At 41.2% G+C, this 71,113-nt stretch overlaps 4 protein-coding genes across 7 annotated transcripts in view; 2 read left to right on the top strand and 2 right to left on the bottom strand.

The window, feature by feature from the left end:
• The window catches only part of susd6 (sushi domain containing 6), a 32,200-nt gene extending 13,886 nt beyond the window's left edge, over positions 1 to 18,314 (top strand). Inside the window, exons 3-7 of the mRNA XM_084952227.1 lie at positions 13,111 to 13,308; positions 13,820 to 14,014; positions 14,138 to 14,276; positions 15,016 to 15,491; positions 15,932 to 18,314. Of these exons, the coding sequence (XP_084808353.1) occupies positions 13,111 to 13,308; positions 13,820 to 14,014; positions 14,138 to 14,276; positions 15,016 to 15,491; positions 15,932 to 15,957 (1,034 nt within the window). The 3' untranslated portion in view covers positions 15,958 to 18,314. The remainder of the gene's footprint in view (positions 1 to 13,110; positions 13,309 to 13,819; positions 14,015 to 14,137; positions 14,277 to 15,015; positions 15,492 to 15,931) is intronic.
• A 3,016-nt stretch (positions 18,315 to 21,330) lies between these two features.
• srsf5b (serine and arginine rich splicing factor 5b) lies at positions 21,331 to 27,772 on the top strand. 3 transcript variants are annotated; one of them, XM_084953273.1, is made up of 9 exons: positions 21,338 to 21,440; positions 21,519 to 21,583; positions 21,657 to 21,803; positions 23,448 to 23,518; positions 23,603 to 23,716; positions 24,071 to 24,143; positions 25,469 to 25,542; positions 25,630 to 25,737; positions 26,361 to 27,772. In XM_084953273.1, exons 3-9 carry the CDS (start codon positions 21,678 to 21,680, stop codon positions 26,674 to 26,676), a joined length of 882 nt encoding a protein of 293 aa, XP_084809399.1. In that variant the 5' UTR covers positions 21,338 to 21,440; positions 21,519 to 21,583; positions 21,657 to 21,677; the 3' UTR covers positions 26,677 to 27,772. The 3 variants fall into 3 exon arrangements, with proteins under 3 accessions (XP_084809396.1, XP_084809399.1, XP_084809398.1); XM_084953270.1 differs by lacking the exon at positions 21,519 to 21,583 and having other exon boundaries at positions 21,331 to 21,440; XM_084953272.1 differs by having other exon boundaries at positions 21,338 to 21,583.
• A 9,616-nt stretch (positions 27,773 to 37,388) lies between these two features.
• Positions 37,389 to 47,521, bottom strand: LOC146371970 (hepatic sodium/bile acid cotransporter-like). Its single transcript, XM_084953867.1, has 7 exons — positions 47,308 to 47,521; positions 44,018 to 44,104; positions 42,982 to 43,094; positions 42,305 to 42,509; positions 39,460 to 39,638; positions 39,174 to 39,373; positions 37,389 to 37,626 (listed from the first exon to the last, which is right to left on the bottom strand). Exons 1-7 carry the CDS (start codon positions 47,494 to 47,496, stop codon positions 37,574 to 37,576), a joined length of 1,026 nt encoding a protein of 341 aa, XP_084809993.1. The 5' UTR covers positions 47,497 to 47,521; the 3' UTR covers positions 37,389 to 37,573.
• Positions 47,522 to 54,331: 6,810 nt separating this feature from the next.
• LOC146371969 (hepatic sodium/bile acid cotransporter-like) lies at positions 54,332 to 62,883 on the bottom strand. 2 transcript variants are annotated; one of them, XM_084953476.1, is made up of 7 exons: positions 62,673 to 62,883; positions 60,909 to 60,995; positions 60,309 to 60,421; positions 60,019 to 60,223; positions 57,051 to 57,229; positions 56,675 to 56,874; positions 54,332 to 54,582 (listed from the first exon to the last, which is right to left on the bottom strand). In XM_084953476.1, the coding sequence occupies exons 1-7, from the start codon at positions 62,859 to 62,861 to the stop codon at positions 54,530 to 54,532; spliced, it is 1,026 nt and encodes a 341-aa protein (XP_084809602.1). In that variant the 5' UTR covers positions 62,862 to 62,883; the 3' UTR covers positions 54,332 to 54,529. The 2 variants fall into 2 exon arrangements, with proteins under 2 accessions (XP_084809602.1, XP_084809603.1); XM_084953477.1 differs by having other exon boundaries at positions 56,808 to 56,874.
• Between the last annotated feature and the right edge of the window lie 8,230 nt (positions 62,884 to 71,113).

Below are 71,113 nucleotides of genomic sequence, written 5' to 3'. Positions count from 1 at the left end.
TTAATAGAGGAACGGAAACTCTAGCTTGCCTTCAATATATGCAATGACTTTACAGTGTGCACAATCTGACACTGAGTTAACGTCGAGAAAAGTTCGGGAATTTGGTTTTAGTGATAGGGGCCAATGATCAGCTTTCTGCTGATTTGACCAGTCCCCATAATATAATTGGAAAAACATTGTTATCTTGCTTTGTAGCTCAGTTGATCTCTGAGACTGTTGGCAAATAAAGCGGCACTTCCTGTTGTTGCGTGTCAATGAGGCCTTCCAACGCATCGCCATTTGAAAGCTTTTACCATGAAGCAGAACAGCGACTACAACTCCAGAACATAGAAAGATACTTGGCTATACAGAAATGTTTTTTGTCCTTTTACCTCAGCAGTAGCTCTTTTAATGGTGCCTATCATGTTTCAGCCAAAACTGCAAAAGTGAAGTACATTGTTGATATGTGCAGTGTATGTTCAAGCCTCAACATGTGGAGCTGTGGCGAGGCAGTGAAAATGGGAGAATAATGCACTGCCTCCCACACAAACCCTAACTGTTAATTCAGCTTTACTGCAACTCTTCCTTAATCTCCAGCTTTCATTTTAAAAAATCAACTGGTTTAATAACTAAATAACTTCTCCAAAGTGCATGTTGGCTGCTCAAACACAGTCACTCTCATGCAGAAAAAATGGAAAGCAAGATAAAATTCGTCTGACAGATTTGCTGTTATTGAGCCAAGGGGAAGGGCTGGGCTGTACATGTGCTATCCTGCTGCATGCATGCCGCTTGTTGTCATGGGTGGAGGTGCTGTACAGCTGTTTCTCTTTAACCAACTGAAATGCAGTTGGTTAAAGAGACTCTTATCTGATGTTCCTGCACAGAGAAATCAGAGAAATACCATCGCTTGATTTTGCACATGCTTTCAGTATTGAAAACGCTTCAGTATTATTTGTGGTTACCGTTTTGCAGGCCTGAAATGGGTTCTCACATAAAGCACATCCCCTTAGTCTCACCCTCTTGACACGGCTACTGACTTTGCAGTGAATACATTGTATGAAACTTGGCTGTGGTCTCAGGAGAATGTCCCAATTACCAATCAGCATTTCCTGTCTATTTCTCATTATTTCGTGTTTTTTTTTCTTTTCTTTTGTCTTGTCTCATCGCTCAAACTTTAAACAGCCCATTAGTTGGAGTGTTGAGATATTTCGTGGCCAGTTGGCTTAGGTCCACTCTAATGCCCTCTGTGCTTATTACGTAATTTGTAAACAGCTCTCTGTGACAAACAGCAGCCAAATGGTGAAAGTGTTTGTTTATGCTACCCTGGAATCCATTTGGATAATTGTGTTAGCATTTACGGGAAGCCGGCTTGTGTATATCCTGAATATCATAGTTTTGTATTTGCATATCTATTTGTATAGGTGTCTTCCATCTATCAGAGTCAAGAAATGTCTTTTAAATTGCTTATTTTGTCTGACAAAGTGTGAGCCAACACACCTAGATTTAGAAATCATGTGTTGTTTGGCTCCTCGTTTTCATGCAATGAATTTGCTAAATATGTTTAAATTGAACAGCTGGGGTTTGCATATGTAGGCTGAAGTTATTACTACTAGTTGTTCATGTCGCTGCGCTGGAGTCCCACACTTTAGTTTTGATAATGTATTTGGCACATTTTAAAATAACTAGAAACTTGTGACAATCTTAATGACTGGAGGCTTGGCTAACTCCTAAATGAGAACAATTATTCTATTGTTTGTGTAAGTAAATGACTTATTTGTTGTTCATTGTTTTGTGCTTCCTCTTTGTGCTCTCATTCACAGAGCTAAAACGTAGTGTGGGTAAAGTTGCCCTCCTGGCCGCAGGGCCATTCAGGCTTTGAGTTTTATAACATAGCCATTCATGTCCATAAATGGCTATGTTTTAGGTCTACCCAGCAGTATAAACTGTACTTTGTAATTGCCTCATGATGATACAATAGTTATCTCTCCTTCTCTTTCTGGACCACTTACTAATAATAAATTAAAACCTGTGTTTCTTGCTTGAAACTCTGTTGTTTTGTTTTTACCATTTTTTCAAGCTATTATGTTTCTATATTCTTAGAAATACATCATTTTATATTCAGTGTTTTCCATCAGGGATGTTTGGCCAAAGAAATCAATTTAAAACTAAAGACTAGACTGGAATCATTTTGTATTTATTGCTGTTTCATACGAGCCTGGTATTTTTTGGTCGTGAATCATTTTTGTCTGTGTTGAATACAGGCAGGAACATCTTTGCTTTATTACTCTATTCAGTAGGACTGACAGTAAGTGGAGATGTCATTATCAAGTTTATATTGCCCCTGATGAGTATACAGTTTCTGAAACATTTAGCCTCTGACATACTGAACACAATTCATTGCTTGCTAATATGTGAATTTAAAGTGCTGGCTGCTGTTTCTTTGTAACAGTTGTATCTCTGATTAGGAGATAAGGTTGCCTCTACTATACACAGAACAAACAAAGGGTATAAATGGATAAGGCTTTACAGTAAATAGTCTATCGGAAAGTGTCTGGATTGTTCCCTGGGAAACCTTATGGGAAAATTAACTGATCGTTACAGCAGAGTAAACAGACTTGCAGTGTTTCTTCTTAGATTTGCCACAGGCATCCTTTGACGTTCTTAGCTTGTTATTAAGAGTGTTTGGTAACAGTTTAAGGTTTTATGCTGAGGAAATATGAAACACTGTGTTGTCAGCTAAGTATGTTAAGTATATGGGCCAACTGTTACAAAAAATGTGAGGCACACATGGACAACAAACAGCATACCACTTCTATCAGCAGAGCAGGCTGCAAGTGTAAAGAGGTGACACACACTCATGCTTGATGCCATTTGTCCACCCTCTCGGTGACTTGCTCAAGCAGTTGCTCTGTCTTCGTCCAGTTGGACTTCATGACGTTGGTGGTAAAAGCGAGGCTGCAACAGTGACTGCATTGTCTGAGTGTGGGTAACATTGTTTCCCTGCCTTTCTCTTTTTGACAGGTATAGGATACCATAATCCTGTATTACCCGATGTTGACATAACAGAAGTAAACATTTATTGTTCTTGCTAAGTCTTCCAGTGCTCTGCAATACAACTACTCCATTTATTCATGCTTTCCCTCTAGCCCAGAGGTGTCAAACTCATTTTAGTTCATGGGTCAACACGGTGCAATTTGATCTCAGAGGAGCCAGACAAGTAAAATGAGTGCATTAAAAAATCCCTTCCTTTCATTGAAAAGATGTATAAGTTACTTGTGAAACCACTGAGATTTAATGAGCCATTCATTCACAAAACACCCTGAAATCTCTTAATAAAAATAAGTGCAGTTTTGTCAGTATGTCTCAGATTACAAAGCTGTTCAGTGGAATACACTGAACCCTTTGGCCATATGTTGGACATCTCTAGCTCTAGCCAGTATGTTGTCTGTAATAAACTTGTGTCCTGTGCTTTTGCAGTGAACCTGTTAATGAAACAGCTCACGCAGGACTGAAAGGATGAGTTGGCCAGAAAAGAGCAGCCAGCTGCAGATTGAGCTTATGTCACGAGCACGAGTTTTATATAACATTTCTTTGCTATTATATAGGGCTGGGCGATATGACCCAAAATTCATATCTCGATATTTTTTAGCTGGATGGCGATATACGATATATATCTCGATATTTTTTTTAAAAGCCATAAGTTAAGAACAAAAAGAGAGTTCTTAGTCACACTGTGTCCCAGATGTCACACGGGCACTTTTATTTACATACAGCGTAGATGTACATGACGAAATTACTCAAAAATAAATTATCAGCATTTATTAAATAATCATGGTCCATAAATAAAAGAAAACAATGTTGTTTTTGTGCATAACAAAAAGCTCACAATTGTGCAGTCAAAATGTAAACTATAGAATGAGCATAATAACAAAGAGACAGATTTCACAGCTGCACCACGTCTCTGAACAGGTGCCATTTGTGGTCCTTATACACACATAGTACGGTAATATTACGTTGAAGCACAGTACGTATCACTCCGCGAGGCTCCTCCTCGGTAGCCGTAATCCTCCGACAATCCATCAAGCGGTGCAGCTCCGTAGCTTAGCAAAGTCATATTAAAACATTTTTTGACAGATTGCTGAGCGCTGTGTACCACATAAAATCGGTTCGCGGTCAGTAAGCACAACCAGAATTCATACATAAGGCGCACTGTCGATTTTTGAGAAAATGAAAATCGACAGTGCGCAGCCTCCGGGCTGCATGTCGTTAGCGCGGTTAGCTCGCTAACACGTTGACGCCGTCCAGCCCCATGCACGGGGCGATCCGCGGTAACTCGCTAACGGAGATTTTCCGCTTTCATCTTGTCATTCCTGCAGGTGAAGCTATGGGGGAGGGGGAGTTGTGTTCAGTGAAGGAGAGGCGAGGCCGAGTAACGTTGCGTAGAGACAAAAGTGGACGAAAGAGAGGCAAACCTGCAGCTCCACAAGTATAATTATAACGTAACATAGACTATATCGATATAAACGATATTGTCACATCTTATATCTCGTATGAAAATATATCGATATTTTTAAAAAACTCGATATATCGCCCAGCCCTACTATTATATCTCGTACACTGCTCTCAGCAGTGGCTCTGCTACTATTAAAACACCAGCATGCCAGCTCTGGTGAGCAGGGTTGGTGATTTCACCCTGACTTTCACCTTCAACAAATGTTCCAGGCTCAGCATTCATACCTCTTCAGGCTGTTAAGCTCACACTGTTGAAATATGATCAACCCACAGTTGCACTGACACTGCTTTGGTTAGGGGGGGTGTTTGTGTGTGTGTGTGTGTGTGTGTGTGTGTGTGTGTGTGTGTGTGTATGTGTGTGTGTGTGTGTGCCTGAACACATGCACGTGTATGTAGGAGGGGTCCCACACACTCTTTTGTTTTCCTCTGAAAGCTGAGAAGAAGGAATGTCTGCCTCCCAGCTGTCCTCAGCAATGAGGGTAACAGCAGAGCGAAGGGGGAGCTCACTGTTCGCCTCCTCTAACATCCTCCCATCTGTTACATGGAGGCTGAGAGTGAGTGTGTGTCTGTATGTTGAGGTCACACAATAGGGGTACTCCCCCTTGCCCTTACCCTTAGTCGCCTTGGCCTCTCATGCATATTTAACCCTTTAGATGCAAAGTTGTCTGTTGCCCTATTCAGAGGCACGCTGCTTAAATCTGTCACTGTGCCCCATCCCTCAATGAGCAGGAACAATGGGATGTATTGGCAGCACACGTGGCTTGCTAAATGCATTGCAACAGCAGGGGGTAATGGGTGTGGAGGGGGAGGATGCCTCTACCTGCTTAGAGGCGATGCAGCGTGGGTTAGTTGCTCTGGGGTGCAGCTGCAGGAAGATAAGTGGCGACTGGATGGCTAAGTTTTCTGCAAAATGCTCCTTTGGAGGCTGGCAGCTGTTTGACTCATGTTTTCTGGCAAGTTTCCTGTTTACCCTACAAATGACAACGTTGGCTTTGGCAGCAGTGTAGATAACCAATAGTGGTTGGCCTTGGAGAAAAACAAGTATAGCCTGACTGATGCTGGATCAGGGGATGGGGGTCGGGGGAAGCTGTGTTTATACATAGGGAGTAAAAATTCAGATTCTGATTGATATTTATACATCCAATCCCTTATCCAACTTAGGATTGGCCACCAGCTAAAAATAGACGTGCGCGTGTGTTATGAGATTCAGCCAAAGTAGCTTTAGTTTTTATCGACAATAAGGTTGATAACAGAAGTAGTGAAGATGATGCTGTCGTCGATTATAGTAGAGCTGGAGTCTCTTCAGAGGGAAACAATAGACAGCGCTGCAACCCACAGTTTTCTCGAGCTAACAATAGCAACACTCGTTACTATAAACACAATCAAAGCCTTTGAGGCGAGGAAAACTCTGATCTAGTTCTGGACAAATGTTAGCTTGGACAGCTCTCACCACAGGGATAAAATGTATGTGCAAGACACCTTGTGATATACCTGCAACCTCTGCTTACATAGTGAGTAGACTACTTGTATTTGTGAGTACTCAGGCTATTGTATAAAGGCAACATCACCTCCCTTTTCTTCATCCTCCACCTCCCTCCTTTCTTAAGTTCTTCCATCTTCCAGTTAAAGCTCAAGACATTGATCAGCAGCACCTTAAAAAATGTGTTTCATGCTTTTAGATTTCAGCTGTGTTTGAAATTTATTCCAATGCTACAGTAATAGAAGTTCACTGTTTTTTTTTTAAATATTTTTTTCTTTTGTTTCAAGATTCATTTCCAATATTTTTTTCTTTTTCATTTTTTGTGCTCTTTCTTTCTCTTTAAGCCCAGCCTTTACATATTCTAAGTGGAGTATGATTTGAGTAGGACTGTGTGTTTCAGTGTATCAGGGTTTTTAGTACAACAGGACACTGCTATTATCTGTCGCTCACATAACAAGCATCGGATGTTACATATCACCCACCTAGGTCGGCGTACTCGTTGTGTCACTGTATACTGTGTGAGATGTCTCTCTGCTTTGCTTGAGTGTGTGTGAAAGAATAAGTATTACACATAGGATGTTGTGTCACATTATGCAGAAGCAATGACTCATCTAATAACTTCTAGTTTTGTGCCTACATGACCAAATTATGAAATGCTTTCACTGTCAGGACTTCACAATACTAGGGTTTTTCCCAACACGTGGAAACCACTAAAGACATATTATCCTCCCACCAGATGAAAATAACCAAAAATTTTTGACCTTTTTAAGTGGAGTTTAATTTACCAAAGCATGGAATACATTTGATTAGCAAATGGCCAAAAATGCCAGAAAAATACACAGACTTCTGTTGCGTAAGGCACCCTAGACCAATTGATGTAATTATGTGCAGACCAGTCATGTTTATGAGGTCCATTATAAACCAGGAAAAATCTTTTACAAATACCAAATTTGGTAAAGTCAAAACTTTTACTGACCAGTTTTCTGTCAGTAATCATTTTAGTAATATTTTTACTTTTGTTAGACCTTTCACAATGACCACACTGTCAAATTTTTATTCTTTTTTGGATATTTAAAATGAATCATACCAGATTTTACCAATGGTAGAAATGAGTTGGCGAGACCACTAATTCTTTCCAATGCTACCCTCAACACAGGCTCTGGTGTACTGTACTGTACTCTAATAACAACAGCTTGGCTAAAAATCCCACGGATTAGCAGGAGAGACAGGGGAACGTGGCAAAAAACAAAAAAACACCCATCCCAAAAATGACAGCAACGTCGTCAAAAACAACAACAACAGAGGACTTGGAGGGAGGCCGAAAAATGAACAAAAACATATTTACACAGCCAAAGAGAGCATCATCATCCCCTCGGTTTTGAGCTTAATCCAATGCACCCCCCCCCCATAGCATATATCCATGCACACAAATTCCCTCGCTCCCTGACACACTTAAACATGCACACTGGAAAACACACCCTCTTTTATGGCCCATTGTTGCATAGAACAACCAGACAGTTGGCTACAGAAGTCATCAGTATCTGATTTGCTTTAGAGCACACCCAGCTTGTAATGGAGGATAATTAGAAATTTAATTTGCTGGGGCAAAGAGGGCTCAAACCCTTTTTCCCACTTCTGTTTTCCTCAATCCATTCCCCACCCCCTCCAGCTCTTAGCAGACTGACTACCATCAGTAACAGATGGGAAAAGGGAGATATTCACAGCCAGTCCGACACTTTAGAGCAAGGCAGGCGATATTAACGCCCCCCGTGGTCTTAGTCTCCTAGAGCATAGCCTTAAGGCGCTGAATGTTGGGATTAGCAATCAGCCTCATGGGTGCCCTGTGTGGGCCTAGTCCTCCCAAATGTTTCCTCAACCTTTTAGCAACTAAGCTCTTTCGTCAGCTTACAACTGCGTTCTTAGATTTATTCTAATATTTTAACCTTTTCACATGTCTGTTTTATTTAACTCAATATGGTAAATGTTGGAGCATAATACTGCTGGGGTCTTCAGTGGATAATGAAGGCAAGTAGGGGATAATCTGTTGGGCACATCCTTAAACACAAATGTATTTGTACAAATGTATTTTTTCTTTTTTTGAAATTCTGTAAGTGTGCTTTTTACACTTGTTCCTTCCACTGGCTTTCACAAGGCACTTGTGACTCTCCTTTAGTCATTGTTGTTTTTCGACATTTCTCAAAAACCTGCTCTCTTGAACAAACTCTTAACATCAGACCAGCGAGAGAACAGCTTGTGTTTAACTGTGACTCATTCCCTTCTTCATAAGCACAAAACGTGGTGTGCTGAAATCCACTCTGGCATTGCTTAGTGCTTTAATCATTTTTCCTAGTGTGTGCTTTCAAAGCTAGTATTCAATTTAGGCTGAGAGGCTGATGGAAAAGGGGGAATCAGCAAGGTTATACATTATCTTTACCACTGCACCATCTCTGGGCACCAAACGAGTGTTTATTCTTTCCTTTAACAGCCTCTATCCATTTTTGCTTGTCCGATCCACGGTGTGGTATGAACTGAAGACTCATCTCCCCATTGCTGTAGTGCAGAGCCTCTCCCTCACACTTATGACTGTTAGTTGACGCTTACCTGCCGCAACATGTCTCATTGTGGATTGTGATTGCTCAGAGCCATCATGTTCCACGGTAATGACGTATTTCTGCGCTCTTCCTTCTCTCGCTCTTCCTCCCTTCTCCTCCCGTTCTGTTTATCTAATGATGAGTGCATATTCCTGTCAGTATTTTTTTATTTTACTGCTTCTCGTTATTTTCTTTACCGCTTCTAAACGTCACCTCTGTCTTCTTTGGTAATTTTCAGAAGTACTTCTTTTCCCCATCTGTGCTCTTTTTGCAGTTGAATATAATTATATATTTGACCCTCAGGTAGGCTCAAACTAGTTTTGACAAGTACAGTCCCATGAGGGTATGGGTTTAAGTCAAATTTCTTCACTGCTCCACTTCCTTTTGACGTTTCTTTATTTTCCAGATCTTTTTCATCATTTTCACTTTTTAAGCTGTCATCCATTTGAGTTTCTCTATTCCCAAAGGATCCAGTAAGGGAAAAATTGTGTGTGTGCGTGTGTATTTTACCCATACCTGAGTCCATGTTAGCACTATAATGCAACACAGAATTACTTTTATTATAACTTGAACTGCTAAGTAATTTCATAGCACCGTTTTAATAGTTTTGTCTTTAAGCTTTATACAAGAACCTTCCTGAGACCAAAGCTGACATATTGAAAAAAAGATACATTTACAGTCTTTTCCACAAATTCTTACTTGTGTTGTTCAATCTGGGTAGATAATAGAAGTATCTGATGCTGTTTAAATCATCCTTATAATAGTACAGGGAACCACACTGTGCTCCTCTGCAGTTTGTAAAAATATTCTGGGCTGTTTCTGTCGTGACGACAAGCCTTGTCTTTGTGAATGCTAGTCTTGGTGTAGCAGATGCAAATGAAAACTCCAATAATGGAACTCTCACAGAGCTCATATGCAGTTCAGGTTTTTCCTGCCTTGACTGAAAGCACTTAGTTTGCTGGGCTTCTTAATGGAGCAGAAGTTCCCACATTGCCATGCATTTCATTGCCTACGGGGTTCATTCAGACTGGCCTGACTTCAGTAAACTGTGTGACCTGAACAATCTAAGCCTGTCTTTGGAACAGTTTCTTACTGCCCTGTCAGCTAACACCATGATCATGCAGGAGCCTTGTTGACTTACCAACAACATAAACAAAAGTGTATGTGCTTAAAGTTACAAGAAGAGCGAGCCTCTCATTCTGCACTCACAAGTATTATACATGATTTGAGATAACGCCAGATTCTCTGGTCTCTTCTGTGTTTTTCGGCTCATTATTTTTTATCAAGCAGCACATTTAAATACAGTATGCAGTCTGAACTCATTACTATAGAATAAAGAGAGGGAACAGAGGAAGCCTTTGTTGTAATAGGTTTAAGGTATTGGCATTATGCATCTTTTTTTTAATCTGTCTTTGTCTAAGAATAGCATTAACTTAACTTACATTAATATGCTCATGCATTTGTATCTGAAGCAGTCCTGCAGATAAGAAAACATTCAAAAGAACAAAAGGATGAATGCAATTACCACTGATCTGTCTTCTGCACTGCTATTGACTACCTTGCAGTGCACCACAAAAGATCAAAACAGTGGCTAAAGGCTGTTGCCCCCAAAATGCCCCCTCAGGCCCTTTTTTTTGTTCCCTGCTGCCTTTCAGCCCAGGGTCATTAATTCATCACCTTACCACCTCCGTTACTACCATACTCAGAGGTCCTTTAATCACCCACAAGCAGTTCAGGGACCGAGTCATGGTGTCAAATGGCATCCTGAAATAAGTGCAGACAGTGTTTGTATGTGTAGAAGAAAGCGTGACTGTGTGTGAGTGTGAACACTTGATACTACTTTAACACACAAAGCTTGGCATTTCTTGTAAGGAAACTCCAGCTCATTGTTAAGGTCTGATTATTACTGGTAATCTCTTTCAGTACATTAAGGCAGCTCTTTAAATATCTCTTTACAGATCCTGCCTATCAAAGCCAACATGTTTGTGTCTGTTTGGATTGTAGATTTTAATTTAGGTAGCTGCTGTAATCATGTTTTTGAACTTGAGATTCAGGATGGATCATCTAATTACATTTTGAGATGTGTGTTCTGTATTAAATCTGTGTACTATAGAAGCTAGCTAGAGCATAATTAGTATTTGATTAAAAAAACAAGCAATCAAGAAAATGAATGTAGGCGCAATTATATTAAAACCAAATGAGATGTTTCAGTAAAACCAAATGTGAAACATTTGTGTGTTTCTTTGTCTTACATCATCTTTGACTTTGGTTTTGGACACTTGACAGGGTGCAGCTGCTAATCTGGTGATATCATCTGTCCTTTTGGGAAACTTTAATCAGCATTTTTCAGGGTGCTATGTTCTAAATAGTTAGTTATTCAAGATAATAACAATGTTATCTTGAGATTAAGCCATAATGAAAAATAATTGCTAGCTTCTGCTGATAAAATTAGATGATTTGAAAGCAAAGAGGGTTTAATGTCGACCTCATTATCTTCAATTTTATATCTAAAACTGTATTTATAATTTTAGAATATACCTACAATAATGTTATGGTAACTGCATGTTTTGTTCTGCTCAAAACACCCAAACACACACACCCACGAGCTCAGGGTGTGCCTTGTTTCTGGGTGTTGACTTTGTGTGTGTGTGTGTGTGTGTGTGTGCGCGCGCGCGCGCGCGCGTGTGTGTGTGCGCGCGCATGTTTGTTGTGTATGAGTAGGCACTCGCACATTTAGAGTGTTTGCATTTAATCTTGTGCTGCCAGCTTAGAGCGGCATTTCTCTACGGAGATTAGAGGATATTCGAGGCACTGCTGTGGAAATAGTCTCTCTTTCAATCTCTATACACACACACACACACACACACACACACACACACACACACACACACACACACACACACACACACACACACACACACACACACACACACACAAGAGGCAAGACAAAGTGCCTGTTTGTGGTGTTGGTGTATTTGTTTATGTCAAGCAAGTGATAAAGCACTGCATTAGACCTTGCCTAATATGATTTTAGAAGTACTCAGACCAGGGATTAAATAATGAGCCATATGGTCATTAGTGCTGATGGCATTATTAATGTTTTTGTGTTGAGTGTTTAATTTTACTTGTTAGTAAGAAAAGCCACAACACAGTGTATAATTCAAATCAATAAATCAGACAAATATGATGTACGGATTAAAAGACAAAACAAATCCTTCACTTATTATGACAAAATTAATTTATACATTATTGCCCAAAGGGGTTTAAGTGTTTATTGGAAAAATACCCGACCTCCTCCCAAATGGGTCACATGGGTGGTAATAAAAATGTATGTGTATGATCCACATATCTTTTTTCAGTCATACCGAAAGCAAAGTCAGTCTCCTGCTGTCTCAATTTACACAGGTGTTGCAATGTTGATGTCAGATCGGCTGGATTTACAGGCTCTGCTCTCGCCAGTAACAGCTCTTGTTGCCTGCATGTATTAACATGGCAGTGGGAGTGCAGCACAAATTCACTCTAACACTGTGATTAAACAGTCGCACAAGACGCAAAGAGCAGTTGCCGTGTCACTGCAGTATATATGTGTGATATATGGAGCACAGGAAGGTGGATCAAAGCTCGATTAACTTTAGGTCTTCTGACTCATCTTGTGTTTATTGGCTGGCTTAGAGCTTCAAGTCTGTCATTAGCACGGAGTAAATGAGCCTCGCTAAAGACTCTGTCTCTCCTCCAGACAGATAGAACTAATGTTAGCGTGGGCTGAAAACGGTTTAATGAACAGCAAATAATCAAGAGAAATTAGATCTGTATGAAGCTCCTTGTGACATTTTAATCCACTGTAGGCTCTTGAGGTATTCTCTAAGATGCACAGCACGGCTGTCTCCACCTAACTTGTCATGTTGATACAGTGCTTCTCTCTTGCTGTTGTAAAAGCAGCCTAGTTTCAAGTAACAATACCACAGAGCTTTAATTATAAGCTCAACCTGTCAATTTGACAGAGGCTCCCTCTGAAAAGTTGTTTGACCCTGTGGCAGTCGCCTGCAGGGGAGACCAAGATGCAGTTTATGTCAGAGTAATGAAAGGACAGCACTATATTCCAGCAGCATTAATCTACCACTAAAATTTTAGTCAACGGAAAATGGTTCCCTGTTAAACTTTGATGGAGTCGGACAGAACACAAACTGTTTAATTCATAAATTTGGCACAATAATGGTAAATTATTCTTCAGATAACCCAGCAACTTCTCAGTCAAACACTTCCTGTTTCCTTGTAAGCCCTATAAATTGGAAAATTCTACATGAATTGATCCTTAAGACGTACATCATTTCCAGAAGGAGTTTCAGCTTCATTTAGTTACATAATTTATAATCGCTTTATATGGATCAAGATCCCAAATTGGATGCTGGCCTGCAGCTGGCAGTTCCTTAAGTAAGTGAGGGGAAGAGTTCTCAGATCCTGTTTACGTCTTGCTCAGAAGAGGTTCTCCACCGACAACTTAAGCAGCCCACTAATAATTATTTCTTTGACATGTTTCTGTATCTTCAGGTTGTCAGCACCCACCTGGTGTGCAGCACGGATACCTGCTGAACCAGACTGAATCCAACCGGGGCTCTTTCCCACCTGGCACTGTGTTAGTGTATGGCTGTGAGTCTGGATACATTGCAGAGTCTGGATCCAGATCCATTGTGTGTACCACTTCTGGAACCTGGTCCCAACAACTGCTACGCTGTATCAAAAACAATGGTAAATAAGCTTCAAAAATGCAAATATACCTGTGATAAAGCAGACAAGCAATGCAATTTAGTGTTTTTAATGCGACTTCAAGTAGCGTACTGTCAATTTTGTGGTCAAAATCCACATTTTTAGCTGATTTTGCACATAAGAAAGCCACTTTTCTTTATGCTGATAAAACACGCAAATTATTTTTTAATATTGCGTATGCACTTATGTAGGCAGGGGTAGTCTGGGAGGATGTGTATGGATATTTGTATTGCTGTCATACATATTTGTATTTTATAGTTTATTTACTCTTAATGTCTTCCCTATAAGGCAACTTTTATTACTTCTAACATTGATCACGTGCTCATAAGAGACATGGCTGTACCAAATCTGAAGTGTCAGATCTCTTTAGAAAATTTAGCTTAATTCTGAGAACTCAAGCCAAAGGAATTAAATAAGTACACATGTAGTAAATAACAGTGAACACATTTTCAACAACAAACATAAAATCTCTATTGCCTGTCTCTCTCTCCAGTATGTTCACTCCCTACCCAACCAGAAAATGGGGGCTACCGTTGTCATCCGACTCACTGCAGCCCTCTGATTGAAGGCACCGTCATCGAGTACTTCTGCGCCGAGGGTTACGCTCTGAAGGGAGAGTACAAGTTCCTCACCTGTCGGAATGGCGAGTGGGACCGTCCCATGCAGATTAGCTGCCGACTCACAGAAGGTCTGCCATCTCGGCTAATCTCTGTTAGCTGTTATATCTCTGAGCATGCATAACCAGTTGCAGATATGTTAAAATCAGCAGATCACATTCTCACTTCCTCTACGTCTTGTTTTGTCCTCTCAGAGAAGGAACCGAGTTCTCCACTGGGTACACCTGCTCTGTCTATTGTGATAATCACAGCCGGCTCTGTGGCATTCGTCCTGCTTTTAGTGGTGCTGTTTGTTCTTGTACAACCAAAGCTCAAGTCTATTCATCACAACAGGTAAGACACATAAACTTTACTGCAGTCTCACACCAGCAAATACTTCACGATAAAAAATTAGTTGGATATGTTGCTGATAACAAAAATTCCGCTTCTACGCAGTCGTGTAGTTTCTCAATCGACTGAAGGCATTTTTAGTTGTGGTTTCATAAATTTCAGGACCTTATGTAACATTTTAGAGGGTATTTTCTAAGACAATTTAATAAATTGTGTTCATATCCTTGTTGCAAAACATAGTCGCTCATCTCTTCTTAATGGACTCCATTGTAAAGCTGGTTTCAGGGAAGTTGCTCCGCCGAAAACATCAATAAAATTGGCCAGTAAAGTGTGATTACTTGAAATGACATCAGGCTTTAGATTTAGTCACATTTTACAGCCTGGTAAAGACTTTTCAGCCTCTGTGTGGCTCTGTTTGTGTTTTGTTTGTTGAAAATATATAAATATATCATATCAGTCTTACATGGAAACTTTCGGAAGCTTAACCTTTGTGCCATAAATTAACACAATCTTTCTGTGACACACCCAGCATTCAGACGTAGGCTCGAATCATAAAAAGTTTATGTTTGACTAGTTGCGCAGGTTAGCATTTCTTGAATTCCTTAGTAATGAAACATAGCCTATGTTATGAGTTACTGCCATCTGCGTAACTAACCAGCTGTGGTTTCAGCTTGAACATGGACTTGGTTTGGTGATTCACCTGGTTCACACTTTTCATTCTTTCTTCATGTCTGTTTATCAGGAGGGAGCAGGGCGTGTCGGGCCAAGCCAGCTCCATCATGGTGGAGGGTGTACAGGTGACCCTGCCCTCCTATGAAGAGGCAGTATATGGAAGCAGTGGACCATGTGGCCCTTCCGGTTCTCTTCCTCCTCCTTCTTCACCGCCGCCTCCAGTCCCTCCAGAGTCTAGAGTTCCTATTGTGCTCTCTGAGGGGCTTCCTCAGGGAGCCACAGGAGGTCAAAGCTCCAGGAGAACCCGCCACCACAGAGACTTAGACTTCTGTCTCCCATCCACCTCCTCCTCTTCATCCTTCTCCTCCCGCCGTCATGCAGAGACGGTGTTGGTTCACCAGGCTCCCTCTTCCTCCTCTTCATCATCATGGATTACAGAGCACCCTGGGGGTGCATGCGCAGGTCCCCTACCTCTCCGTAGAGACTCTGACAGCAGCGACCAGCACAGCCTGCTTTCTGTCACCTCAACAGATGATTTTTGTGATGGTAAGACGATGCAGTCTGCTCATTTTTCTCTGATTTTTAAGTTGTAGTTGCATTGGTCTAACTGTGTTCCTATATATTCCATAGACTGAGTTACAGCTAAGATTCTGAATAAAGACTCAACCACTCTGCATTGGATTAAGTTTGTAAATTTAAATAACTGATTTTTTTTCCTTTTTTGTTTGTTTTTTTTTTTTATAGAGGATAGCATTAAAAAGTAGCCAGTGTGACACCTGTGTAATATGTACATGGATTTTATTTTCCATAGAACATGTAAAGTGCATATCAAGGACAAGAGTAGACAAGACCAAAAATGACAAATGAATAAAACTCAATATAAACTTTGATGTAATGTATTTTAAGTGTGATGGGTTGAGGACTGCACTAAGAATGACCCTAAATGTATTGGTCATTTGTCATATGACTCTTCTCCTCTCCTGCAGATATTCCCCTGTTGAAGGAAGCATGAAGCCTGCTGGCCTGCTATCAGCATCAGCACCAGAGCCCCTCTTTCCCTTTCTCACGCTGCTGGCCAGAACTGACTGTGGCTGTCAACCTTCTTCCCTGATCCCGCCCCACTGCAGCCAGCAGAGAAAAGACTAGAACTGTGCCCTTTCCCTATCACAGCCTCTTCTGCCATTGCTAGACATGCAGAGCAAAGCTGACAACCAATACCCATATTGCACTGTAAGGCAATTACGGAGCACCACAGGACCCACCTGCTGGATCAGACTAAAGACGAGCCAGACAAGCAGAGTGGTGCCAGTTTAAGTTAAATCCTGTAGATCCTGTGTATATGAGTAAAAAACATACCTGAGTCAAGGTTGTGTACTATAGGCTATGTATTACCATACACTTGCCTCTACCCAGATGTATTTCTCTATATTAACATTGCTAAAAGAGGCTTCTTCAGAGAAGGCTACAACAATCGAGACACGCCAGCTGCATCTGACACAACTGTGGATACAAAAAAAAAAAAGAACAAGAAGAAAAGGAAAAAAAAGTGTGATTTTCGCTCCTGATGCTGTCGGCACTCAGTCTTCCCGCCATACTTGAAAAGTTGTGAGTGATGCCTGAGTTCCTTGTGAATGCTGCATGTGGTTTTCAGTTGTTTGCTGTCACGGCACGGCGGCCTATTCTGAATGAAGCATGAAGCCTCCTCTCTGACTGTCTGCTTATCTGTGCATCCAGTTGGCGTCTAACGTGTGGATAAGTAGGAGTGACAACCACTTCACCAAATCACAACTATAAAAAGATCTGCTTCTTCTTTTTTTTTTTTGGTTCTCTTGCTCGCTGGAAGCTGCTCCTTCTCTCGCATGAGTGGGATTAATTGGTGTTTTGGATCCACAACTTCGCTACACATCTTAGCTGTACAGGGAAAGAAAAACAACATGCAACATTTTATCTGAGCTTAAGAGTGAGCTGTTATTGTTGTTGTTGTTGTTAAACAAGGTGATTGGGCACATGAGTCAAATTTAATTTCTTCCCATCGTATTTATTGCGTGGCGTGTGGCTCGATTTGCTTTAAGTTGCTTGATTTTGAGTGCGTGTCTGTGCGTGTATGTTTATGTGCCAGCGAGGCCACAGAGAACATGTCCTCTTATGGTTAGGCCTTGATACAGCCATTTCCTGATTTGCCTCCCTTCTGATCCGAGGCTGGCTTCACAATGTCCCCGTCAGTCACCATAGGAAAACATCCCTCCCAGCATTGAATAAGTCACATGAACAAACCAGCTTCACTTCAGGCGTCGAGTCCACAACACAATGTGTGTATTATTCATTCGCTCTCAAGCTAGAATAGTTATTATGTTCTGCTGAATGGCTGTAAAACACGGGCCTCCTCAGAGGAACTGGCTCATGCTCATCTTCACACTGAACTAAGGACTCTCCACTTTTGTGCATTATTGACACAAACTGCAACTGGTTGCAGTGAAGTAAATAAGAGTTTTGTTATAAATATAAATATATACAGCACCCTGTCACATGTACTCACTCACCCCTCGAATGCCAAGTGCAAGCTTAAGAGAGAATCTTGTTATTCTGTTAGAAGTCATCCTCTGTTTTCGTTGCCACTTGAAAAGCTTAGGGGGTTGAGCTGGTCACCCTGACAACAGCATGACTGGGATGGATCCTCAGAGCTACTTTATAACCTTAACTGCCTGGGAAAAAAATACAATAACACAGCAACCTGTCTGAATTTCTATTCTCAGTTTTATTTTGACATTCGTTTGTCACGTCAATGGCTACATTATTAATGCAAACAGATGTTGCCTTAGACTTGTAAATGTTCTTTCTTTTTTTTTGATGTATAATCTTAAGCCTCTGCATTGGTTGCACCACAATACTGCAACATGTTCTGTTTTCCCAATGGCCTTACTCTATTCTTTTCTATTCTATGCATAAAACTGTCTGTATATGTATCAATGAGTTTACTTTTGTTGTGGACACGACTAAATGAATGTCCATCCTTCTCTGTCCTCCCCTAGCTTTTCCAGCTACTGTGATGATGATGATGATGATGGTGATCCTTTAAGCACCTATGTTTTATTTGCCCTTGGCTTTCTCTTTTGTTACAAGGCATTAAAAAAATTATGGTAAAGGGGCAAAAATTGAATTCATTTGCATTCAGAAGCACTGTTGTACAGTGTTGCTTCCCAGTTAGAAAAACATCTGGATTTTTGTTTGTTTCAATGCTTTCAGCTTTGGTTTTTCCTCTGTACATGGCAGTGGGTGTGAAGATAGTAATTTAATATTTGTATAAAGTTTAATTTAATTTTACAGTGTGTATATAACTTTCTAATTAAAGCTTTTTTTTGAATGTGTAAAGTGACCTGTCTCTTATTCATTGCCACATCGTGCTGGACCCTCTGTGTTGCCGAATTTATGCACTTCCAGGAAAATATTGATCACATTCTCATGTCAAGACATTTCCAGTGCAATGTGTATCCGCTTGTGTTACTCGGAACATGATTCATTTTCCTTTGGACTGGAAAATGGAAGACCTGATTCTCGTTTTGCACATGGATGGCCAGCTCCAGTCTGAATGAATGCACAAGTAGACTTCCTAGAGCCATCTGATATTTTTAAGCCTAACAGGGCTGTGCAGTGAATCAGATTTTTATTTAAATACAAGAATAGCTTCCTGCAATTATTAAAACAAGATAATCAAGATGGAAATTAAGGGTGGGCGATATAAACGATATAAATTTGGCCAACGATAGAGATTTTGACCATACCGCTCTATCGCGATAGCGCATGTTGTTGACGTCATCAAGCGGCGCCTGTTCTGGTCGACAGCATTGCAGCGGCTACAACCATTATCATCTGCAAATTATGCGTTTCAAAAAGACAGAACTTGTGTCCCAACGGCTGTCGCCTACTGGAATAACTTATACCAGGACCTGGAATGGGAGAAGATTTGGACCTTACCGTCGAAATTTCTATTAAATAACAAAGTAAAGGAAATATCTTTTAAAGTTATTCATCGTTTTTACCCAACCAGATCTTTTCTTGTACGTTATAAAAAGGACATTGATATTAACTGTACATTTTGTAATTGTGTGAAGGAAGATATTTCTCATTTATTTTGGTCATGCTTATACACGAATCTTTTCCGGCAAGAATTTTGTGTTTTTGTTGTTTCCTTTATCTTTTCTGAGTTCTCTCTTTGTTACGAGAAAATATTGTTTGGTTTCTTTAAGTACCCCATGCACAGGGCAAACGAATTTTATTTGATTAATTTATTGATATTATTGGCTAAATTTCATATACATAAGTCGAAATTTTCTAACGCAAAACCATCCTTTCGGTGCTTTTTAAATGAAACCAAACAATATGTTAAAACCATACAACATTCTCAAAATCAAAAAGCTGTCAAAACCATAAACTTATGTTCCCTGTTCAATATCATCTGATTCTTTAATAGACTGTGTCTATTTTTTTTTTTATAGGAACCCCCTGACATTGTGTTTGCTACTTTGTATTTGTATGTCTGTATTTTGTGCTTTGTCAATAAAGCGTATTAAAAAATAAAAATAAAAAAAAAATCTGCAAATTATGCCGGGCGACAGTCATAGCAAAGAGGTGAAGCACTTTTGAAATATGGGGAAAGCTAAAAACTGCGCTTCCTCCACTTCCGTAACATTGATTCGTTAATGTTGAATTCTCTTGCAGCTGTTCTATTCCCATGTTGTTGCAGTATATTAATGACTAACCTCGTATTGTGGATGAATGATCTCAGTTGTTCTCCTGGCTGAAGTTTGCTCCGTGTATAGCATCCTGCTATGCCACTGCATTTGTCCCTAACCACCAGAATCCCTCACGTTAACTTTTATCGAGTGGAAAAAAGTTGGCGTTCATCCTCCATCTTCACTGTGCTAATGTTATGCTAACATAGCTGTGTCGCTAGCAATCACGTAGCACAACATTATATACCAGGTAGTCCAACTTCAGTAACCCTGCAAACGCCACTGCTGTTTAGTTTTCTGTCTTTATGTTGGGAGTGGTAGCAGAGCTGTACGTTTAATTTGTTTCAGAAATCTGTCAGTCAGAACATGGTATGTCATGTTTAGGTGGAAACTAGCGAGCTAACTTCCTGTTAACTTGTAACTCCGTTAAATTTAATAAATTATGTTTTCATGGATGCCTGGATGTTAAACTCAATTGTTACACCTGGTAAAGCAGCAACGCTGATTTTTTTTATTAAAGATTAAAGAATTTAGACCGTTTTTAACTCTCAGTGTTCGTTTGACTTTGGGACCTGAAGAAAAACGGAGTTTTGGACCCAGATTACTCCGCGAAGCTCCTCACTACGGCAGCCGTAATGCTCTGACAATCCATCAAGCAGTGCCGGTTACCAAAGTTGTACTAAAACATTTTTAACAGATTTCTGCACGCCAAAATCGGTTCGAGGTCAGTAAGCACAACCAGAATTCATACATAAGGAACACTCGATTTTTGAGAAAATTAAAGGATTTTAAGTGTGCTTTATAGTGTGGAAAATACATTATACAGAAGAAAAGAATATATCTTGATATATATTGTTACCGCACATGCTTCAAATTATACCGCGATATGGATTTTGGGCCATATCGCCCTGCCCTAATGGAAATCTTGTTTAGCTTTAAGCATCGTTTTACTTCACTTTTGCCTCTCCATTTAATGTCCAAATTGAATTCACAGGCTGTGGCAGAACTGCTTCTTTTCAGCTGAATTATAATTAAAGCTAAAGGAATCATTCAGTATTAAATAATTCTGATCTATCCATATTGATCATATATATTTTTACATTACCTAGCAGCTCAGTTTTGGGTGGTATTGCATCTCCTCCAAGTCAGTAGAAATAAAATTTAAACGTTTAACTGATGGGAGATGGAAATATGTGTACTCATGGTTAAAGGTTATCGTGGTTTGTTTTGATCTATGTGTGTTGTCTGCTGTGGTTGATTGAAACCTGAGAAGCCTATCCTCCTTTAAAGGTGTGGTATTGCTTTCTTATTACCTGTGTTTTTTTTGTTTTTTTTGTTTTTTGTTTGTTTTTTTTCTGCTTGATTTCTGTAAAAAATTATTGCAACTTGCGCTTTATTGTTATGATCCTTTGTCCTGCTGCTCTACTAGTGTTATGCCAAACAGCCTAATTAAACCGTAGACATAATGCTCAAAATGAGAAAATAGGTTTTAAATGTTTTCTATATAGTTGCCGAGTGACACCTAGTGGTCAGACTCCAAAACTACATGAGTCGGATTTGTGACGTCATCTCCGTAGACGTTCTCCCAGCACTTCGGCTTTTTTCGAGTTCTGCAGTGTCAGGCTGCGTCACTGGTCACGCGGGATGTACCCCCCCTCCCTCCTCCCAAACTCCCGGAGACCTCTGAGGTTCCATTTTGTTTTATTCTGGAGTTGAGGCTCACTGTCGCCAGTCAGTAAAATCAGCTGCTGCAGTCCTCTTAAAGGTACGTGTACATCGACTGAAATTTATTATATCTACATTACAGACGGGTGTCATTACTTGATATTATCTGGGTATTTAGTTATCTTTGGACCGACGGTTGACAGGCTATCGTTGCGAAAGCGGGCCACAGGCTGAGGCACATAAGTAGGTCATTTGTATTCCTCTGAAGCTGTGTTAGCTAAATCCTTAAAAACTAACGTAAGTGTTTCGCTTGTAGCTAATTAAACGTGACCAAATCATGAGCGGATGTCGTATTTTCATCGGCCGGCTGAGCCCCTCGGCCAGAGAGAAGGATGTGGAGAGGTTTTTCAAAGGATACGGCCGCATCCGAGATATCGACCTGAAGAGAGGATTCGGCTTTGTGGTGAGTCACCGAGCGAAAGTAGGTCAGGATGGCTGAAAGGTATTTAAATGTACTCTGAGCGCCATGCACGACTCTGCAGTTAAATTTAGACTCCATACTTTATTTTGCAGACCTGACGTGATGTTTTGAAGCAGGCTGCCGCAGGGAATCATCATGGTTTCATTTTTACGGCCTACTTCTTGTTTAGTGACATACCCACCAGTAAATCAGGGCCTAGTCGAGACTCGTTCATATACTTGGAGCGTTTTCTGCACACCAGAGTCATAAAGAAAGCAATTCAAAATATATGTATTTTTTTTTAAATCGGAAATTTCATAATAAAAATATCCTAAATTTCGAGGTGGAACAAAGATCGACTTTAAGCGGTTTTGTATATATTTCAAGGTGACCATTGAAATAAAGGTATTTTGCATAATGCTTCTAAATACCTACCCAAATAAGGACCTGGGAGCGTTACAAGATGGCTGCCGAGTGTCGAGACTTGGATCTGGAAAGATTTTGTTAGTTTTTTTCCTGCATCGAAAATGTTATTGCACCCCCTAAAGAGGATTTGGCCTTCCCCCAATGAAAAATCACCAACGTTGTAATGACGTTATGATTTTAACAGTTTTATTCTACTTATTAAATGGCCTGGGCTAACAGATTTCTCCGAGGTTTTGCTCCATATCGACATTGACAGCATCACACAGTTGCTGCAGATTTGCTGGGTGATGATGATGAGAACATCCCAAAGGTCCTGTATTGGATTGAGGTCTGCTGGATTGAGGTGTACAGTCATGGTCTCATTGTCAGGTTAAAAGAGCTGTTTTAGATGGTTTGAGCTTTTTGACATGCAGCATCATCCTGTTGCAAGCAGTCATTCGAAGACGGGCACACTCTAGTCATGTAAGGATGGACGTTTAACGCTAGAACCACCAGGAGGTGTCATTCTTGAAGTAGTGTTATAAATTTTAATGAAATTTTAACTAAGATTTGACAACACGTGCTTGAATGTAAGATGAATTTTCAGGGGTTTTAATCAGATTTCTAAAATTTTGTAGATTATTTCATTACAAGTTAAAATCCACATTAGAATAAACCGAACATGGCACGTATCTATCACAAAATCTACATCTATCAGTGGGGTCTCTTTTTATTGAAATAATAAACACTTTCGTTAAAGAAATCTGCAGACATGGAAGGAAAATCCATAGATTTGATTAGACAAAGTAATACCTACTGAAAAATCCTGGCATTAGCTGCAACTTCTAATCTAATAGAGTTTCCCCTATTTTCATGTCCTTGAACACAATTTGGTCTTATTTGCTCTGATTTGTGTCCACTTATGCAACATTAATATTTCCCTCTCTAGAAGGACAGAAAAGTCCACATTGCAACACTTGGAAGGGTTGGAGGTGGATTGAATCACTTTACCGCTCAGACCAGAGACCAATTTTGAGTCATACGTGTGATGAATTTTTACTTTTCTAAAAGAGTGATGTATTTTTTTAATGTTATTCGTTACCATTCTTTTGGTATTAAAAGCTATTTGATTAGTCATTAAATGTTTCAGTAAAGTATTAAAAACAGGACACATTATTGGTGATGAAAAGGATAAACATTAAGAACTGTGGATGTAAAAGGTGTCGTGTGCTTGGTCTGCAGGAGTTTGACGACCCCAGAGATGCAGAAGATGCTGTTTATGAGCTTGATGGCAAAGAGCTGTGCAATGAAAGGTAATGAATTTCCTTTGTGAATAAAGGGACTCATTTCCTATTTGTTGCCATAATAAAATATATTTTTAATGCTTGATACATCAGGGTGACCATTGAGCATGCTCGCGTGCGTCTGCGCGGTGGCCGCGGACGCGGTGGCGGCGGCGGAGGGGGACGTTTCTCTGATCGCTACGGCCGCGGCTCCCAGAACAGCCGGAGGTAACAGCTCCCCTTTTTAAGATGCCATGCAAGTTCCCTTTAATTCCATTCAAAAAAAGAAGAATGGATGCACACACAACCTCAGCAAGCACGCTCTGTAAACAGCTTCTGTTATTTGGTGAAAGGTCAGTCGTCAGATTATTGCAGCAGTTTAATGGCCCGCAGGCTGGAAATGTTCATAGCCACGATTAACATCAGCACAAGTCTTGTCTTCGCTGATCTGGAAAGCACTTTAACATGAGTTCGCCTTGTAATGACAGTTTGCTAATGAGAGCTCTTAGACTCTGGGTAAAGTCTGTATCAGCCCTACACTGTTATTGCTCAATTGCTTCTTTTATATCTTTCCATTTCCAGTCGTAACCCTCCTCCAATGCGCACCGAGAACCGCCTGATTGTGGAGAACTTGTCCTCTCGAGTCAGCTGGCAGGTTAGTATTGGCTCAAGCGTCTTTTAAAAACCAGAACAAAAGCAAAAAAAAACATGACAAGCCTTTGAAAGCTGCAACAGAACACAAATGTTATCACCTCCAACAGTCTATCTCCAAAAATACACATTAAAGTTTCAGAATTGCTGCTAAAAACAGACTATGTTACTGAAATCAAAACAGTTCGAACAGTTTTACCTTGTTATACATCAGTCAGCCCAAGTTATTCTTTTTCAGAATGATTGCTCTGATTAATCTGCATATCATGCAGTTCATTAGTGATGCAAAGAGCAGCAGAAGCAGCAACAAAACACTTAATTTGTTCCTGTTTTCACATTTTAACCAATTCTTCACCCCTTTATTTGCCAGTCATATGGAAGAGCTCGCTTATGGTGGAGTTAACCCCTTCTGGGTCCTTCTGTCTGGGTTGAGCCTGTGGTGTCAGCCAGTCTGTCCTACTCCTAGTTGATGCCTGCTGGTCATGTGAGCGCTCGCTCCACACTAGAGGCGCTGGCGGCCCCCTTCGCTCGCTCGCAACGCCTGATGTGTGGTTGAGGGCGAGAGAGAGGAAACAGAGGGTTGGCAGAGAGAAAGCAGAGGAGAGAGCGAGAGTCGATGGTGATGGTGGTGGCGTATTGATCGATGGTTCGTTAATTTGAGGGGCTTCGATCGATATCCCCCCTCCCTTCCCCCCTCTGGTGTTCCCGCACGTCGTGAGCGAGAGAGTGTGAATTCCTGCCAGGTGCCCGTGGATATAATCTGCTGTTTTCCCGGTTATGGTGGGCTCGGAGAGCCTGCGGCCCACCCCAAAGGGTTTCGCTCTCAGGTAGTAGTTTCCTCTCTTCCACCCTGTTCACTCTCTTTACTGAGGTGGGGTGCCGAGGCAGGGATGATCCCGGCGCGGAGCCCTGTGCCCTCCTTCCCAAGGAAAATGGGGCTCTGAGTGCCAAATGCTGCCCAGGCTGCGCCTCTGCAGTTCTTGCAGATGGTGTTCATCTCTCTGTAGTTTTAACGAGCGGTGTGTCCAAGGACCTCAAAGCTGCTGCAAGTAATCCGCCAATCACAATTGGCTTAGACCTTAATTAGCAATTATGAAACCCTCTTCTTTTTTTCCCCCCCTCTCCTCTATTGTTTTTGTAATTTTCTATATTGTTGAAACACTTGCAAGCTGAACAGACTGTGAGGTTCTTGGACTCATTCTCCTTATCTGCAGTAGTCTGTGTAGTCCTCTCAGAGAATCTAACCATCTCTCTTCAGTCCTGTTTGTGTCTCAGCCTGTGCTTGTGTTCTGAGGCGCTCCGTAAATTGACCAAAGTTTGCATGTGTAGGACCTGAAAGATTTCATGAGGCAAGCTGGAGAGGTGACTTTCGCAGACGCACATCGTCCCAAGCTCAACGAAGGGTGAGACTATTAACCGGTGCCCAGTGTCTGTTTATAAAAAAAAGGAAACAGAGTTTCTGACTAACAGTGTGTCTTATTTGTTTTCAGGGTGGTTGAGTTTGCTTCTCACAGTGACTTGAAAAATGCACTTGACAAACTCTCTGGAAAGGAAATTAATGGCAGAAAAATCAAGCTCATCGAAGCTGCCAAGAAGAGGTGTGTTTGTGGAAAGCCGTTCACTTCAAATAACGCCAGAATTTCTGAAAGATGTCTTTTTTGGCTGATGAACTCACTTTTTTCCTGTTTTTCTTTTATTTCTTTTCTTTTTAAAGTGTGCTTCAAACTGAATTCACCCAGTTGTAACAAATCAGCGCTGCTTTCAAGGAACTGCATACGCTTTTATGAAGAAAAACAGCTTATATGTTGAAAGTCAAACATGTTTGAGTTTTGATAGTAATTAAGGAGACATTAGGTTAACCATTCAGTGCACCTGGGCTAAATGTTAAACCCTCGTTTTCAAATTCTGCCGTGTACAGACTGGTGGAATGTAATACTGTACTAGTTTCTCATTACTGTGTTATGAAGGCAATTCTCAGTAACATAGATCTGTAAAAATGGTTCCCTTGAGACGGATTTAATTAGTTTGGGTTTCACTTTGAGCACCGCATATAGTCTTACTGTTATTAACTGTTATCTGTTATTAACAGATTAGTTTTCTTTTTTCATGAAACTGAAAATGCTAATTTAAATAAAAGCTAATAATCAAATTTTTTATGAATATTGATGTGAAGCTGATGTAATTTTTTTTTTTTTTTTTTTTTTTTTCCCCCCTCTTTCAGGTCGAGAAGTCGCTCACGGTCTGAGAGCTCCTCCCGTTCGCGGTCCCGTTCCCGTGGTCGCTCTGCATCACGCTCCCCAAGACGCTCCCGTAGCCCTGCCAAAGCCCACAACCGTTCCCGCTCCCGCAGCGGCTCGCCTGCCGGCGGCGCATCCTCCCCAACCTCCAAATCTAAGGAGCCTGCCAAGCGCTCCTCCAAGATGAGCAAATCAGCGACCCCGCCCTCCCCCGCGCCTGCCCAGAGAGCCTCCGCCTCCCGATCCCGCTCGCGTTCACGCTCCCGCTCTCGTTCTCCTTCTACTGACAGCCAGCGCTAAAGGCTGGGTGTAAGTTATCGGGAGTCAACAGAAGCCACGGCTTGTTTCATCAGTAGAATCAGCTCGGAGGATTTGGCACACTGGAGCTCCTGTAAACTCTTTTGAAAGAGTTTTCCCGGAGCAAGGTTTGCTTTTTCCTGTTTGGACTTTTCAAGTCACTGTTGCTTGATTTTCCCACATTTACAGGTGTTCTCTGAATCCAGAACATTCTCGAACAAAACTTCTGTGGACAGCGATGCTGTTTGTCCTCTTCCTCACTAGTCAAGAAAGCCCGGACGCGTATCTGTTAACACCGTGGCTCAATTTCAGGTGCGGACATGCACCACCTTTGTTTCTTCTTGCAAAACGCTGTGTGAGCCAGCATCTACATCAGTTAAATGAATCTCTCCACTATAATAAACTCTGAACAGGGATTTTAATTTCTGTTCAACTCTAGGATGCTTTTGATACGTCACCACTTAATCCTTTTGTGATACCTTTTGCTGGTCAGTGGCAGAATTTGAGATCATATTTCCTGTGCTTATTGCTCATGTTTTCTGAACCCCACAGCTGCTGCTGCTGTATAACTTCTGATGGTTGCATGTGCTTTTGTTTCATCAGAATATAATACCTTTGGTTTTTTTTGGGGTTTTTTTTTTACCTATTTGTGCTTAATACTCTAATGTAACTTTGGCAGCTCTCTATCAAGAACAATTGTGTATAATTAAGCACAGCATCAGTTAAACAGCTGTACAGAAAAATTAATTTAATAAATCCCACTTTTTTCCTTTTTTTAAATTTTTAAATTTTATTTTTTTTTTGCGGTGGCTTTATTATTTTAAGAGGCAAAAACTCAAGGATCAAGTCGACATTTACTTTCAGTGGTTTTGCTTACAGAATGTGGTTTTCATTAGCGTTGTACTTGTTTTTATTTGGGATTTTGTGTACAGACTTTTGTTTTAAATGTAATTCCAGTGGCCCTTGTTGGTACTATGAGAGTTTGGGTGGGGGGTAGATTTTTGTACATGAGGATTTTATTTTCAATGAAAATTATAATGGGTGTTTGTATGGTGTAGAAAGACAATAGACTTAACTAATAAACAAATTTTCATTAAAACTGGATCATCGTCATTAGTAACTTAAGTTATAAAGCACCAATACATTTACAAGTTTCAGATTACAGTATGCTTTTTCCGTTTGTATAGTCAGCTTTAGGATTTACTTGTCTGAGAATTCACATCATTGATTGATGTTATACAGTAGACTCTTTCAGCTCCTTCCCAGTAGCTGCAGGCTGGTAATTCTCTGTGGGTTAGAGGCAGGTTCATTACAAACCAAGCTCTGGCACAAAAGTTTCTAGTAGTTAGACATGAAATGTTAAGGTCTGGTTATTCGTCTGCGTAGACAAAACATGATCACACAGTTATTCTTTGATTGTTCTTTTTTTGTGTTTGTGTGAATGGAAAAATAAGAACAAACATCAAACTATTTTCTCAGTATCTGATTGGTAGTTTGAGATTTTTACAGACATTTTGACATGTTCAAGCAGGAAAAGCTGGAAGATTCAGTTTTCAAGAGTTCGTGCTGCCTGACAGAAAAATTGTAAATGAGTTTGTAGCTTCATAAGTCACCCAGTGGCTTAGATAAGTGTCACTGAATTTTAAAACGCATGCATCGAAAAGATATACAGCCAACTATTTTAAAAGCTGATCAACCTTTTAGTCACTTATCAAAGAAACTCCAATCCAACAGAAAATGAAGCTGTGATTTTTCAGTTTTTATTGGTCCTAATTTTTGTCCTCTCTGTATGACGGAGTCTTAAGGCCATGTTAAGAGAAAAAATATTGGTGATCATTCTGAGAATAAAGTAAAAAATGTATTTTGAGAAGAAAGTCAAAATATGGAGATTACCATTGCTGTTTCAAGACAAACTGCCACGGCTGCTACGCCCTTTACAAATTGCCTTGTGTAGGTGAGTTGGTGAAACAAATTGATCAGCCGACCGACCAGATGCAGCTTTGTGCACATCTTTTAAACATCCTTATCACCACGCTGTGTTCCCAGGAAGGAAGAGGTTTCCACAATCAACTCCTAAGTAGTATTGTTGCAAAGTGGAAGCATGTAGGAACCACAGCAAGTGCCATTTCAGAGGTGTGAACCAGTGCGTTTGTTCATGTAGTGTTCAAGCTTCCTTAACACACCCCAGGATGCCACGACTGTAGGTACTATAGAGCAATTATGGTCTTCAGCCTGGAGTTGATGTTGCCAGATGATACCCAACCTTCACTGACTATTTTGACTCTCCTGATGGCAGGTCAGCAGTGGTGGCCAAATAACTACAAATGACCTCAAGGCTTCTAGCCCAGCCCCCCTCCTCCATATACCAGGGCCAACAATAGGCTCACTCAGCTGCTTCCCCAATCCTGTGAACAGCTGTCTACTGCTCATTCCCTGAAACAATACAGTGTTTTCTGGGGACTCTCTCTTGCCATCCTTTCTCTCTGCACTTGGTATTTTAGGCTCTTGAAATGTCTCGAGGTCGTATCTTGAGATTTTAGGCCCAGTTGAGCAGATGACCTCCTTACCCTGCTCTGATCAGATATCCATGTCAGGCCTCAACGTTGCCTGGGTAACAGGTGGGATATTCAGCTTCCTTCACAGGTCTACTCCCATCTGCCACCTTGGAGGATATTGAGCTTAGGTCTTCTTGCAGTAGATGGTTGTTCCCTTGCCCAAATGAACTGTAATTATATACTTTAGGCTTGTTTAGTGGTTTTGGCCTTTTCCTGGCCTGCTCCAATCTCTGCAGCCTCTCTAAGCACCTTGTCATTTCACCTGTGTATGCTGTGTGTCCTGTTTGATCAGGACACACAGCCTTTAGTGTTTGTTCAGTGTTTGGATCCATGAGTTCCTGCCATTTAAGTTCCTTGTAATTAGTTATTTGTGTTAAATAAAGCTGTTGTTAAGTGCAGTCTATCCTGAGAGTCCTGCATTTGGGTCCTAACCTGCCTGCTACACACAACGCTGCATGGAACAATACATTTGAACTATTACCCCTATGTGAAAATACAATTTTATACTGTTAATAGATGTAAAAGGCCTTTATCAACATGTAAACTCTGAAATCTGTTGTCATGGTGAGCACCATCCCCTCCAACAGCTGAAACACCATGTAGACTGCCTATCACTTCCTGGGGGAAAGCAATCTTCAATATGGTGGAGCCCCGCATGATATTCTGGCAGCCTGTTTCCATAGAAACGGTCCTCCGTTCCCTGAGGGCAGATAGAATAATTCACATGTGTAATATATATATATATATATATATATATATATATATATATATATATATAGAAAGGCTCATATGACCGCTAACAATATCCATCAGTGACTGAATAAAACCACTTGCGCATGGCTGAGTCTGAAGATCCTAGAGAACAGATATCATGAAAGGCATGGGAGCGCCAATGGCCAAGAGTGAAGGAGACAGCACAGCCATGGCGATGTCTCCATTTTCAATGCATGTTAAGATAAACATCGCCACTAAAAAAATCCATTGTAGTGAGGCGACTGTTGTTGTGATTTGGTGCTATATCAATAAAATTGAATTGAATTGAATTGATGACTACCTGAGAACAACAAGACAAATCACTGTTTAGCTTTTATTCTTGTTTTATATCGTTAACAATTAATTATGTTGTTCTATATTTTAATTATTCAGTAAGACGTATACAGTTAGAAGTACAGAGGTTATATAGAACATTGTTATTCCAAAAAACACTTTTGGCCCAACACTTACTGAATTTGTTTTGACCTGGTTCCTCAAGTTCCCATATGATGTGGAGTGAAGCCACGTTAATGACAACGTGTACAACCATTGGAGATGTGAGCAGGACAGACGGAACAATTGACGGAAAAAGTGTGGACTTTATACCAGTTTTTAAATTCTGTTGATAGGCCACGTAAAACCAGAGTTATGAAAAAAAAAAATATATGCAATATTTGTTTGTTTTTTTTCCTGAATACTATCGTTTATATTTACTGCGGGCATAAATGGTAAAAACGGCGTTTTATAAGGAAAGCGCTCGAAAGCACTCACCCCCTGTGAGCAAGGACAAAACCAAAAAAACCCATCCTTTCCTATTGGTGGAAAAATGTACCATGTCGACCAATCAAAAGATTGTAAATGCTGTAATTTGATTATTTTAACCATGTAACTTGGATGGATTCGATGCTGGCGTGACCACAGTGAGTGCACACGTCTAATGTTGCTCACAGTGGTCCAAGGGACCACTCAGGGAGTTTGTGTGTTTGCTCAGACACATGAAAAATTAGAAGGAACATTGCTCACCAGCCACTTTATTAGGTAAACCTGTTCAACTGCTCATTTATTCAATTCAATTTTATTTTATTTATATAGCACTAAATCACAACAGTTACCTCAAGTCGCTTACAGAGAAGCAAGTACTTTGGCAACAGCGGGAAGGAAAAACTCCCTTTTAACAGGAAGAAACCTCCAGCAGAACCAGGCTCAGGGAGGGGCGGGGCCATCTGCCAGGACTGGTTGAGGTGAGAGAAGGTAGATAGGACATAACACATTCTGTTGAAGAGAGTCAGAGATTAATAACAAGTATGATTCAGTGCAGAGAGGTCTATTAACACAAAATGAGTTTGAAAGGTGATTGAAGAAGAAATACTCAGCGCATCATGGGAATCCCCCAGTGGCGTTTTAAGCCTGAAAGCAGAGATAGACAAACTCTATCTGAATCCAAACTGGAGGCTGGTTCCGTGGAAGATGGGCCTGAAAACTGAAGGCTCTGCCTCCCAATCTACTTTTGAATACTCTAGCAACAACAAGTAAGGTAGCGAAGTGCTCTAATTGGGTGATATAGTATTATAAGGTCATTAAGATAACATGGGGCCTGATTATTCAAGCAGGATTTTGAATTCAATTCTGGATTTAACAGGGAGCCAGTGAAGGGAATCCAAGAGAGAAAGGAGAAATATGCTCTCTCTTTCTAGTCCTTATCAGTACTGTTGCTGCAGCATTTTGGATTAACTGAAGGGTTTTCGGGGAGTTTTTTGGACATCCTGATAATAATGAATTACAGTAGTCCAGCCTAGAAGTAATAAATGCATGAACTAGTTTTTCAGCGTCACTCTGAGACAGGAGAAGAAAGCAGTCTTAATATGTGCGTTGAAGAACATATCCTGGTCAAAAATGGCTCCAAGGTTCCTCACAGTGTTACTGGAGGCCAAGGTAATGCCATCCAGAGTAAGAATCTGGTTAGATACCATATTTCTAAGATTTTCAGGGCCGAGTACAATAACCTCAGTTTGATCTGAATTAAGAAGCAGAAAGTTTTCGGCCATCCAGGTCTTTATGTCTTTAAGACATTCCTGCGGTTTAACTAATTGGTGTGTGTTATCTGGCTTCATGGATAGATACAGTTGGGTGTCATCTGCATAGCAGTGAAAATGTATGCTATGTCTTCTAATGATGCTGCCTAGGGGAAGCATGTATAATGTAAACAGAATTGGTCCTAGCACTGAACCCTGTGGAACTCCATAATTGACCTGAGTGTGTGAAGAGGACTCTCCATTTATATGTACAAATTGGAGTCTATTAGATAGATATGATACAAACCACTGCAGCACAGTACCTGTAATACCTACAGCATGTTCTAATCGCTCTAATAGGATATTAAGGTCAACAGTATCAAATGCTGCACTGAGGTCTAGCAGGACAAGCACAGAGATGAGTCCACTGTCAGAGGCCATAAGAAGATCATTTGTAACCTTCACTAAAGCTGTTTCTGTGCTGTGATGAGCTCTGAAACCTGACTGAAACTCTTCAAATAAGCCATCATGTGCAAATAATCTGTTAGCTGTTTGACAACTACTCTTTCAAGGATTTTTGATATGAAAGGAAGGTTGGAGACTGGCTTATAATTAGCTAAGACTGCTACTACTGCCAGCTTGAAGGCCTGTGGTGCATAGTTGATTAATAGAGATAGGTTGATCATATTTAAGATTGAAGCATTAATTGATGGCAGGACTTCTTTGAGCAGTCTTTGAGTGTATTCATTTTTGCGTCCTCCCTGTCTCGTCATGTTCATTAGGTTAAGCCGTGTCTCCCTTCTGTGTGCAACTTCCTCTTTTCCCTCCCTGTGTACATAGCTGTGTCCAAATTCATAGGCTGCATCCTCCTGAGGCCGCATTTGTAGGCCGATTACATCACAGCGACGCGCTGAAGGCTGTCCAAATTCGTAGACTCCTCCGAATGCAGCCGACAAATGCGTCCTCCTTTTCCCCGAATTTGAAGGACGGGTCGGGTGTGTCCTTCGTGGGCCTACCATATCCCAGAATTCATAGCACGGCCCAGCCAAACTCCAGTTTCCGGCAATGGCGGCCGCTACTAAGTTTTAAAATTACTCTTATTAATCTTTCTGGGTCACAAAATAAACTTTTAACATATTTTCAGGCGAGAAAGTAGTTGTGTAAACTTCAAACATCTGCTCGTTTTATCAAGGTATCGGATATTTGCAAAAGTGCTTCGACGTTTTCGGAGACGTCTGTTACCCACCAGCTCGATAGCTAGCCAAGAGCTCGAGGGTCACTAGAGCCGCAGAGAACGGCACAACTCCCGGCACATCATTTTCAGATCACCGCGGACTTTCGCTACTCAGGTTAAACGTAATATGTAAGTCACTTAGACAACCTAAAAATGTTATTGTTGGGCTTTTTTCAGTGTTTTATTTGTTCATGAGTAAATCGGTTTGGCTGAGATTAAAGTTATTAGATTAGATTAGATTAGATTAGATTAAATAAAACTTTATTAATCCCCCGGGCAGGTTCCTCCTTGGTTTTCACACAGCTGAATAAACGTCAAACAGAAAACTGATTAAACAGAAGTGTGAGATGGTTGAGAATTTACTCCAATGTCCTGTTATATTTTAGATAGAGTTTATTAAACTCCACCGAGACAGCGGTGACGCTAATCAGAAGGCTAGACCGTCCAATTTCCCCAGCTGTTTACTTCCGGTCTACCTCCTGAGGACCCGGCCCACGTAGACCGCGAAGGCCGGGTCCTCATGTGTCCCATGAATTTGGACACAGCTACCGTGTGTGCGACCGTGGCTCAGGGGGTTGGGAAGCGCATCTGTAACTGGAAGGTCGCCGGTTCGATCTCTGTCCTGGTCGTTGTGTCCTTGGGCAAGACACTTTACCCTACAGCCTACTGATGTTGGCCAGAGGGGCCGATGGTGCGATATGGCAGCCTCGCTTCTGTCAGTCTGCCCCAGGGCAGCTGTGGCTACAACTGTAGCTTGCCTCCACCAGTGAGTGAATGAATAGTGGAATTGTAAAGTGCTTTGGGTGCCTTGAAAAGCGCTATATAAATGCAATCCATTATTATTCTTTGTGCTTGTTGTCGGTTCGTCTGTCTGTCATGCCCCTGCTCTCTGTCTCCTCTTCCAGGTATTCAGGTTTCTTGTTTTCAGTTCAGGCTCTGTCCTGGTCGTTGTGTCCTTGGGCAAGACACTTTACCCTACCGCCTACTGGTGTTGGCCAGAGGGGCCGATGGCGCGATATGGCAGCCTCGCTTCTGTCAGTCTGCCCCAGGGCAGCTGTGGCTACAACTGTGGTTTGCCTCCACCAGTGTGTGAATGTGAGAGTGAATGAATAGTGGAATTGTAAAGCGCTTTGGGTGCCTTGAAAAGCGCTATATAAATGCAATCCATTATTATTATTATTATTATTCTTTGTGCTTGTTGTCGGTTCGTCTGTCTGTCATGCCCCTGCTCTCTGTCTCCTCTTCCAGGTATTCAGGTTTCTTGTTTTCAGTTCAGGCTCTGTCCTGGTCGTTGTGTCCTTGGGCAAGACACTTTACTCTACCGCCTACTGGTGTTGGCCAGAGGGGCCGATGGCGCGATATGGCAGCCTCGCTTCTGTCAGTCTGCCCCAGGGCAGCTGTGGCTACAACTGTGGTTTGCCTCCACAAGTGTGTGAATGTGAGAGTGAATGAATAGTGGAATTGTAAAGCGCTTTGGGTGCCTTGAAAAGCGCTATATAAATGCAATCCATTATTATTATTATTATTATTCTTTGTGCTTGTTGTCGGTTCGTCTGTCTGTCATGCCCCTGCTCTCTGTCTCCTCTTCCAGGTATTCAGGTTTCTTGTTTTCAGTTCAGGCTCATGTTAGGTTTTAGTTCTCCCAGTTAAGGTTCTGTTAGCTCCACGCCACTCATTTCCTGTTTTTGTTTGAATGTCACGTACTGTAAATAAAAGCTCACTCGCATCAAAGCCTGTGCCTGCATTTGGGACCTTCTCTTATAACTCCACACATCTGCTGCCACTGCCATGACAGAAACAGTGATTTACATAGATTTTTTAAAAGTTATTATTTTTAACTATAATGAACTAATACTGAAATTAAAACCCAGCATTGTGAAAACCTGTGCCCTTCTTTAAAAATCCTTTAGCTATTTGCTGAATTTCCAAGGAAAATGTCAACATGCAGATGAATTACACTTTTCACATTGCCCAATATTCATTCAAAACACTGCGCTATTGAGAGAGAAAAAATCATTCAAGTATAATGAACCACTGCTGCTTTTAAAGGACTAATATTGCTTAAATGAAGAAAAGAAAAAATCTTGATCTGAGTTATAACTGCACAGATTAGATAGATGTTAGGACAACCAGAAGTACTAGACGCACCATACACCTGAACTAAATGTTACATCTGTTCCTCTAAATTCTTACAGACATGTGGTCATAATGTTGTCATGATCCGGGTGAGTGCTGGAGTTTTCTTCTTTTTTGCTGTCTCCACTTCTGGGCAGAGTCGCTGCGTTGTGTTCAGTTCAGTTCCGTTCAATTTTATTTATATAGCGCCAACTCAAGCCGTTCTGACGCTTCTCCACACCTGGGAGCAATTATGCTGTCAGCATTTAGGATCAGCGATCACCATTACTCTCCGCCAAGTGCTCAGCGTGCCACAGTCAGTGTTAGTCGCTACAGTTTTGGTTAAAGAGCTGATTTCTGCAGAAAGCTGTTGACTTTGTTTGTCTCTACAGACCTTCAGTCGGCTTTCAGGTTTCGTCTTAGACAACACTTACTCTCACCCATCTGCTGGTCTAAATGTGACTGTTCAGTTTCTCTATCCTGTCACTCATTCAGCTTACCTGCCTGCCCTCCTGTCACCATCACAGAGCCCTACGGATCACCTGCTCTGTAATCAGCTCACCTGGACAACTCATCCTTCCCCCACCTTGCCAGTCCACCACCTGCAAAACTGTAAGATTAAGTAATCTACACTCTGTTTTCTCCATCTCCGGGGCTCTGGGTCATGGTCCCTTAATCTCCTCTTTTTTTCTTGCAGTGTACGGAGACTCCCGGTTGCATTTCCTGGTGCCCATGCCCTCCACCAAACCTTGAACTTTGAGTGCACTAATGTCTGGTGATGTTTCTCATTGTGACCTTAGATCTTGAAAAATGCCCAAGTTATAGTCCTCTGACCTTCTCTGACCTTGTTTCTCATTATTGTTGATAATTCCGTTCAGAGTTCATGATTCATAGTCTTGTTGTAATAAAGTTCTTGTGTTTTTCGTCACCCCTTGTCTCCGTGTGTTTTCCGTTCTGAGACGGCCCACTTTGCGCGGCTTCAGCTGTGACAAATGTGCTGTTTTTGATTGCTGTGGCATCTCACTAGAGCATTCAAAGCATGCTTTCTCATAAACCCTTAAAACCAGCAGCACATACACAGGCAGCCCTTTGCACTGAGAGTGCAGTGTAAAAGTCTTGAGCCTCCCCTTGTTTCTTTATATTTGTGCTTCCATGGAGACTTTCTTGGGATTTTTTTAAAAGTGGTCTTGAGCAAAAAACAAAACACAATTGCACAGTTACTCTTTGATGGAGGTTTTTGTATTTGTTTTACCTTTTTTGTGGAAAATGGAATACGAATACAGGCAGCAGAGACTCTTAGCCAGAACTTTTTTGTTGCCACTGTTTCCCATTGTCATTTAAAATGTTAGTTTTCCTTGACATCAAATACAAAATTTGTCCATATGTCTACCCTACTCTACTCGGTGAAAGTAGGAAGAAAAAACTCTCATTTAACAGGAAGAAGCCTCTAGCAGAACCAGGCTCTGAGAGGAGCGGTAATTTTCCATGACCAGCTGGATCTTTTGTTTTGTCCTCCTCCCCTCCTCCCCTCCACCCCAATCAATTGCAGGAGATGGATCTGCCTTCCTGTACCTGTGAGTACCTAGTGGAGTACCTGGGCATCATCTTATCCCAGGACAGTGATGGTCTATGTAGCTGTGCTCTTCCTTCTGAAGTCGAGCACCATCATGTTTACATCTAACCGTTCTGTGGGCACCACGACCTTGAGTTCTACTGAAAGTCTAAGGTGGTCAAGGTGAACAGGAATGAAAACTGGACAGTGCTCTGTGGAGCTCACGCAGTGCATATCACAAACTCAGAGCTCTGCTCATCTCACATACTGCAGCCTGTAATGTAGTAATCCATGAGACGGTGGACATGTTTCCTGGCATTTCCTCAGTGGTACTTATTGGTACTTAGTGGACAAGAGCTTGAAAAAACATAAATGTACATAATGAATTTATTTTCAGTGGAAACTTGTAATTGTATGACGTAGGAAAAAGATAGACTCATCAGATTTTTCAAAAATGTATTTAAAACTGGATTTTGGCTTCATTAGTGCTTTATAACTGAAGTTACTAATACATTTACAGGTTTCAGATAACGATATTGTTTTATAATCAAGAAATACAGTTGCACATTTTTCTATTTGTTCATTAAGCTGTAAGTAAGCTATTTTTGGTTACTTCATCTGGAGCCCCTTTGGTGAAACCGTTCACGCTAATAGAGACATATATGAGTGGTAATTGACATCACACATCAGACTCTTTCAGATCCTCTCCAGTGGCAGCAGCCTGGTAAGTTTCTGTGGGTCAGACAAGCAGATGTATTAACACAAACCAAGATTTGACACAAAAGTTGCTCAACCTGTGGTTAAATGTGAAATCCTAAGGTCTGGTTATTCATCTGCCTAAACAAAACACAATCACAAAGTTATTCTTTGATTTGTTTTGGTGCCGTTTTGACAATTTGTGTGTAGAATGGAAAGCAAGAACAGGCAGCAGAGACTCTTAGCCAGAAACCTTTTTGTGGGCTCATTGGTGCTTGCAGTTTGTTACGACTCAGGTCATAATTTTGTGTATTGTTTTCGCTCATCCACACCTGATGGTGGAATTGTTCATTTTCTCTGCCTCTTTTTTTCTGCTGCTTCAACCACAGACTGTATGTTTAGTAATGTACTATGTGTTCAAGTTCCTGTGTCTAGAATAACTAGGTAAACTAGGTTTTCCTCCACTCCAACCCAACCAATCGTGGCAGATAGCTGCCGCTCCCTAAGCCTGCTGAAGGTTTCTTCCTGTTAAACTAGAGTTTTTCCTTCCCACTGTGGCCAAGTGTTGCTCATAGGAGGGTGGTTTGGTTGTTGGGGGTTTCTCTGTATCATTATAAAATCCTAGAATATAATACCTTAATACATTTATATTATATATAATATACTAAGTGCCTTGAGGCATCTACTGTTATGATTTGGCTCTATATAAATAAAATTGGATTGAAATCAAATTGAACTGAATTTAAACTATTGAGAGTGCCAGATGTTAATAATAATTACTAATGCTTAAATGCAGAATGCCATAAATTTGCATTTAACTGTCTCATACCTGTAACTGAGGCTCAAGTGTGCATTTATTGTGTGTTCGTCTCAGGTCAGAGTGGTGCAGTGGTTAGCACTGTTGCCACATAGTAGGGCTTTTGTTCTTGTAGAGGCAGATATGAGGCACATAATGCTTTCGGTGATCAATGAGACCACTCAAATGACTAACAATCAAAGCAAATACATTATTAATAATGAAATTATATAGAATAAATTACACTGTGTCTAATGTAGCACCTTTTTAAAAGGTCAGTTTGGGCACCAGTACATGAGAGTATAATATTGTCAATAGTGGTTCTCCATAACCTACAACATGAAAGGGTACAACAGGAGTACCTTAGAAGGCATCGCCCCTTTTACAAGCCCATAAAGATACAATAAAGTACTTTGGGGAGAATATATCTGTATTATTTATTTTTTTGCTCTATACTTTGTGTAGTGTAAAAAGTACTGTTTCTTCAAACGCAAAATTTAAAAAATGTTTAATTTAAAATATTTTAAATATAGCAACTGGAGTAATGCAAACACTCCAATCTGAGATGCTGCAACCTGAATGTAGTTCAGTGAATTAACCCAAACTTTGTTCTAGCATTGCCCACTTCAGATGTCCACAACATCCACACCCACACTTGATCAAGTCACAGTTGAATTTTTGTGAAATAATGACCAGCCAGACATCTGTAGATACTTTTTTTTTTTTTTCTTGTGTGATAAAAGGCCTGTGTTAAAATGTAACATCTGAATCCTGCTGTCACTCTTACCTGTCTCTTTTCTCTTGAACCTTTGGTAGCACCTAAACAGCATGATGATCATCGCCGCCTCCAACAACTGAAACACCAAGTAGACTGTTGGGAATAGATACAGAGGACCCACCACTTCGTCAGGGAAAGCTACCTTCAATATGGTGGTGCACAGCGGGACATTCTGACAGCCTGTTTCCATGGAAACGGTCCTCCGCTCCCTGAAGGCATATGGAAGGATATATGTATATATATATATATATATATATATATATCCATTGATGATTGAATTAAACAAATAACCTACCTGTGGATGAGTCTGAAGATTGAAGAGAAGACGTATCCAAAGCAATAGCCCATCAAAGGCATGAGACCAGCGATGGCCAAGAGTGAGGGAGACATCATAGTCAGGATGATATGTCCGCTTCCAATAGCGATTAAGATCAAGGTCCCCACAAGTATAATCAGCATTATAATCATGCCTACCTAAGAACATCAAAACAGGACATAAATCAGTGTTTGACTTCTCTTCTGCTTTTGTGTTGCTCAAAAGAATTTGAGTATAGGATCAATTAAATTACACTTCTGGGATATTGATCTGGTCAGTTAAGTAGAGAGGGGGTTGTTAATCAGTTTTAGTGGCTTGGATGTTGATGAAATCAACAACAGGTGTGCCAGAGATGCAAAAACAAGACAATGTTCAAAACCAGAATAGTTTCACAGGTGGAGGCTGTTGAGATTTTGCCCTCCTCATCATTTCTGATTGATTTAAATTTAATTCAACTCAACTTAACTCAGCTTATTTATAGCTCCAAATCAAAACAACAGTTGCTTCAAGACACTTTATATTGTAAGGTAAAACCCTACAATAATACAGAGAAAACCCCAACAATGATATGACCCCCTATGACCAATCGCTTTGGTGATAGATGAAGTAAAAATGCCCTTTTAAAAGGAAGAAACCTCTGGCAAAACCAGGCTCAGAGAGGGACGGCCATCTGCCGTGTCCAGCTGTGTGTGAGAGGTGGAAAACAGGACAAAGACACACTGTGGAAGAGAGCCAGAGAGTAATTATTAAATGCAGACTGGTGTATAAACACATAATGAGTTTAAAAGGTGAGTGAAGAAGAAACTCATTGCATCAGGGGAAGCCTCAGCAGCTTAGACCTATTGAAGCATAACTAAGGGAGGATTCAGGGTCACCTGATCCAGCCCTAACTATATGCTTTAGCAAAAAGGAAAGTTTTAAGTCTAATCTTAAAAGTAGGGATAGTGTCTATCTCCTGAATCCAAACTGGATGCCCGTTCCACAGAAGAGAGGCCTGAAAACTGCAGGCTCTGTCTCCCATTTTACTTTTAAATACCTTAGGAACCACAAATAAGCCTGCAGTCTGAGAGTGAAGTGCTCTATTAAGGTGATAGAGGTGATATTAAGCTGATCTTGTTAGACACCATAACAGCTGAGAAGATCATTGAAGCCTCTCTTCCCGCCATCATGGACACTTATCGCACTCACTGCACCTGTAAAGCCACCAGCATTTTGGAGGACGTCACACACCCCTCACATACACTCTTCATCTTGCTGCCTTCTGGCAAGAGGTACTGGAGCATTCAAGCCCTCACTGCCAGACTGCGAAACAGTAACTTCCCCCAAGCTGTCAGACTCCTGAACAGTCAGTGACTGGACTGACACACACACATGCACACTTTCATACACATCACTACCGGGCACTTATAGGCAGAATCTCTCTCTCACACACACGCACACCTTCATACACCACGTTACTTTTTGCACAATACTTAGTCTTTTTCACATTTCTTTTGCACTGTTGTGTCTGTATCGTTCTGTTCTGTCAGGTACAGTCACTGTCAGGTACTGTCAGGTTCTATGTAGTCCTGTGTTGATTGTCTGTTATATGTCATATGTAACACCATGGTCTTGGAGAAACGTTGTCTCATTTCACTCTTTACTGTACCACTGCACATGGTTGGAATGACAATAAAGCAAATTGACTTGACTTGATTTCTAAGATTTTTAGTGCCCAGAACAATAAACTCAGTTTTATCTGAATTTAGAAGCAGAAAATGACAGGTCATCCAGGTCTAGATAAAGTTGGGTGTTATCTGTCCAGTGAAAATGAATGCTATGTCTTTAATGTTATTGTCTGTATAATGTAAACACAACTGGTCGTAGCACAGAACCCTGCACTGAGGTCCAGCAGGACAAGCACAAAAGTGAGTCCACTGTCAGAGGCCATAAGAAGGTCATTTGTTTCCTTCATTAATGGCTTTTCAGTACTGTAATGAGCTCTGAAACCTGACTGAACTCTTCAAATAAACATTTTTTTTCTGCAGATAAGAAAATAGCTGTTTTACAACTACTCTTTCAAGAAGTTTTGAAAGAAAAGGAAGGCTCGACAGTGGCCTATAACTTGATAAGACAGCTGGGTCAAGTGTTGGCTTCTTAAGTAACGGTTTAACTACTGCAGGTTTGGAGGCCTGTGGTATGCAGCCAGTTAATAGGCCCTGTCAAGGAGAGCTGGACAGGGCCTTAGAAGGTTCTTAACCCACCAACAGGACAGGTAACTCCTTTGTGCAAAAAGGAACAGGATGAGCATTGTCAGAGCCCTAAAAAATTCTGTGAATGTCTCTTTCATAAGGGTGGCCTGAGGGCCAGTCGTCCTCTAGTGGACCCTGTCCCTGACACTGTGGAGGGTCTGGAGAAGCCATGGCAAACAGTATGCTGCCTGTAATACTGTTTAGTATGGTGGTGGGTCAGTGATGGTCTGCGGAAGCATATCAAAGTGACGCACAGAACTCTACAGGCAAGGCAACAGGACTCTCACTGCCATTAGGTATCATTAGGAATTATTTGAGTTTAGAGAAAGATGTTTAGACTTGTCTGAAGACAAAGTTATTCAGTTTCTCTGTGTGTCAAGTTAAGAAAAAAAATCAGCAAATTCTAGAATTTGTAGGATGATGTAATCTACAGGTTTTCCATTTTGTTTGGGTTTTTTTTTTTGTTAACCAAATATTTAAAATATGAGTCATTGAAGTCTTTATTTGCCATTCCTGTACACCTGACTAATCAACACTGTTAATCCGTTTTAGTGATCTGTCTGACCTTCATTCTCCTGTCAGTATGCACAAACCTTCGTGAACTTCTTCGAGTACTGTGGCCTGTAGGTCTTGATGACGATGCCGATGCTACACGGGACAAGGATCAAGACCAACGATAACATAATTTCACCATAAGGGACAGCGTTCTGCACGCTGGGGAAACCCTGGCAGTAGATGTAGAGCAGGAGAGGCATCATACCCAGAGCCAACATTGTAGAGCAGGAAGTCATCACGATGCTGGAGAAGACAAGGGTGAGACAAATACGTTGCTTTACTCTGAGCTATGGAAACTAGCCTTTCTGAATTAAAAATGACATCTGATTTTCACGGACTTCATGATTTCCATATTCCTCGTATTTTACTGACCCCATTAACCCTTCTCATAACTGCACAATGCTAAATGTCCCTGTCAACCTGATGTTCAAACAATTTACTAGAGATATTCTTGCTTCCTGGAATATTCCACTGACATGCTGGACATCAGATAGAGATATGCCAGAATCTAACTGAACTGTCTGAATTGTGCTTGTCTTGGTGTTATATTTGAAAACTCCACAGGCAGACACAGTGTGAGAAAGTTCGCAAACACAATCGACTGGTATAACTGTTGTAAAGTTTTCTGCCTGATCATTAATCACTTCAAATGACATTTTTAGCTTCTTTTTGGTCATTATAAATGTATTACAACTACATAACTTCCCATGTGTACCTGAGGTTCATGTCCCCCTGTATAGCCAGAGCCATGGAGTTGGAGAAAATTCCTCCAGGACAGCAGCCACATACCAGAACAACCACACCTGTTATATCACTCAACTGGAACCCCTGTAACACAAAATCCCAATAACCTCTTGCAGGATGCTGTAAATAACAGTAACAATGTCTAATAGTCTAAAACACAATGTCTGGTGTCAATTATATACTGGTACATCAACACAAATGCAATTATACTGGGCAACTTTTGTCATGTGCCTTGGGAGTGTCTGGGAGGTGTTCCTGTTTGTCAGAGGAGTTCCAGATTTCCGTCCTCTGGGGTGGAGTTTCCAGCACCTCACCTGCTCCTCGTTTCAACGGCAATCAGCAGTAGGGTTCTTAAACCAGCACTGCCTACCACTCTCCACCAGTTTGTCCATCTACTCTTGTGGTAACTCTGCCTCCTTGTGATCAAGTTCATGCTCGTCTGTCCCAGGTTTAACGTTGCCTTGTTGTTCTCAGTTCTATCAGATTCATCTCCTGCCATGTGACTCTTCAGCGGTTGTCCTGTTCGGTTCTACTACATCAGTCAGTCTACAAACCATGGGGTTCACACTCACCACGCTCCTTGCCCTGCCTTCCTGACTGTCATGGCTCGCTTGGATTTTCCTCCCTCTGGACCTCCTGGAAACCATACCGTCTCCTCTCACGTGCCCACCTGCCATGAATCTGCCTGATATCCAGTTTGCCTGAGCTGAGTTGAGTAACACTTGTCAGTACAGCTCCGTTAACCTCTGTTTTCCATGTGAAGTTCTAGTCTGTTCTAACTACGTTTACTTGTATATAAATCCCTGGACCCTTCCCTGTTTCCTGATCTGTTCCCCTGAGTCTGGCAGTGAGGTGTGGAGTGAATGTGAGCGTGAGTGCTGAAGAGGATTGTGAAACTGGAGAGTCAGGGGCGGACTTGCGGCCTGTGTTTTTAGTGTTTTAAAGACAAATGTGTATTATTTATACTGCATGTTAGTAATCTTATTTAACTTTACATAAATACCAACCTTAACTAAGCAAAAGGCTGTAAGAGGCATGATCCCATACTGGGCCATAGCTGCAATAGCCAACCCCTTGGGTTTCATGATGTAATTCTGTAAACAGAAGAAGTTAGCAAAATTGATCATAAATTTACCAAAAATGTATCATGCCACTGTGTTTATATTAACATGAACACGGCGGCATGTCTTCCCCTTCTCTCTCTGCCCCCACTTTCCTGTCCTTTCTTCACTGAGTCTATCCAATAAAGCAGAAAAAGGCCAAATGAAATATATATTTTTTAAAAAGCTAAGATTACTATAAAAAAGTGCATTTTAATTGAAAAAGGTAAACTTTCATATATTCTGTATTTATTACAATAGATAATGTTCAGAAATCCAGTATCTCAAAATATTTCTATATTTTATTCCAGTTTGAGTAAATTACTCAAACCATGAATTCTTTGTTCCATCCAACCATCCACTTATTTTCTGCTGCTTATCCAGGTTCAGGTCATGGGGCAGCAGTCGGAGCAAAGAAGCATAGTCTAGCCTCACCCTGGCCACCTCTTCCAGCTCATTTGGGGGACACTGAGCCATTACAAAGGCAGCTGAGAGATATAATCTCTCCACTGAGTCCTGGGTCTGCCACAGACCCTCATCCCAAAACGAACATGCCCAAAATACCTCACCTAGAAAGCATCCATGAGGCATCCTTGCCAGATACCCAAAACATCACAACTAGCTCCTTTCGATGCGTGGGAGCAGCACTGCTACTCCAAGTCCCTTTTGATTGGCTGAGCGCCTTACCCTGTCGCTAAAGGAAAACTCAGTCACCCATTTGTATCCTTGATCTCATTCTTTTTGAGTCATTACCCATAGCTTGTGACCATGGGTGAGGGTTAAACAAAGATTAACTAGTAAATTGACAGCTTCACTTTTATGCTTAGCACAGAATGTGCCAACCTGAAGAGAGAGGTATCCGTGAGGCCAAGTTAGACTACAAGAGAAAGACCGAAGAACACCTAGACAGCAACAAAGGCAAACAGGTGTGGACGGTATTCAGCACCTTACCAATTAAAGGAATAACGTCGGAGCTGTGAGAGGATTGCCTCCAGGGTACGACCCCAGTAACCCTGTCCTGGGTAGGGTAGAGTGGACCCCTGTATCGAGTATAAGGGTATACTCGATACAGGGTTTGTCTGAACAAAAACAGAATCAAATCGACTTTATCAATTGTAAACGGTATAACTTTAAGGTCTTTACTTTACAATATAAAGTGCCCTGAGGCAACAGTTGTTGTGATTTGGCACTATAAAATAAAATTGAATTGAAAATCCAAATTCAGCTGACTACGAGGAGACTTTAGAGGACTTTGAGCTTCCATCTGTTTACAATCTTTATGGAGATGTAGAGTTTTCTAACAGGACTTATGACCTGCACACAGAAATAAAACTGATAATTTTTATGATGACCATTTTATTAGGCTACTTTGCTTGGCTGGTCATCCAACTCTCTTGGGTGAATCCTACATAGAATCTATGGGGTGTCGTCAAGAGGAAGAGAAAAAAAAAAACAAAGCAAAATTACAGGTGAGCTAAGGTCCATTATCAGATCATCATAGCACCTCAGGAGTGCCACGATGCACTAATTAATGGAAGACCCAAGCAGAGTGTATAAATCAAGAACTGTTCCAGAAGTTGTAAATAATTTGCTGACTGCTCTTAGGTGATGGTCTAGTATTTTGAGACACTGGATTTGTGATTAGTATGCCTCCCTTTGTAGGTTTTCTAGGCATGCCCACCTGGAAATCACTGGAGAAATTATCTACAACAGGTAAAATAAGCATTTCTAAGTAAATATATTTCTAAAGGTGCTACTGACATGAAATTCTCATCAGATGCTAACAACCCATCCAATCCACACATGCAAAGAAATCAAACCATAGATGTCCATTAATTAAGTTATGTATAGTAATGAGAAATGACACAGGGAAAAAGTATTAATATTTCGTACAGAAGTCTTTGTTGGTGATGACAGCTTCTACATGCATTCTGTACGGAGAAACTAGTCGTGTGGATTGGTCAGGTGTGATTTTGGCCATTCTTCCACATAAATGGTCTTCAAATCCTGAAGGTTCTATGAACTCTGAGCTTCAGCTCTTACCACAGATTTTCAGTTGGATTCAAACCAGGTGACTTGTTGGGCCAGTCTAGTTTCAGAGAAAGAAACTCAGTTTCCTTCGATCTGTGTTTAGGATCACTGTCTTGCTGAAACGTCCACCCTTCATCGTTCATCATCCTGGTAGATGGCAGCAGATTGTTATCAAGAATGTCTCGGTACATTTTTCCATTCATCTTCAATTATACGAAGGTTGCTAGTATCGTATGCTGAAAAACAATCCCACTCCATGATGTTCCCACCTTCAAACTTCACTGTTGGTATGCTGATTTTGGGGTAATGTGCAGTGCCTTTTGACCTTCAAACATGGTTTTGGTCTCACCTGACCAGACTACATTCCCCCAATATTTCACATGCATGTCTAAATGCTGTTTAGCAAACTTTAAACATGCTTTAACATGCTTTCTCTTCAGTAATGGAGTCTTGCGTGCTGAGGTATGTATGGTGTGCATACAAACCATGGCAGTTGAGTGTTTTTACTTGTTTTCTTTGAAACACTTGTGCCTCCTCTGATGTTTCTTCTCACTCGTCTGTGGGGTAGCACCTGGTCATGAGCGGTTTACGGTGAAATTATGTTCTTTCCACTTCCAGATTATGGCCCCAACAGTGCTACACTGGAACCTTCACTAGTTTAGACATTTATCTGTAACTAATGCCATCACTATGATTTGCAACAATAAGGCTGCGAAGGTCTTGAGAAATCTTGGTGGTTTTACCCTTCATCTGATGTTTCTTGTGTGGTAATGAGACACCTTTTTATAGGCTATCATTTGGGACTAAACCAGCTGAAATAGATTTGCATTAAGCGGCAGGATTGCTTTCTATTTACTGATTTCAGTTGACTACTTTTTTCCCTGCGTCATTTCTCATGAATGGATCAAATGGTTTGCTACCAACATCTGGTGAGAATTTCACATCAACCATATTTACTTAGAAAAAATGGTGATGTTCATTACGTATTTTATCCATTATATTTCAACATGCTCAGCAATTCCTTGCAGGAACTAGAATGTGTTGTCAGGCATAAGGACATCATCGAAAACCCTGCTTACGTGTAATTTTTTCAAGCTTTGTCACAATGCTTTTTTGCATATACACAAACCACATATACATTCGCATTCACTGCTGATCTTGGTCACCTTGATCTTAGACACCTCCATGGTGCATCCAAGTGAAACCATGGTGATGATGACTATGATTGTAAACATTACTGTAATGACATTGCCAATCACTGGGTCCACAGCAGGACGGTAAAATGAGGTGGTGTTTGCAACCGTCACATTGCGCCACAAATCTTGATGAGAGGTCAGGTTTGCTGTGTTGTTCATGGTGCCTTCAAATCAGAAGAAACATGAGGTTCTGAGCTGTGAGTAAAAAAACAAAAGTGGAGAAGAAGAAGAACAGAGAGCAGAGTAAGAGTTAAGCAGAATACCAGCATCTTTGTTTGTTTACATTCTGTGTTCAGATTAAGTCCGTCCTTAAACTTTGTGAAGAAAACTTCTCTAGCAGGAAGTTCACACTCTGTCTTATTGAGGTATCCTTATGATACAGATTCTGAGCTGTGGTAAGATAATTTTCAGATGCAGTTTGAGCTGTACTTAAGTAATAGAACCTAAAGAAGCCAATAAATTGCTAAAATAAATGCAGAAAATTCATGTATATGTACTTTTATTTGTTGTGCTTGGTTTAATGTTCTGTCAAAGCTGTCATATGTTACAGCACTGTAGTAAAGACTATTCAATACAGAGAATGATTTAACTTTAATTTGTCCAATAATAAAAGAAATAAAGCCGCTTTAAAATCTCTGTGCGCAAGAGTGTCACACCTGAATGCCCTCTAATAACTTTGTGCTCAAATTGATGGAGTTTAAAGTTTAACTGCTGACACTTTGGCAATGAAAAAACAACTGTAACAGTACACTCTGGAGTACTTAAAACACATCTCAGCATTGGTCTTCTACCTTTTCCTCAGGACCTGTGCTGACTGAAGCAGAAAGCCTGTGTTAATAAACAAGGTTGATAACTGGAGGTTTAAAGGGAAGCACTTTATAATACGGCTCACAACTAAGGGGGAAATTCCCCTGTAATTAAATGGAATTTCAAAGTGTTACATTTAAAATTATAATGTAATTGCACTTAAATACTTAAACGTAGGCAGACCAGAATAAAGGGTTTATGTTTTTACATGAACAAGGAAATAATAATACTGTAAGTAAACTTAAGTCGTGCATAAGTAATTTGAAGTATTCTCTAATTTCATGGCAAGTTTGCAGAAAAACAAACAATATTTTCCTATCTTACTCTGAAAATATGTTGTATTTTCCAGGGTGTTGGTCATATTATGAAATGCATAATTTGACCTTTTACATCATTTTTTTAACATCTGTATTTAATACTCACTACACTGATGTGCATGAGATTGAGGACTGCTTTCCCTTAACAAAGTTTAAGAAGAACTTAATACCAACAAAATTTGCAGGCTTATGACCTTATAACGATGGAGCCAAGTCTAATTTAATTTGTTTGTTTTTTACAATCACTGTTCACAAAGGAGGGTCTCCTTTCCTGTAAGAAACCAGCAATGTTACTCTGCTCCATTATACAGCCCACATCTCGGAAATTCTAACGCATTTACAAGTTGAAACAAGAACTGTAAGATGGAGGGATTTTCCACAAAATTAACAAGACATTATGCAATACTTAAAATTACTTACAGTATAGTTTGTCTCCTATCCTTGAGACTACCCAGAATTTAGACACCACTTAAAATTAATTGCACTACAAGAACTTTGCCAGCTTTGAAAATCATAGTTACATGTGCTGCAAACTGTCAAAATTTGAAATGCCTCCAAGTTCTTTTGGAACATCTTTCAAGACATATATGGTGCTGTAAACTCAGATTTTGCTTCCCAATGTAAAGATAAGATTACCAGATAAGATAACCTTTGTTAGTCCTATTTGTTAGAAGACGACTACATGATAGATTATGTAAGGTTGGCTGTGTCAAAATGATCATGCGGAACAAGCTGATGTTTCAGTAAAAGTAATTTTAGGAATGGCGCTGAGTTAATTTAAGCTAGAAACAGAACATTGTCCTGCAGGAATTTAATTCAAGTGATTTAAAAGTTCACTTTCTTCTCCATTTCTAACATACATACATACATACGGTGCAAATACAGTGAATCTTTTCTTGACTTTCAACACTTGGGTACAACATGTTTAACTAACTAACTAATTAAGTAATTAACTAAACAATGCATATTCCTCACTGGAAGCTACTTAAATCTGGTTAATCTGTGCACTACTGATAAACAACATGCAGCATTTAATTGTTTCAAATTGCGCACTCCTTTGTCCACATGCTGTGTGCACACAAATTGCTTTCACAAGATTGCACATGTGTGTTTTCTACTTATTTTGCTTCATAAAAAAGTCAAGACTGACTTCTGGAGTTTGCTGCAGGTGAGAATTGCACACCTAAACCTAATAGTTATTCTGCAGAAAGCAGAAAAAAATGAGGAAAAAACTCACGATGATTTTCAAGAAATAAACAGTTGACAGATATGTTTACAGGTGTATTCAATGCTTGGTTTACCTTTTAGGTCAGATTCTTCCTTTGCTCTGCTCTCGTCTCTTTGTCATAAAATAAACTCCTTTTGTGTTGCCACTCTTTTTATATGATTCAAATGACACATGGAGGCCTCTGGTTGTCCAGAGGTGCCATCTAGTGCACAGCTGACTTCAGCACCTACAGAGGAGATCATCCTCCTCCAAATAAAACTAAAATAAAATACAATATTATAATACTATAGCACTACAAGACACTTTATTTTAGTTTTTAAATAATGTCTCATCTATTTAGAAGTAATATTTTCATCACAGAACATATATGTTGTTCCGACCACAAGTAATCTACATATTGTGTTTGGTATCTGTACAGCTGGAGTGGTTTGTGTGTGTGCTGTGCTTGGATATTATATGTGAAGTCATGAGTGGAAATCACGATCAATTGAAAGCTCCCGAAAGACCAGAGCGGCTTGTTGTTGGTTGTGTTCGAGTCCATGTACTTACCCCCAAACCTCTCATTTTTGTCTATTCTTTTTTTTTTATTTGTCTCAGAGATAAATTAAATGTATGATTCAAGGAGTAAATCAGGTCTTCAAGTCCAATTTTTGTCACCACTATTTACTGTGTTTTTATTAATAAATTGTGACATCCTCTGCAAAATGTTATATATACATATATATCAGCTTTTTTTTGTTTTTTATTTATAAACAAAATTGTAACAAATATCTTGTATGTTGCTGGTCCATCCCATCCATCCATTCATCTTCTTCCACTTATCCGGGACCGGGTTGCGGAGGCAGCAGCTGCAGGAAAGCCCAGACCTCCCTCTCCCCAGCCACCTCCCAGCTTGTCCGGCAAAGACTGCTATGGTCAGTCCGGACAGTGAATGGCCTACCCAGCAGATACTGTCTGAAGTGGGAAGTGAATGCCACAACTGCTAGAACCTCTCGCCTGGTCGTGCAGTAGTTTTGTTCGGTAGCTGACAGCCACCTGCTTCAATAAGCCAGGATCTGCTCTTCGCCCCCTGGCACTTGAAAAAGGATTGCTCCGATCCAACAATCGCTGGCATCAGTGTCGAGGAACAAGTCACCCTGGTCCAGAGGGTAACCCAGGACAGGGGCTGCTGTAACGCCCGCTGTGCAGGCCATTCCGTCACTTGTTGAACTTTCTGGGAATCTGTGGAAATACCTCCAGCAGAGATGATTTGGCCCAGATAGGCAACCTGCTCCCGGAACAGGCAGCATTTAGATGGCTTCAGTTGTAGGTTGGCTCCACGCAATCTGATGAATGCTTGCTCATGCCGATCCAGCATCTGGGTGCTAACCTGACCCAGGACAATGATGTCATCAACGTACACTAAACACGTCTCCCACTGCAGCCCAGCCAGGACTCTGTCCATAAGCCTTTGGAATGTGGCCGGTGCATTGCATAGCCTAAAAGGCATCACATTCCACTAGAACAATCCCTTACGGGTACAAAATGCAGCTGCTTTTTGTACCCGTAAAGATATCTTATCTTTTCAGGCTCTGGAGGCCATCTCTACCTGCCAGTATCCTGATGTCAGGTCTAGTGTACTGAAGTACTTGGCAGTAGAAAGCGTGTCAAGGGTATCTTGGATGCGTGGCAGGGGTTAAGCGAGTTCGCTCATTTATTGGTGTATAGTCCACACACAGTCGGGGACTCTGATCTTTCTTTTTCACCATCACAATTGGAACAGCCCAGCTGCTATTGCTAGGCTGAGCTGACCCAGCCTCCAGGCTCTGCTGTACTTGCTATTCGGCCGCTATTTGTTTGTCTCCTGCCATCCTGCATGGCGAGTGCTTAACTGGTGGCCCTGGCATGGTCAAGATGTCATGCTGGACGACACTGATGCGACCAAGGTCATTTGGGCCAGTGGAGAAGACATCACCATAGGACCTCAGCAGGCCTGCCAGTCCGCAATGGGCAACGTGTGTGAAACCGGAGCTGCTCTCAGCATACAGGGTCTGCCAATGGCTTGGCACAGAAGCAGGGGCAGTGCTATCAATCTCGAGGACTGCCAAGACCCTTGGTGGGTGATTCCCCGACCCCTCCAGGACTTGCACAGGCTGAAGAACCCCAGCCACTGCACCCCACTTTAAGGTAACAGCTGTAGCCCTAGGGTTAAAGACTCTGATTGGGATGCTAGAGGGTTTGCGAGGCTGCACATCTGTGTGAGCCACCAGCACTTGGTGCTTCTCCAAGTGCTGGTGGCCCTGGCATGGCTTGTTTTGAACTGTGGTCATGGCCATGCTTACAAAGCCCACACACCCCTGCTGGTGGTGGTGTTACCATGCGAGGTGTCGGGGAAAAGTAGCCCTGAGCTGGCATTTCATAGCTGAATTGGGCAGGTTGAGGTGTACCTGGCATAATATGTAGCTTCGCTGGCTCAGTAAACTGTGGTTTTATAGGGACATTGCAGGTACAGTTCATGGCGGTGAATGGCTGGCTGCATGAGGGGGATGTAATAATCCAAGAAAGGTGATCATGTGTGCCATGCTGTCCCACTGTAAGTGGTGTAGATGTAATATTTCCAGGGCCTTCACAATCTGAGTACTGAAACTGCTTAAACTCGCTACACACTGCATTCTGCTTTGCTACTGGTGTTAAGAAAGGGTTGGTGTGAGTTGAAGCTGGCGGGGTGAGATGCCATGCAGCTTCAAATCCTGTCATATTGGCTTCTGCTACGCTTGCCACTGACGTTAGTTCCATGCCTGTGATGAAGGGGTTGCCACTACAGATCTTATTGTTTCTGTCAGTAGCACGGTCCATATTAACTTTGCCACTTTATGGGCATTCCGACAAAAATGGGTTGCTAATGTTATTGAAGTGCATTACCTTGTCGTCCCCTTCAGCATCTCCCGGCGCCCCCATTCCCTCTGCTGTCTGAGAAAAAAAAGTTTGCTCTCCTTCTCTCTTGGCACTTTGCAGAGTTTAATCCTGGAAAAGAGCCCCTAGTGTTGCCTCGCCAGGCCTTAGTAAGAAGACCTCCGGCTGTTACTTCAGGTTCCGTGACTGGCTCGTAGCCGGTAACAAGCTTACTGCACAGGTCAACTTTGCTATTGAAGAGACAGAAGGAGGCGTAGGAAAACTGCTTCACCGGCACTTTATTTTCTTCCAAGGTGTAAACACCGTGTACAGTGGGCTCCAACAATTTACTCAGAACGAGCATCACACACACCTCGGGCTGCTGTGGGAGTTGTTATATTCCCTTTTTAATGCCTTTATTTTCTGTTTCTTCCGTAGCTACTCGTGATCCCCTTGTTTTCCTCTCTCCCTCACTCAGACACACACCTCCAGGAGCAGTCCCACATATCCTTCCACAGCCTTCATTAAAGGGCTATACCTGTAACACGAGGAAACCTGCTCGACAACGCCAAATTGTTATGGAAATTTTAACAATGACCTGCAACAAACCAGGTGAGCGTTTTGAAATGGTTTAATAACATATTGCAATATGGAGAGAAACATCCTAGCCAAAACACTAGGATCATCTCTGAATTGTGGCCACCGCCCTTACATCTTATATACCCTATCACAGACACTCTTACACAAAACACATTGTCCAGAACATCATATATCTCTACACCTTCAGCCAAGCTCATCCTTGCCCCTCTCCCACTGTAAGAAAAGTTACGACCACCCGTCACCTCCCTAAGAGCATGATGTCTGGAGATCTTCAAGGGGTTTTTAAATGTTGCTCACATGCTGTGTGCACATAAATTGCAAATGTCTGTTTCTGTTGAAGTAAACAAAAATACAAACACAATACAAACACAGCACAGCAAAGCTTCATTAAAGTCTAGCCTAAACCTAGAAGTCTGTCTGCAGAAAGCAGAAAAAGAAGAAATGACCAAAATCCTCCAGATGATTTTCAAGAAATGAACAGCTGCAGTTTAAACATGAGAAATATGTTTACAGGTGTATATAATGCTATGTTTACCTATTGGGCCACGTTCTTCGCTTTTCTCTGTGTCATAAAACCAATTCCTTTCATGTTGTCACTCCTTACTCCTTTTGTCTGTTTCAAATGACACATGGAAGCTTCTGTTTGTGCAGAAGTGCCATCTAATGCACAGGTGAGTTAAGCATCTTGAGAAGTGCTAAAGAAGCTCCTCCTCTTGGAAATAATTTCATGAAAATAAATGAGTAAATAAAAGGAAAAATATTAACTATTACTCAATAAGCTCCTCTAAATCAATAAATTTGTTTCCTTGCTCACCCCCTGTTTGTGTACACCCACTCTGTGGACAGATACCTGTACTCCACCACATCATCATGCTCTCCCGTCTGAAGTTGATCACTGTCTGTCTGATCTTTTTTTACATTAAGAAGCAGATGATTCCTCACAGACCACTCCACATATTTATCCAACTATTTATCCGGGAAACTTTTGATGCTTCTTTTAGATGCTTCCATAGCTTCTCTCTCAGTGATAATGTTGGTACTTGGTGGACAAGATCTTGGAAAAAGTACATTTATGTACATAATGAATTTATTTTAAGCGAAAATGTTGTGTTTGTATGACATAGGAAAAAGAGACTTCTCTAATTTTTCAAAAATTTATTTAAAACTGGATTTTCTTTTCACTGGTGCTTTGTAACTGAAGTTACTGAAACATTAACAGGTTTCATAACAATATGGTATAATAATCAAAAAATACAGTTGCACATTTTTCTGTTTGTTCAGTAAGCTGTATGATTTTGTTTCCTTCGTCTGGATCCCCTTTGGTGTAACAGTGCACGCTAATAGAGAAATATATGAGTGGTAATTGACATCACACATCAGACTCTTTCAGATCCTCTCCAGTGGCCGCAGGCTGGTACGGCTCTGTGGGTCAGATAAGCAGATTCATTAACACAAACTAAGATTTGACACAAAAGTTGCTCAACCTGTGGTTAGATGTAAAATCCTAAGATTTGGTAAACAAAACACAATCACAAAGTTATTCTTCGATGGAGTGTTTTGGCGCCGTTTTGCCATTTTTTTGTGTGTAGAATGGAAAACAAGAACAGGCAGCAGAGACTCTTAGCCAGAAACCTTTTTGTGGGCTCATTGGTGCTTGCAGTTTGTTACGACTCAGGTCATAATTTTGTGTATTGTTTTCGCTCATCCACACAATTGTTCATTTTCTCTGCCTCTTTTTTTCTGCTGCTTCAACCACAGACTGTGTGTTTAGTAATGTACTATGTGTTCAAGTTCCTGTGTCTAGAATAACTAGGTAAACTAGGTCTTCCTCCACTCCAACCCAACCAATCGCTGCAAATAGCTGCCGCTCCCTGAGCCGGCTGGAGGTTTCTCCCTGTTAAACAAGAGTTTTTCCTTCCCACTGTGGCCAAGTGGTTCCTAATAGGAGGGTGGTTTGATTGTTGGGGGTTTCTGTGTATTATTGTAAAAACTTAGAATGTAAGACCTTAATATAATTAACTTAACTCCCTTGAGGCATCTACTGTTATGATTTGGCTCTATATAAATAAAATTGAATTGAACTCAATTAAGCTATTTGAGAGTGCCAGATGTTAATAATAATTACTAACTAATTGTTAAATGCAGAATGTATTTAAAAAATGAGCATTTAACTGTGCTGCTAACTGAGGCTCAAGCGTACTTGAGCATTTAATACCGTCTGACATTTATTGTGTGTTCGTCTCAGGTCAGAGTGGTGCAGTGGTTAGCACTGTTGCCACATGTTGAGGCAGATGTGAGGCGCATAATGCTTTCGGTGATCAATGAGACCACTTAAATGACTAACAATCAAAGCAAATACATTATTAATAATGAAAATATATAGAATAAATTACACTGTATCTAACGTGGCACCTTTTTAAAAAGGTCAGTTTGGGTACCAGTACATGAGTATAATATTGCCATTAGTGGTTCAAGACTGGTCACCATAACCTACAACATGAAAGGGAACAACAAGAGTACCTTAGAAGGTATCGCCCAATTTACAAGCCCATAAAGGTACAATAAAGAATATATCTGTATTTTTCTGCTCTATACTTTGTGTAGTGCTAAAAGTACTGTTTCTTCAAACACAAAATTTAAAAGTGTTTAATCTAATATATTTGAAATATGGCAACTTCAGTAATGCAAACCCTCCTGTAACTGTCCCTGAGACAGTTAAAATAAAGTTGGTTATTTCATGTTTCTGTGATAGATTCATGCTTAATTTAGTTCATTTATTTATAAGATAAGATGATAAAAGTTTAACGTTAATTAAAAAACATGTCTAAAATATGTGATTACAAAATATGGGTTCGTTAAATATGTAAAGTTTGTAATGTTTGTATGAGGTAAATTTTGTAATTGTCACATGACCAGAGTTTGGTTGAGAGCACAACCATGGCATTGTGGAGCTAGCATGGATACATGGCTACAGATGCATCTACAGCCTCAACGTTAATGTTATTCTGCACGTGGTCCAAGAGGTGCACGCGGTATGGTTTCATGTATATTGTTTGTATAATGTTGCATACGTGTTCTACACTGGTAATGAGAGGACATTTTTGTGATATCCATTATTGTGCATTTTATCTGTTCTGCTTGCACAAGACTGTTTATGGACACTGATATTAGAGACTGATAAGCTCAAAACATTTATGTTGTAAACTTTGTGTTTCTTCAGTTTTCACAGTGTCTGAAGACAATAAGAGTGAGAGAGAGAGAGAAATAAATTTCCGAAGACATCAGTATGATGCGTGGCCATTCTTTGTTGGACCCCTGTATTTACACCTCCAATCTGAGATGCTGCAACCTGGATGTAGTTCAGTGAGTTAACCCACACTTGATCAATTCACAGTTGAATTTTTGTGAAATAATGATCAGCCAGACATCTGTAAACTCTTGTTTTTTTTTTTTATCTTGTGTAATAAAAGGCCTGTGGTAAAATGTAACCTCTGAAACCTGCTGTCACTCTTACCGTTCTCCTTTCTCTTGAACCTTTGGTAGCACCAAAACAGCATGATGATCATCGCCGCCTCGAACAACTGAAACACAAAGTAGACTCCCGGGAATAGATACAGAGGACCCACCACTTCGCTAGGGAAGGCTACCTTCAATATGGTGGAGCACAGCACGATATTCTGACAGCCTGTTTCCATGGAAACGGTCCTCCGCTCCCTGAAGGCAAGGAAGGATTATTTACAAGTCATATCTATCTACCTGCCTGTGTGTCTGTCTCTCTCTCTATATACATATATATATAGAGAGAGATCTATCTATATATTTTTCCAAACCTCATAGGATCATTAATGTCGATAATATCGATCAATGACTGAATTAAGCAAATAACCTACCTGTGGCTGAGTCTGAAGATTGAAGAGAAGACATAGCCAAAGCAGTAGCCTATCAAAGGCATGAGACCAGCGATGGCCAAGAGTGAAGGAGACAGCAGAGTCAGGATGTAGCGTCCGTTTGCAATAGTGGTTAAGATCAAGGTCACCACAGTAAAAATCAGCAAGATAATGATGCCTACCTAACAACAGCAACAAGAGAGGGAATAAATCAGTGTTTGACTTCTCTTTTGGTTCTATGTTGCTCAAAAAATTAAAGGAACACTTTTCAGAGTATAGCATCAAGTAAATGAAACTTCTGGGATATTGATCTGGTCAGTTAAGTAGCAGAGGGGGTTGTTAATCAGTTTTAGTGGCTCGGATGTTGATGAAATCAACAACAAGACAACACTCAAAACAGAAATGGAGGCCATTGGGATTTTTCCAACCTCATCATTTCTGACTGTTGTCAATTCAACTCAACTCAAGTTGAATTGAGGCAACTCAAGGCACTTTATATTGTAAGGTAAAGACCTTACAATAATACATTGAAAACAAAGAAAACCCCAATAATCATATGACCCCTATGAGCAATCGCTTTGGCCACAGAGGAAAGTAAAAACTCCCTTTTAACAGGAAGAAACCTCCGGCAAAACCAGGCTCACTGGGGGGTGGCCATCTGCTGTGACCAGTTCGGATTGAGAGGAGGAAAACAGGACAAAGTCACAAGCCATCGATTAATAATAACCAATGATTAAATGCTGAGTGGTGTATAAACACATAGTGAGTAAAGAAGAAACACTTCATCAGAAGCCCCAACATCCTAGACCTATTGCAGCATAACTAAGGGAGGATTCGGGATCACCTGATCCAGCCCTAACTATAAGCTTTGTCAAAAAGTTTTAAGCTTAATCTTAAAAAATAGAGAGGGTGTCCGTCTCTCGAATCCAAACTGGGAGTTGGTTTCACAGAAGAGGCAACAGCCTGACAGCTGAAGGCTCTGCCTCCCATTCTACTTTTAAATACTCTGGGAACCACAACTAAGCCTGCAGTCTGAGAGCAGAAGTTCTCTATTAAGGTGAAATGGTATTATGAAGTCTTAAAAATCGATTCAAGATTTAAGACCTTGTATGTGATGAGGAGGATTTTAAATCCTCTTTTTTTATTGAGCCAGAAAATATTTTTCCTGGCTGATCCTGTAAATGAGTGAGACACCATTTCCTCTCCAGCCTACGAGTTATCTTTTTTAAGATGCCCGTTTGAAAGTTATACCGTGGAGTCAAGTACTTCCTATTTGAGTCTTTTTTTTTCCAGAGGAGCTAGAGTGTTGTACGGAGTGAAGATGTAAAATTATTAAAAATATAATGACCTCTGTGGGAGTAGCGTTCAGGTAGCTTCCCCTGCTCTACCTGTATCTGCTCCTTTGTGCAAGGAGGAACGGGATGAGCATTGTCAGAGCCCTATAAAATTGTGTGAATGTCTCTTTCATAAGGGTGGCCTGAGGGCCAGACGTCCTCTAGTGGGCCCTCTTGTCACGGTACTGGGCCATGAGGCCCAGGGTTTAAGTTCTAATGCATATTTTTTGTATCTACATGTGTAGTTTAACGCATCTAGTTGTTTTCTAGTTTGCAGTTTAGTCCTGGGTTTCTTAGTCCCTTTTGTCATCTCTCCCTGGTCCGTGTGTCTACCTGTCATGTTTCATGTCTGTGGTTAGGTTAAGTTCATGTTCTATCTCCATGTCTATGTCTCTGTGTTTCCTGTTTTATTTTGAAAGAGTATGGTGTTCTTTGTTCATTGTAGTTAGTGTTACTCTCCCCTGTATTGTCATTATGTTTCCTTCTAGTCAGCTGTGTTCTCATGTGTCTCCACTTCCCCTGATCACCTCATGTGTGTATTTAAGTCCTCAGTCTTCCTTTGTTCGTGGCCGCGTCGTCTGTTCAACTTCCCCCATGTTACGCCAGGTTTCAGGACTCTGTGCTGGTCATGTTGCTTACGTGTATAGTTCTTTGTTGTTCCAGCACAGAGTCCTGTTCATAGTAGTCTCCCATATGCATCGTTGTCACCCTGTCTTCGCTTTCCCTGCTGTCTGAGTTTAGTGTCAGTTCTTCGTTTTCCCAGTTGAGCTTCTAGTTTAGTTTTGCCTCTGTGCTTTCTGTTGTTTGCCACGTTAATCAGCCCAAATAAAGGCTCGCTTTTCGTTTCAAGTTCAGTACTGTCTCCTCGTCTATGTCTGCACCTGGAACCTCACACTCCCACACACGGTCCGCCCGCCGCAGACCGTGACACCTCTGCTCATTCCCTGACACTGTGGAGCCTCATTTGGCATTTGCCATGGAATGCCAGAATTGGCAGGTCCACCCTGTGCTTTTCACAGATGAGAGCAGGTGGGTCAGTGATGGTTTGCGGGGGCTTATGAAAGGAACGCAGAGACCTCTACAGGCTAGGCAACAGCACTCTGACTACCATTAGGTATCTGTTTGAGATCCTTAGACAAGCTACAAACTACAATGAAATTTCAGCAAAATGCACTAACCTTTTACATATTTTTTTTTCTTTGATTTTCGGGTGTCTTTGAATTCACCTCTCTGTAGGTTAATGATTCTCGTTTCCATCAGATGGAATTTCTTCATTCCTAACACATTACCCATTTAACATTATTATAGATATTCAGCATGCTTTTTTCTTTGGAGATCTGATGTGTGTCCAAAGTGTCCAAAGCCTTACGAATTATCAAGTCTCAGGAATTGTATCAGTTCACAGATTGATGTCTAGAGTTATTCAGTTTCTCTGTCTGTCAAGTGAAAAAAAATCAGTAAATCCTAATATTTAAGATGATAAAATCCACAGGTTTTCTGTTGTCTTTTGTTTTTTGTTAAACAACATAACAAATATCAGTTATTAAAGTCTTTATTTGCCATCCCTGCACCACCTGATTAATCAACACTGTTAATCAGTTCTAGTGATCTGTCTGACCTTCATTCTCTTCACAAACCTTTGTGACCCTCTTCGAATACTGCGGCCTGTAGGTGTTGATGAGGATGCCGATGCCACACGGGACAAGGGTCAAGACCAACGATAAGATGATTTGAACATACGGGACAGCGTTCTGCACGCTGGGGAAACCCTGGCAGTAGATGTAGAGCAGGAGAGGCATCATACCCATAGCCAACAACATGGAGCAGGAAGTCATCACGATGCTGAAGGGAAAGACAAGGGTTATGATCACCTCAAATTACATTTTTAATATAAATGTATTACAAGAATATAACTTCCCATGTGTACCTGAGGTTCATGTCCCCCTTTAGTGCCAGAGTCAATGTGTTGGAGATCTGTCCTCCAGGACAGCAGCCACAGACCAGAACAGTCACAGCTGTTATATCCCTCAACTGGAACCCCTGTAACACAAAATCACAATAACCTCTTACAGGATGCCAGTAACAAGGTTTAACAGTGATACAAGTGCTGATCTGGTGTCAGTTATATACTGGTACAGCAACACAAATTCAATTATATTGGGCCACTATGTATTATAGGGTGAAGAACGAGAGTACTAAATGACACTGGAAAGAGAAATCAGATTTCCCTCATATTAGCTTCTCTTCATTGGTTCCCTGTTAAATTCAGAGTTGAATTTAAAATGATTTTCCTCACATAAAAAAATCATGAATAATCAGGCCCCCTTATATCATAAAGATCTTTATTACCCAAAATGAGAAATGCTTTCTTTCTTTTTTTAAATTGATTTGTTTCAATATTAAGTTTCTTTCAGTTAAGTCAGTTTATATAGTTTTCTCATTTTTATTATGAATCTCTTCAAAAATTTTGTGGGGAACTAACTTCATATGAAGTATTATTTCTAATCTTATTTAACGTAATACCAACCTTAGCCAAGCAAAAGGCTGTAAGAGGCATGATCACATACTGGGACACAACTGCAATAGCCACCCCCTTAGGTTTCATGAGGTGATACTGGAAACAGAAGAAGGTAGAAAACTGATCAGAAATAATATCACTGGATATATAAACACACTTCAAAATGTTAAAAAGTTCATTTCAATTCAAAAAGGTAAACTTTCAGTTTTCTGTATTCATAGCAATAAGTATTATTCCGAAATCCTGTATCTGTAAATATTTGAAGATTTTATTCCAGTTTGAGTAAAAATAATCAGTCCGTCCTTCCTTCCTTCCTTCCTTCCTTCCTTCCATTTCCTGATGCTTATCCAGGTTCAGGTCATGGGGCAGCAGTCGGAGCAGAGAAGTATAGTCTTGCCTCACTCTTGCCACCTATTCCGGCTCACTCAGGTGACACCTTGCCATTTCAAAGGCAGTACTGAATAAGTATTGAACACTTTACCAATTTGCTAAGTGAATATATTTCTAAAGGTGGTACTGACATCATTTCAAAGGCAGATGTCACTAACAACCCATCCAATCCACACATGCAAAGAAATTTAAACCAGGCATATCCATAACTAACAGAGTTTCCTTGGATCTGTGTTTGGGACGTCCACCCTTGTTTTATCGTCATCATCCTGGTAGATGACAGCAGATTTTCATCAAGAATGTCCCGGTACATTTTTCCATTCATCCTTCCTTCAATTATATGAAGCATGCCAATGCCATATGCTGAAAAATATCCCCACTCCATGATGTTCCCACCTTCAAACTTCACTGTCGGTATGGTGATTTTAGGGTAATGTGCAGTGCCTTTTGACCTCCAAACATGGTGTGCATTACGGCATCCAAACAGTTCTGTTTTGGTCTGACCAAATTATATTCCCCCGGTATTTCACAGATGTGTCTAAATTTTGTTCAGCAAACTTTGAACATGTTTCAAAATGCTTTCTCTTCAGCAATGGAGTCTTGCTTCATGAGCATGCTTACAGACTATGGCGGTTTAATGCATTACTTATTGTTTTCTTTGACACAATCGTACCTGCTGATTCCAGGTCTTTCTGTCCTTGACTCTTGGACTTGAACTCTTCTGATGTTTCTTTTCTCTCGTCTGTCTGGTAGCACCTGGTCATGTCCATTTTATGGTGAAATTATGTTCTTTCCACTTCCAAATTATGGCCCCAAAAGTGCTACACTGGAACCTTCGCTAGTTTAGACATTTATCTGTAACTAATGCCATCACTATGTTTTGCAACAATAAGGCTGCGAAGGTCTTGAGAAATCTTGTTGGTTTTACCCTTCATCAGATGTTTCTTGTGTGACACCTTGGTAATGAGACATCTTTTTATAGGCTCAGTTGGGACTGAAACTGCGGAAATTAGTTTACATTAAGCGGCAGGATTGCTTTCTATTTACTGATTTCAGCTGGCGTCATGACTTTCCACAGCTTTTAGCACCTCCTTTTCTTCATGTTTATGTGTTTACAACTTTTATCCCTGTGTCATTTCTCATGAATGGATTGCATGGTTTGCTGCCGACATGTGAGAATTTCACATTAACCATATTTACTTATTTTATCCTTTTTATCTAAACATGGCCAGCAATTCCTTGCAGGAACTGGAATGTGTTGTCAGGCATAAGGACATCCTCGAAAATCCTGCTTACGTGTAATTTTTTCAGGCTTTGTCACAATGCTTTTTTGCATATACACAAACCACATATACATTCGCATTCACTGCTGATCTTGGTCACCTTGATCTTAGACACCTCCATGGTGCATCCAAGTGAAACCATGTTGATGATGATTATGATTATAACCACTACTGAAATGGCATCATCAAGAGCCGAGTTCACAGCAGGTCGGTAAACCCAGGTGGTGTTTCCAACCGTCACATTGCGCCACAAATCTTGATGAGAGGTCAGGTTTGCTGTGTTGTTCATGGTGCCTTCAAATCAGAAGAAACACGAGGTTCTGAGCTGTGAGTGAAAAACCACAAGTGGAGAAGAAGAACAGAGAGCAGAGTAAGAGTTAAACAGAATACCAGCATCTTTGTTTGTTTACATTCTGTGTTCAGATTAAGTCCGTCCTTAAACTTTGTGAAGAAAACTTCTCTAGCAGGAAGTTCATACTCTGTCTTATTGAGGTATCCTTACGATACAGATTCTGAGCTGTGGTAAGATAATTTTCAGATGCAGTTTGTTAAGCTGTATTTAAGTAATAGAACCTAAAGAAGCCAATAAATTGCTGAAATAAATAAAGAAAATTCATGTATATGTACTTTTGTTTGTTATGCTTGGTTTAATGTTCTGTCAAATCTGTCATATGTTACAGCATTGTAGTAAAGACTATTCAATACAGAGAATGATTTCACTTTAATTTGTCCAAAAATAAATAAATAAATAAAGCCACTTTAAAATCTCTGTGCGCTCTCTGTAAGAGTGTCACACCTGAATGCCCTCTAAGAACTTTGTGTTCAAATTGATCGAGTTTAAAGTTTAACAGCTGACACTTTGGGGATGAAACAACAACTGCAACAGTACACTCTGGACTACTTAAAACACATCTCATACTAGGATTAACTGGTTTCTGAAGCACTGGTCTTCTGCCTTTCTCTCAGGACCTGTGTTGTGTTTTGCCGTGATCATTTTTCTTACTCAAACACCCCATTTTACATCAGCATGCACAGAGACTGATGCAGGAAGCCCATGTTAATAAACAAGGTTGATAATTAGGGGTTTTATGGATAGCACTTTATAATACGGCTCACAACTAAGGGGGAAATTCCCCTGTAATTAAATTAAATTCCAATGTGTTACATTTAAAATTATAATGTAATTGCACTTAAATACTTAAACGTAGGCAGACCAGAATAAAGGGTTTATGTTTTTACATGAACAAGGAAATAATAATACTGTAAGTAAACTTAAGTCGTGCATAAGTAATTTGAAGTATTCTCTAATTTCATGGCAAGTTTGCAGAAAAACAAACAATATTTTCCTATCTTACTCTGAAAATATGTTGTATTTTCCAGGGTGTTGGTCATATTATGAAATGCATAATTTGACCTTTTACATCATTTTTTTAACATCTGTATTTAATACTCACTACACTGATGTGCATGAGATTGAGGACTGCTTTCCCTTAACAAAGTTTAAGAAGAACTTAATACCAACAAAATTTGCAGGCTTATGACCTTATAACGATGGAGCCAAGTCTAATTTAATTTGTTTGTTTTTTACAATCACTGTTCACAAAGGAGGGTCTCCTTTCCTGTAAGAAACCAGCAATGTTACTCTGCTCCATTATACAGCCCACATCTCGGAAATTCTAACGCATTTACAAGTTGAAACAAGAACTGTAAGATGGAGGGATTTTCCACAAAATTAACAAGACATTATGCAATACTTAAAATTACTTACAGTATAGTTTGTCTCCTATCCTTGAGACTACCCAGAATTTAGACACCACTTAAAATTAATTGCACTACAAGAACTTTGCCAGCTTTGAAAATCACAGTTACATGTGCTGCAAACTGTCAAAATTTGAAATGCCTCCAAGTTCTTTTGGAACATCTTTCAAGACATATATGGTGCTGTAAACTCAGATTTTGCTTCCCAATGTAAAGATAAGATTACCAGATAAGATAACCTTTGTTAGTCCTATTTGTTAGAAGACGACTACATGATAGATTATGTAAGGTTGGCTGTGTCAAAATGATCATGCGGAACAAGCTGATGTTTCAGTAAAAGTAATTTTAGGAATGGCGCTGAGTTAATTTAAGCTAGAAACAGAACATGTCCTGCAGGAATTTAATTCAAGTGATTTAAAAGTTCACTTTCTTCTCCATTTCTAACATACATACATACATACGGTGCAAATACAGTGAATCTTTTCTTGACTTTCAACACTTGGGTACAACATGTTTAACTAACTAACTAATTAAGTAATTAACTAAACAATGCATATTCCTCACTGGAAGCTACTTAAATCTGGTTAATCTGTGCACTACTGATAAACAACATGCAGCATTTAATTGTTTCAAATTGCGCACTCCTTTGTCCACATGCTGTGTGCACACAAATTGCTTTCACAAGATTGCACATGTGTGTTTTCTACTTATTTTGCTTCATAAAAAAGTCAAGACTGACTTCTGGAGTTTGCTGCAGGTGAGAATTGCACACCTAAACCTAATAGTTATTCTGCAGAAAGCAGAAAAAAATGAGGAAAAAACTCACGATGACTTTCAAGAAATAAACAGTTGACAGATATGTTTACAGGTGTATTCAATGCTTGGTTTACCTTTTAGGTCAGATTCTTCCTTTGCTCTGCTCTCGTCTCTTTGTCATAAAATAAACTCCTGTTGTGTTGCCACTCCTTTTATATGATTCAAATGACACATGGAGGCCTCTGGTTGTCCAGAGGTGCCATCTAGTGCACAGCTGACTTCAGCACCTACAGAGGAGACCATCCTCCTCCAAATAAAACTAAAATAAAATAGAATATTATAATACTATAGCACTACAAGACACTTTATTTTAGTTTTTAAATAATGTCTCATCTATTTAGAAGTAATATTTTCATCTCAGAACATATATGTTGTTCCGACCACAAGTAATCTACATATTGTGTTTGGTATCTGTACAGCTGGAGTGGTTTGTGTGTGTGCTGTGCTTGGATATTATATGTGAAGTCATGAGTGGAAATCACGATCAATTGAAAGCTCCCGAAAGACCAGAGCGGCTTGTTGTTGGTTGTGTTCGAGTCCATGTACTTACCCCCAAACCTCTCATTTTTGTCTATTCTTTTTTTTTTTATTTGTCTCAGAGATAAATTAAATGTATGATTCAAGGAGTAAATCAGGTCTTCAAGTCCAATTTTTGTCACCACTATTTACTGTGTTTTTATTAATAAATTGTGACATCCTCTGCAAAATGTTATATATACATATATATCAGCTTTTGTTTGTTTTTTATTTATAAAAAAATTGTGACAAATATCTTGTATGTTGCTGGTCCATCCCATCCATCCATCCTCCACTTATCCGGGGTCGGGTTGCGGGGGCAGCAGCCGCAGGGAAGGCCAAACCTCCCTCTCTCCAGGCAACTCCTTCAGCTTGTACGGTGGAACACCAAGGAGTTCCCAGGCCAGTCGAGAGACATAATCTCTCCAGTGTGACCTGGGTCTGCCTCGGGTTCCTCCTCCCGGTGGGACATGCCCGGAACATGTCACCCAGGACGCGCCCAGGAGGCAGATGCCCAAACCACCTCAACTGGTTCCTTTTGATCCAGAGGAGCAGCGGCTCTACACTGAGCCCCTCCCTGATGGCCGAACTTCTCACCCTATCCCCAAAAGTTGATTCTGTTCATCTGGACGTAGCATTTTGTGGGAGAAACGTTTCGTCACTCATCCAAGTGACTTCTTCAGTCTCAGCTGACTGCAGGTTTCCCCAATCTTATAAACAGTGCATTTGCATAATGACTGAAACCAGCCCACTGAAGGAACAATGGGCTGGGAGGTCAGTTCCTTAATCTTAGTTATGCAAATTCTCATGACCATTGATCAACAACCACTGACCAAAACTCACTGATCAATGGCCATGAGTACCATTCACAGAGAGTTGGGGAATGGCTGCAATCACAGCATTGTAAGATGGTGACAGGTGTACTCTTAGGCCCCCTCCCCAATTCAGAGATGATCTTTCCCTTTTCACGTAAATGGCCTCCTTGACTCCGCGGTCAAACCAGTGTTCCTCCCTGTCCAGGATGTGTACATCCTCATCATTGAAAGAGTGTCCACTGGTAGGTGTAAATAGACTGCAGAGTCCTGGCCTGACGAGGTAGCTCTTCTGTGTTGTGCCATCCGCTTCGCCAGAGGTTGTTTGGTTTCCCCGATGTATAAATCCTGGCAATCCTCCAGGCACTTAACAGTGTACACTATGTTACTCGGTTTGTGTCGGGGGACCCGATCCTTGGGGTGGACCAGTTTTTGGCGCAGCGTGTTTTGGGGTTTAAAAGCCACAGAGACCCGGTGTTTAGAAAAAATGCGTCTCAACTACTCTGATACTCCTGACACATAAGGGATCACTACAGGTTTTCGCTTAGTCAGAGGTTGTCCTTCTCTCCTGGATGGGCTGGAGCTTTCTTTAGGTGCCTTTCCAGCTTTGACAAAAGTCCAGCTGGGATAACCACATTTACTCAGGGCCTTCTTGATGTGCTAATCTTCTGCCTCCCTGGCTGCTGTGTCTGTGGGGATGGTGTTCGCTCTGTGTTGTAGCGTCGCTAATGACACCGAGTTTATGTTCCAGTGGATGATGAGAGTCAAACCTTAGATACTGATCCGTATGTGTAGGTTTACGGTACACATCAGCTTTTAGATGTCCCCCATTACTGATGGAAATCTCACAGTCTAAGAAGGCTAACCTGCCACTTTTCATATCCTCCCTGGTGAATTTGGATGTGTTGGTCCACCAAGTTAATGTGATCCGTGAATTGTGGTACGTCCTGAGATTTGATTTTCACCCAGGTGTCATCCACATACCCGAACCAATGGCTGTTCCAGGGTAGGATAGCAAAGCCCTCTTTTCTACTTCTTCCATGTACAAATTGGCCACGATGGGTGAAACTCATTCTCAGGCCAGCTGACAGATATAATCTCTCCAGTGTGTCCTGGGTCTGCCCCGGGGGCCTCCTCCCGGTGGGACATGCCTGGAACACCGCGCCCAGGAGGCATCCTTCTCAGATGCCCAAACCACCTCAACTGGTGCCTTTTGATGTGGAAGAGTTGCTGCTCTACTCTGAGCCCCTCCCTGACGGCTGAACTTCGCGCCCTATCTCTAAGGCCAGCAAAGGCTGCTATGGTCAGTCTGGACAGTGAATGGCCTACCCAGCAGATACTGTCTGAAGTGGGAAGTGAATGCCACAACTACTAGAACCTCTCGCCTGGTCGTGCAGTAGTTTTGTTCGGTAGCTGACAGCCACCTGCTCCAATAAGTCAGGATCTGCTCTTCGCCCCCTGGCACTTGGAAAAGGATTGCTCCGATCCAACAATCGCTGGCATCAGTGTCGAGGAACACGTCACCCTGGTCCAGAGGGTAACCCAGGACAGGGGCTGCTGTACCGCCGCTGTGACGGTCCACTGTTCGGGCCCGCTGTGCAGGCCATTCCGTCACTTGTTGAACTTTCTGGGAATCTGTGGAAATACCTCCTGCAGAGATGATTTGGCCCAGATAGGCAACCTGCTCCCGGAACAGGCAGCATTTAGATGGCTTCAGTTTTAGGTTGGCTCCACGCAATCTGATGCTCAAGTCAATCCAGCATCTGGGTGCTAACCTGACCCAGGACAATGATGTCATCAAGGTACATTAAACACGTCTCCCACTGCAGCCCAGCCAGGACTCTGTCCATAAGCCTTTGGAATGTGGCCGGTGCATTGCATAGCCTAAAAGGCATCACATTCCACTAGAACAATCCCTTACGGGTACAAATGCAGCTGCTTTTTGTACCCGTAAAGGTATCTTATCTCATCTTATCTTATCTTTTCGGGCTCTGGAGGCCATCTCTACCTGCCAGTATCCTGATGTCAGGTCTAGTGTACTGAAGTACTTGGCAGTAGAAAGCGTGTCAAGGGTATCCTGGATGCGTGGCAGGGGTTAAGCGTCTTTAGTTCGCTCATTTAGTGGTCTATAGTCCACACACAGTTGGGGACTCTGATTTTTCTTTTTCACCATCACAATTGGAACAGCCCAGCTGCTATTGCTAGGCTGAGCTGACCCAGCATCCAGACTCTGCAGTACTTGCTGGTCGGCCGCTATTTGTTGCCATCCTGCATGGCGAGTGTTTAACTGGTGGCCCTGGTATGGTCAAGATGTCATGCTGGACGACACTGATGCGACCAAGGTCATTTGGGCCAGTGGAGAAGACATCACCATAGGACCTCAGCAGGCCTGCCAGTCCGCAATGGGCAACATGTGTGAAACCGGGGCTGCTCTCAGCATACAGGGTCTGCCAATGGCTTGGCACAGAAGCAGGGGCAGTGCTATCAATCTCGAGGACTGCCAAGACCCTTGGTGGGTGATTCCCCGACCCCTCCAGGACTTGCACAGGCTGAAGAACCCCAGCCACTGCACCCCACTTTAAGGTAACAGCTGTAGCCCTAGGGTTAAAGACTCTGATCGGGATGCTAGAGGGTTTGCGAGGCTGCACAACTGTGTGAGCCACCAGCACTTGGTGCTTCTCCAAGTGCTGGTGGCCCTGGCATGGCTTGTTTTGAACTGTGGCCATGGCCATGCTTACAAAGCCCACACACCCCTGCTGGTGGTGGTGTTACCATGCGAGGTGTCGGGGAAAAGTAGCCCTGAGCTGGCATTTCATAGCTGAATTGGGCAGGTTGGGGTGTACCTGGCATAATATGTAGCTTCGCTGGCTCAGTAAACTGTGGTTTTATAGGGACATTGCAGGTACAGTTCATGGCGGTGAATGGCTGGCTGCATGAGGGGGATGTAATAATCCAAGAAAGGTGATCATGTGTGCCATGCTGTCCCACTGTAAGTGGTGTAGATGTAATATTTCCAGGGCCTTCACAATCTGAGTACTGAAACTGCTTAAACTCGCTACACACTGCATTCTGCTTTGCTACTGGTGTTAAGAAAGGGTTGGTGTGAGTTGAAGCTGGCGGGGTGAGATGCCATGCAGCTTCAAATCCTGTCATATTGGCTGCTGCTACGCTTGCCACTGACGTTAGTTCCATGCCTGTGATGAAGGGGTTGTCACTACAGATCTTATTGTTTCTGTCAGTAGCACGGTCCATATTAACTTTGCCACTTTATGGGCATTTCGACAAAAATGGGTTGCTAATGTTATTGAAGTGCATTACCTTGTCGTCCCCTTCAACATCTCCCGGCGCCCCCATTCTCTCTGCTGTCTGAGAAAAAACAAAGTTTGCTCTCCTTCTCTCTTGGCACTTTGCAGAGTTTAATCCTGGAAAAGAGCCCCTAGTGTTGCCTCACCAGGTCCATGGCACCAAACCGTAGTAAGAAGACCTCTGGCTGTTACTTCGGGTTTCGTGACTGGCTCGTAGCCGGTAACAAGCTTACTGCACAGGTCAACTTTGCTATTGAAGAGACAGAAGGAGGCGTAGGAAAACTGCTTCACCGGAACTTTATTTTCTTCCAAGGCGTAAACACCGTGTACAGTGGGCTCCAACAATTTACTCAGAACGAGCATCGCACACACCTCGGGCTGCTGTGGGAGTTGTTATATTCCCTTTTTAATGCCTTTATTTTCTGTTTCTTCCGTAGCTACTCGTGATCCCCTTGTTTTCCTCTCTCCCTCACTCAGACACACACCTCCAGGAGCAGTCCCACACATCCTTCCACAGCCTTCATTAAAGGGCTATACCTGTAACACGAGGAACCCTGCTCGACAACGCCAAATTGTTATGGAAATTTTAACAATGACCTGCAACAAACCAGGTGAGCGTTTTGAAATGGTTTAATAACATATTGCAATATGGAGAGAAACATCCTAGCCAAAACACTAGGATCATCTCTGAATTGTGGCCACCGCCCTTACATCTTATATACCCTATCACAGACACTCTTACACAAAGAACATTGAACAGAACATCATATATCTCTACACCTTCAGCCAAGCTCATCCTTGCCCCTCTCCCACTGTAAGAAAAGTTACGACCACCCGTCACCTCCCTAAGAGCATGATGTCTGGAGATCTTCAAGGGGTTTTTAAATGTTGCTCACATGCTGTGTGCACATAAATTGCAAATGTCTGTTTCTGTTGAAGTAAACGAAAACACAAACACAATACAAACACAGCACAGCAAAGCTTCATTAAAGTGTTAAGACTGATGTCTGGAGTGTGCTGAAGGTGAGAACTGCACGCCTAAACCTAGAAGTCTGTCTGCAGAAAGCAGAAAAAGAAGAAATGACCAAAGTCCTCCAGATGATTTTCAAGAAATGAACAGCTGCAGTTTAAACATGAGAAATATGTTTACAGATGTATATAATGCTATGTTTACCTATTGGGCCACGTTCTTCGTTTTTCTCTGTGTCATAAAATCAATTCCTTTCATGTTGTCACTCCTTACTCCTTTTGTCTGTTTCAAATGACACATGGAAGCTTCTGTTTGTGCAGAAGTGCCATCTAATGCACAGGTGAGTTAAGCATCTTGAGAAGTG

Source organism: Perissodus microlepis, chromosome 15 (assembly GCF_051167445.1).
Source record: "Perissodus microlepis isolate ML-2025 ecotype Zambia chromosome 15, ASM5116744v1, whole genome shotgun sequence".
NCBI lineage: Eukaryota > Metazoa > Chordata > Actinopteri > Cichliformes > Cichlidae > Perissodus > Perissodus microlepis.
The sequence above is the reverse complement of the archived record's forward strand: the minus strand, read 5'-3'. Positions and strand labels throughout refer to the sequence as shown.

Bases quoted from the DNA above. Each gene is read 5' to 3' on its own strand.
- LOC146371970 (XM_084953867.1), bottom strand. From the start codon at position 47,496: ATGAACAACACAGCAAACCTGACCTCTCATCAAGATTTGTGGCGCAAT. The intron at 42,510-42,981 runs GTACACATGGGA...TGTCTTCTCCAG, and splicing joins CAGGGGGACATGAACCTCAG to CATCGTGATGACTTCCTGCT. The intron at 39,639-42,304 runs GTTTGTGCATAC...TGATGTTCTTAG, and splicing joins ACTCGAAGAAGTTCACGAAG to GTAGGCATGATTATAATGCT.
- LOC146371969 (XM_084953476.1), bottom strand. From the start codon at position 62,861: ATGAACAACACAGCAAACCTGACCTCTCATCAAGATTTGTGGCGCAAT. The intron at 57,230-60,018 runs GTTTGTGAAGAG...TGCTGTTGTTAG, and splicing joins ATTCGAAGAGGGTCACAAAG to GTAGGCATCATTATCTTGCT. The intron at 54,583-56,674 runs GTAAGAGTGACA...TCTGACCCACAG, and splicing joins GTTCAAGAGAAAGGAGAACG to AGCCGTACCAGCCTGCGGCC.
- srsf5b (XM_084953270.1), top strand. From the start codon at position 21,678: ATGAGCGGATGTCGTATTTTCATCGGCCGGCTGAGCCCCTCGGCCAGA. The intron at 21,804-23,447 runs GTGAGTCACCGA...CTTGGTCTGCAG, and splicing joins AGAGAGGATTCGGCTTTGTG to GAGTTTGACGACCCCAGAGA. The intron at 25,543-25,629 runs GTGAGACTATTA...ATTTGTTTTCAG, and splicing joins CGTCCCAAGCTCAACGAAGG to GGTGGTTGAGTTTGCTTCTC.